Source organism: Pezoporus wallicus, unplaced genomic scaffold, assembly GCF_028554395.1.
Source record: "Pezoporus wallicus isolate ANWC-B61680 ecotype Strahan unplaced genomic scaffold, APGP_CSIRO_Pwel_v1 contig_3591, whole genome shotgun sequence".
NCBI classification, from domain to species: Eukaryota; Metazoa; Chordata; class Aves; order Psittaciformes; family Psittacidae; genus Pezoporus; species Pezoporus wallicus.
Genome location: NW_026635330.1, coordinates 1 through 71,136, shown reverse-complemented (window position 1 = coordinate 71,136; position 71,136 = coordinate 1). Strand labels below are relative to the sequence as shown.

The 71,136-nt window shown below is 44.5% G+C and overlaps 1 protein-coding gene and 1 long non-coding RNA gene across 3 annotated transcripts; one reads left to right on the top strand and one right to left on the bottom strand.

The window, feature by feature from the left end:
• Positions 1-32,315: 32,315 nt before the first annotated feature.
• Positions 32,316-60,179, bottom strand: LOC130604388 (gamma-aminobutyric acid receptor-associated protein-like 2). 2 transcript variants are annotated; one of them, XM_057418899.1, is made up of 5 exons: positions 60,121-60,179; positions 59,807-59,862; positions 41,139-41,311; positions 37,926-38,019; positions 32,316-32,847 (listed from the first exon to the last, which is right to left on the bottom strand). In XM_057418899.1, exons 1-4 carry the CDS (start codon positions 60,152-60,154, stop codon positions 37,929-37,931), a joined length of 354 nt encoding a protein of 117 aa, XP_057274882.1. In that variant the 5' UTR covers positions 60,155-60,179; the 3' UTR covers positions 32,316-32,847; positions 37,926-37,928. The 2 variants fall into 2 exon arrangements, with proteins under 2 accessions (XP_057274882.1, XP_057274875.1); XM_057418892.1 differs by lacking the exon at positions 32,316-32,847 and having other exon boundaries at positions 37,440-38,019.
• Positions 60,180-65,107: 4,928 nt separating this feature from the next.
• LOC130604387 (uncharacterized) lies at positions 65,108-65,726 on the top strand. Its single transcript, XR_008973443.1, has 3 exons — positions 65,108-65,214; positions 65,279-65,360; positions 65,431-65,726. It is a non-coding gene; the product is annotated as an uncharacterized LOC130604387 (long non-coding RNA).
• The last annotated feature ends 5,410 nt before the right edge of the window (positions 65,727-71,136 follow it).

Genomic DNA, 71,136 nt, shown 5'->3' with positions numbered 1-71,136 from the left:
TGAAGATCCCACTGTGCTAGTAGACTAAATGGATGATACTCACTGTTAAAAATAAACAGAATAACCTGTAAATCTGGATTCCATTGAGAAGCATAAGAGGTAATGATTTTTGTCATGATGTGATCCAAGGCCTCATACTGAGCTTTTGATAGAACTCCTTGTTGTTCTGCCTTTGGTTCACCCTTCAAAAGGGGCATGAGATTGGTCTGATCATCATTTGTGCTTCCACACAAAGGGCGAATCCATTGGATATCACCCATCAATTTCTGAGTGTCAGACAAGGTTTTTATCTGTGTAGTAATTTTAACTTTTTGAGGCCTAATTTCAGTTCCAGAAATGATCCACCCCAAATATTTCCAAGGGGCTTCACATTGCACCTTGTCTGGTGCAATTACCAGTCCTGCTTTTGCTAATTCTGATTGCAGCAGGCGGAGCAGATGGTCCTTATTTAGGTCTTTGCCTGCAATTAGGATATCATCCATATAGTGATAGATAACACATTTTTGCATTTTTAGCCGGATCGCTTGCAATACCCAGGCAACATACAGTTGACAAATAACAGGAGAATTTTTCATACCTTGAGGCAAAACAACCCATTCATATCTCTTAGCAGGCTCTCCTTTGTTAATTGCTGGGACAGAGAAAGCAAATTTCTCAGAATCGCTGGGATGGAGAGGAATTGTAAAAAAACAGTCTTTTAGATCAATTATTATTAAGTCCCAGCCCTGAGGTATCATTGAAGGGCTAGGCAAGCCGGGTTGCAAAGCTCCCATGTCCTTCATAACTGCATTGATAGCTCTGAGGTCATGTAGCAGTCTCCATTTCCCATTTTTCTTAGGAATAGTAAATATTGGAGTATTCCACGGACCAGTGGATGGCACAATACGGCCTGCTTCCAACTGTTCATCAATCAATTGGTGAATATGGGACAGCTTTTCTTTTGTCAGCGGCCATTGATCAACCCAGACAGGCGCTTCAGTAAGCCATTGCAATTTATAGGTCCACCATCCCTCAATGGCCGCCACTAAAAATTTTCTGTGGTGAGTTTCATTCCCATTTGACTGAGAGCATCTCGTCCAAGCAATGCAATAGGAGAAGGCATAACATATGGTCTAATTTGGGCATGACTTCCATCAGACATAAACACATCCACCAACTCTTTGCTGATTTGAGTTGATTGCATTCCCCCTATTTCCACAACTCCTGCTGTGGTAAGTTCCAAAGGCCAGGTCTTTGGCCATTGGTGATATGGGATAATAATGACATCAGCTCCTGTATCGATTAACATAGACAACTTAATTGTCTGATTATCACAACCTCTTATAGAGACTTGGTCCTCAGGTTTGTGCCTTGCTATGTCTAAAGTAAATAAAATTTGTGGTATTCCCGTGGAACCCCAGGCCTGATTTCCTCTAATTTTTGGCCCCGCCTGAGGGACTTTTGCCTCAAATGGAATTAATTGAGCTATTTTCGAATTTTCAGGGATGTTGACCGGAGGAGCATGCGTTTGCACCATGATCCCAATATTTCCAGTATAGTCAGCATCAATTACACTGGGTAATACAAAGATTCCTTTCCTTGATGTTGATGATCACCCCAGTAGCAAAGCACATAACCCATGACCAAGGGGCCCATTTAATTTAGATGGAATGCAATGAACAGAAGTATCAGTTATGGTAAAATCTATTGCTGTTGCCACGTCCACTCCAGCACTCCTTGCAGTGGCAGAGGGGATGCAGTCCAGACACCCTGATTTTGTGTCGTCGCGCGGGGTGGCATCGCTCTCACATTCAAGTTTCCCAACGGGGTCCCATCTTTTTTAAACTTTGAACGACATTCAATTGTCTTGTGGCCAAATTTGTCACATTTAATACATTTGTCTGCAAGACCAGTAACACCACCCTGAGGGGGGTGGGTTGCTGAACTAATTTTCTTTACAGTACATTGCCTTTTCAAATGTCCCATCCATCCACAATTATAACATCTTGTACCTCTAGTACCCCCACGATCACCCTGACCTTGTTGTAAAAGGGGTTTAACAGCAGCGGCGAAGGCAGAAGCCATGTATCCAGCCTTTTCCTCTGCTGTGCCCACTTTAGAACATGCATCCATCATTTCTTGAAGACCAGCAGATTTTGGCAAAGCCTGCAAAATACGCTTACAAGCTGGGTTAGCATTTTCCATAGCCAGAGACATAAGCATGGATTCTTTAGCATTAGATGCCAGATCAATATTCTTTTCGATAGCCTCTGTCAATCTGTCAATAAATTGCATATAGGGCTCAGTAGGTCCCTGCTTTACTGATGTATATGAAGGATTGGGTTTTCCCGCTTCCGGCACAACTTTCAGAGCAGCTAAAGACAATTGCTGTGCTTGCTGTAAAACTTCAATTTTCATACGAGCTTGTACTCCATCAGGGTGAAATTGCCCCTTTCCCAGTAACATTTCAGATGAAACACCGTGCAAAGGGTGATGAAGATTACACTCTGAATTCTCATCTGCAGCCCTTGCAGCAACCTCCTCAAACCCACTTTTAAAATGCAGGAGCTGGGAAGGAGTTAATAAAATTGCAGCCACTCTGAGAATCATTTGGAGTTAGAACATTACTAGAAAAGAAAGCAGGTAACATTTGCTGTGTATATGAGGAGACAACCCATACTGAGTAATTACTCCCTTAATTTCTTTCATAGCTTTCCAATCCATAGGAGTCCAGACAGACTGTCCCTGAGGACATGAAGTATAATCTTTTGTAAATAAGTAAAATCAGTTTTGCTTTGTGGTTAAGTAACATTGAGCTTGGTAGCTTTACAACAATAGCAATAGGTAAGAGCATTGTGGTAAATGACAGTGAAGAAGTATATCTTAGGTAACTGTTTTACAATAACCAGCTAGAACCAAACTAATGTTTGCTGGCATGACAACAGGACTTTCCAAACCTAAAGTTCAGCCAAAGGACGAAGTGATGAAGAGGAAGATGATGAAGAAACGACCACCAGGGGTCCCAAAGACCACTACCACATTATTGTATGCATGCAGGAATTACATAGAAGTACTTTATAGAAATCTGATGTCATTGATTAGAGACCTAATGAATATGTATAACATGTAATGAATATGTAAGTTAATCAACAATATATGCACGTTTTGTTTGATGCTTATACAGGACACGCTTGGAGGAGATATCCCCCATGTCTCCCGGCGTGGCAATAAAGAATACCTGCTTGTCAACTTAAATTTTATTGGCGAGTTCTTGGAGCCTTTCTATGAATCAGCATGTTCCTAGACATTTGTGCAGAACCTAGTGTATTTGGGGAATTTCATGGCATGATAAGAAACTGTGATTTAGTGAGGAACGTGGCACATTATTGTTGGCTGTTTATTACTTCTTTCTGCTTATGCATTCTAGAAAGGTACACATGGGCAAAAAGGTTCTGGGTAAAATAAAACAAATTAAAATACTGACCTTGTAGTCATAATCTACAGTGACTTCTTCATGAGAATAGAGATCTATCTGCAAGAGTTAGATCACTGCAGCTTCAAGCCCTTTATACAAATAACACAAAACTCATTATATCTATTAATGTTTTATTGAAAGCATGTTGTTTGTGCTCATCAGAAAGGATGACTGTTCTTGTTATCTTGTGGGAATATATGTGGCCTGCCAAAAACCTCAGGCAGTTGAAGATGTGAGGGACGTAACCAGAACAGCCATAAAACATCACAGATGTGAATAACAAACATTGGGTATCCTGTATGGGAGGACATGAGCTGATAAGTGGGGATGGTGTGAATTGTAGTGTTGGAACTGATCAAAGCTTAGGTAGTACAAAAACAAGGATAACAGTCGAATAGCTTGTTTAAAAACAACTTGTGTGATTTTGTATAAATATGGCAAGAAACTCCGTAAAAGTGATTCAGTTTGCACAGGCATGCTGTCTCCGTCTCATACTTCGCTGCATTATCTTGGTGTTTAAAATTAAATTCTCTCTTGTTAAGCATCATATTGGAAGACTTTTTGGACAAAGGATCATAGTGGAAGTTTCTAGGACAGGAAACAGACTACAGCTTTGTTGTGATTTAAACCCAGTCAACCACACAGTTTCTACTCCCCCCCTCTCTTTCTTTCCTTCCTCCCCCGCTCCCGGGGGGATGGGGAGGAGAATCGAAAGACTAACTCCCATGGGCTGAGATAAGAACAGTCCAGTAACTAAGGTATAACACAAATCACTACTGCGACCTGTTGCAGAATGACTCTAAGAGCAGGACCATAGAGTTCTGGAGGACTGTGCAAGCAAGGCAGGGGGTGGCCCCCACAGGTAGCCAGAGACCGGACCTGGGAGGAGAATGTGGAGGAAGCTGTGGGGGCTAACCAATACTGTTATGCCAAGAAGGAGTGGCTGAATACCACTCCTATATATGTGTGAACTGCGTCACAAATAAAGTAGAAGTTGCTTATCACCCATATTGGGTTGGCCTGTCTGCTTCTCCTCGCCGCTTACAGCTACCACCAATAATAATAATGATAAGAGAAATAACAAGGGAAGAGAATACGATACCACCTGCCGAAACGAGCCTGACCAAGAAGCGAGTGCCCTTCCGGGTAACTCCCAGGAACCCATGACGTGCTGTGGTATAGAATACCTCTTTGGCTAGTTTGGGTCAGGTGTCCTGTCCCTGCTTCTTCCTGGCCTCCCCTCCTCTCTGGCAGAGCATGAGACTCACAAAGTCCTTGGTCAGAGTAAACATCAGCGTTATCAGCTCTGTTCCCAGGCTGAAAGCCAAAACATAGCGCTGTGGTGCTACTAAGAAGGAGAAAAATTGACTGCTACTGCTAAACCCAAGACAAGCTTGTTTCAAACTTTTTTTTTTGCAATTGTTCCAACCAAATTAATTTCTATCAGTTGAATGATGGTTTATTCAACCAGAGCAGCAAACGCTGTTTAATTTCACATTGATATTGATCAGTAATATCATTGCTGCATTAACTGAATTTTATCTTCAAGGCGATGTTTTCTTCATGATATAAAAATTATTTTAAACTACCAATTCATGCTACCAGAGGGCAATGTCATGATATAAAAATTATTTTAAACTACCAATTCATGCTACCAGAGAGCAATGTAATAAGCTTTTTTACAAGGTACATTATGGAGAAACAGTGGGCTCTAAACTGAAATGTCTTATTAAAATCCCTTTTACAAACCTCAAAATACATTCTCTCATTTATTTGACATTTTGATTGTTCTAATTTTCATAGAAAACAAGACACTAGATTATACATCAATATATCAAAGAATACATGAAAGAAGGCATTCTGGAGAATGACAGAAAAAGACAGCATCAGTAACAGTTCTTGTTTTTCCAACTCACTGAATTTGTACTCTGATGTGGTGTGGGATGCTCATGAACTATAAGGAAAAAGAACTATGATTTTTTGGTACATTTTCAGGAAGATAAAGGTATTTAACTATCTAACTAATGGCAAACCTCCAATAATTTTGAACATCTGTTCTGCAAAACTCAGGTATAACATCATATGATTCTGTTATGATGATGATTTACTGGCAAGAAACTTACATAGAGTATCTTTTCAAATTGTGTATATCCAAATACTGCCTTGCAGAACAAAACTGAAGCTGTTTACTGTAGAGCTGAGTATTCAGTTAAACCTAAGAAAGCTGATATGTAACTGATCAAATGTACTGGACAGTTAAAGTAGACTGAAATCCTCTTATAACATAGATGCTCCTTCCAAGTACTGTTGTTTTTGCATTAATCAAGTTTGACAGAAGCTGCTTTCTATTATTTTTTAAGTCTATTTGGAGAAGAAAACTGAAATACTATTTACAGTTTCTAAACTTTTAACACTCTTTTTTCCTGAAGTGTTCATTAGGTTTCCTATAGCCTGGACACCTACGGCTAACTAAAGATACACGTGGTAAACAATTAAATCATAAAAGGGGTCTGGACCTTACATTATTGTCTGTCCTTTCCAACATAAACAGTGCCTCAGCTGAATGGAAAACTTGATCAGAAAGGTAAAGGATTTATTAGACATGCATGGAGTGATGCACTTTGCTCGTAAGAGAGGAGTAGCAATGTTTCTTAATATAAAATAGCAATTTAATAAAGTTTAATAGTAAATGTGGCAGTGATTTAACAATATTTGATGGCAAAGTACACTTGAGTATTTACTGCATAGAGGACAGGGTCAGACGAAACTCTCAGGGAGATCCTCCTGTTGAGTCATGAGGTTCATAAAGAACCCCCTTGCTTTCTAAACTCCTTCTCAAAGAGGAGTCGAGGTGCGGCTAGATCCAGACTTAGTCCCAGACTTAGTCCCAGACTTGGTCTTCTTGAAAAAAGTAGTAGTATATTGTACTTTAGTTATTAAACTCTTCTTATTTCAACCCATGGGTTTTGCATACCTTTGATTCTCCTCTCCATCCTGCCCAGGGTGAGGGAAAGTGTATGCGTGGGGTGAGCAGGTGGCTGTGTGATACTTACCAGCTGGGTTTAAACCACGACAGTGGTGCAGAAAACATGATCCAAAATACAGAAAGGCTGAGAACCTTGTCTAGGGTTATGAAGAAGACCAAGGGTCCTATTGGGACCTGAATCTGGCTTTATGAATACCTGCTGCAGTGGAGTTCTTGGAGGAGGAACTGTAAAAATGGAGGTTAGAGCTAAGAGAGAAAGAGGGATAGATGGAAAGAGGGTCTTGTTCAACATCTTTGTCGATGACATGGACAGTGGGATTGAGTGTGCCCTCAGCAAGTTTGCTGATGACACCAAGCTGTGTGGTTCGGTTGATATGCTGGAGGGAAGGAATGCCATCCAGAGGGACCTTGACACACTTGTGAGGTGGGCTGATGCGGACCTTATGAAGTTTAGCTGTGCCAAGTGCAAGGTCCTACACCTGGGTCAGAGCAATCCCAGGCACAGCTACAGGTTAGGCAGAGAAGAGATTCAGAGCAGCCCCCCTGTAGAGAAGGACTTGGGGGTGTTGGTTGATGAGAAACTTATGAGCCGGCTTCAGTGCGTGCTCGCAGCCCAGAAAGACAACCATATCCTGGGCTGCATCAAGAGGAACGTGACCAGCAGGTCCAAGGAGGTGATCCTGCCCCTCTACTCTGCTCTTGTGAGACCTCCCTTGGAGTATTGTGTACAGTTCTGGTGTCCTCAACATAAAAAAAGACATGGAACTGTTGGAACAAGTCCAGAGGAGGGCCACGAGGATGATCAGGGGACCGGAGCACCTCCTGTATGAAGATAGGCTGAGAAAGTTGGGGCTGTTCAGCCTGGAGAAGAGAAGGCTGCATGAAGACCTCATAGAAGCCTTCCAGTATCTGAAGGGAGCCTACAAGGATGCTGGAGAGGGACTCTTCACTAGGGACTGTAGTGATAGGACAATGGGTAATGGGTTAAAAATTAAACAGGGGAAGTTTAGATTGGATATAAGGAAGAAGTTCTTTACTGTAAGGGTGGTACTGCAGAAAATGGTCATGTGGCTGGTGCGCTGAAAAAAATAAAGGTGCAGGAAATTAACACAAATTTAGAAGCAAGATAAATAATAATTATATTTTTAAAATATCAAGAACAAGTTTTCTTTTTTCATTTTAAGGAGTTTTAAAAAACTACCAAAAAAGCTAAGGTACAATGAAGAAAAAATCTGGGCAATCAGGAAAAGCAGAAAAATGTGCAATGTCTAGCAAAAGGAAGTTCTAAAGAGCAAAGAAAAAGCGTTCATATAAAAACATATTGCTGAAAAATGCAGTTTTGAGGCAAATACTTGAAATATTTCAACTTGACATTTTCCTAGCAAAATGGTTAAATGGTTTATTTCAGAGTTACTGTTCCTTTTACAGCTGAGTTTGTTTTCATTTAAAATAGAGTAAAATAGATCATTATATCTGAAAGAAAAAAGAAACTTTTTTTTTTTTTAAGTAATAAAAAAATATGTTTCATGATGCCCTGGAAGAATTATTCTCCCCAGTTTTTCAGTTCTTTCACTGAAGTGAAAAATAAATTATTTTTGCAGCCATAGTTGTGTAATGAGGCATGCTGAAGAAAAACTAAAAAATTTGGAATTTTAGATACCTCTATTTATCTTAGAGACATCTAAAGAGCCAGGTGAAGGAAGAGGGGAAAGGAAAGGGCTTACCATGCAGGATTATGTAATCTTATTACAGCTATTTTTGTTATCAGAAGGAAACTTGATGCCTCACTAATGCTTAAAGTCTGAGGTTTCAGTTTGGTGTGGAGTTGTAGGAGTTTTTCTCCATCTCTCTCTTGATTACTCCATACTTCCAATGTAACCCAACCTTTTGAAAAGATGACACAGAAATCCAGATAGGGAATGACCTATCAGTTCATCTCAGACTTTTTATCCTGTTCTGGGAAATAGCTGATCACACTAGAAGCAAGTTGATTGCACACTGTTGATCACAACTAGCACAATTATCACAGTTGATCACACTAGAAGCAAGATATACACTTCTGTACCATTTCCATTGTAGCGTTATTAAACCAAAAACATGTGTTGTGGTTTAAGCCCGGCCATAAATCAGAACTACGCAGTCTCTTTCTCACTCCCCCCCCCCCCCCCTTCTTCCCCCTGCTTCCAGAGGGATGGGGAGGATAATAGAAAGAATGGAACTCCCACGGGTTGAGATAAGAACAGTCCAGTAACTAAGGTATAACACAAACCACTACTGCTGCCACCAAGAGTAATAATGATAAGGGAAAAAAACAAGGGAAGAAAATACAACTGCTTACCACCCGCCGACTGATACCCAGCCTGACCTGAGCAGTGATCTAGCCCTTCTGGGTAACTGCCCCCAGTTTATATACTGGGCATGACATGCTGTTTTATGGAATACCTCTTTGGTCAATTTGGGTCAGGTGTCCTGTCTCTGCTTCCTCCCAGCTTCCCTTTCTCCCTGGCACAGCATGAGACTCACAAAGTCCTTGGTCAGAGTAAACATGACTTAGCAACAACTAAAAACATCAGTGTTATCAGTGCTGTTTCCAGGCCGAAAGTCAAAACCACAGCACTGCTCCAGCTACTAAGAAGGGGAAAACTGACTGCTACTGCTGAATCCAGGAGAACATGTTACCATGTCAGTTAAAAAAAAAGTGCCCTAAATTTCTCATTAGTTATGCCTCTTTTGGAACACAAATATCACTTGTGCAAATCCAGTCCTTCAGAAAGAAAGACAGAGGTAGGTTCCTGTGCCAGTTGTTGATTTTCCACATGCAGGATCTACTTTGCTTTATACTGGCCACACACTGTTACAGAGATATAAGTTCTTGCTATGTATTGTACCCCAACTTCCAAATGAAAACACAGCTTAAAAATTATGGCATACCAGAGATCTTTATTCTGCATGGGGCCACAGAAGAGTCAGTGAGACCACTGCGCCAGTAATACGTCCAAGTAATACGCTGACTGATGCGAAGGGTTAACCGACAGGGGGGTTAGGGTTAGGGCATTTGTTTAACAACGTTACTGCTTACTCATGCTTACTCAACAAATACGTGCTCAACACTTATCATGCTTGCCAGAACAGAGTGGGAGGACCAAGTTTATTGATTGGAGGAAGGAACAATAACTCCTGTTCTCTGGACCCCTAAACCGACTGAAATCAGCTTTGCTGTTTGGACAGTGACTAAATCACCAGGGAACATGCTCAATGACTAGAGATGAAAAGTTCAGGGAAGACTCGTTTACTTCATCTTGAGATCCCCACCCATGACCACCAGGAGACCCTACGCAAGCAAGGACCTTTTACCTCATTACAATATGAAGCGGGGATAGATCATGAATATGTATAGGCATGTTGTGTAACCTCATGAATATGTAATAGTTTAGAGGAAAAATATGAAGAACAATACTGAGGTGCGCATGCCTTTGGAGGAGCTATTCCCCATGTGCCTCAGTGCTGAATAAAAGCATACCTACTTTACAACTTTAATGAGTTGTGGAGTCTCCCTGAGCATCACTGTCTATCTTTAATTATTCTCATCATGAGAGTAATTCTAGAAACACAAAGACTGAGTGAATGAATGAGTATGTAGCTAGGAAAAAAAGGGAAAAAATATGCTCAAGCGTTTTATAACGCGATGTGTTCTCTGAATTATTATTTTTTTTCAAAAATAATTGAACTTTTATATTGTTTTCACTCAAAACATCACAGACAAATTAATAGGGGTCTTTGTCCAGCAGTATGTTGGTTTATATTCAGGAAGGCAGGACTTCTCCCTGCTGCCTCCATCTACTCCAACGAACATAGATTTCCAAATGAACGTGACTCATCTCGTATTTTTCTTTTATACCTTCCTGGTTGTTCTGACAAGACATTAATTGCCACTAGATGATAATTCCGATACGATAAAGTTTTTGCAAATTGTTGTGGTTTAAACACAGTCAGCCATAAATCACGCAGTCATTCTCTCACTCCCCCCCTTTTTGCCCTCCGCCTGCTACTGGAGGGATGAGGAGGAGAATCAAAAGAATGCAACTCCCACAGGTTGAGATAAGAACAGTTTAGTAACTAAGGTATAACACAAATCACTACTGCTACCACCAATAATAATAATGATAAAGGAAATAACAAGGGAAGAGAATAAAATACCTCACCACCCACTGACTGATAACTTGCCAACCCAGCCCAACAGAGCACTGACCGATACCTACTCCAACCCCTCAGACCACTAGCCCTTCCGGGTCACTCCCCATTGCATCCTGGGCATGACGTGCTGTGGTATGGAACACCTGTTTGGATAGTTTGGGTAAGGTGTACTCTCTCTGCTTCCTCCCGGGTTCCCCTCCTCCCTGTCAGAGCATGAGACGCGCCAAATACTTGGTAAGACTAAAACATCTGAGAGGTAACTAAAAACATTGGTGATATCTGCGCTGCTCCCAGGCCTGAAGACAAAACACGGGGCTGCACCAGCTACTAAGAAAGAGAAAAACCGACTGCCACTGCTGAACCCAGGACACAAATGAACCCTGAAACCATGACAACACACTTTTGTGAGAAAAAGAGTGTATTTTCTAGGATGGGTGTAGTGTTAGGTAATTGCAATACCCCAGCCAGTAAATATATTTTGCTTCCGAGGGCACAATGACATTCCGGAGTTTCAGACCGTATACTCACCCATTCATAATAAACTCCCAGGTTTGCAGTAGATGAATCAATGAAAAGAGGTTCCTTCCTTCCTTCATTCCTTCCTTATAGGAATGCCAGCCTGCCATACTGGACCTTCCTTCCTTCCTTCCTTCTTATCATCCTTCCTTCCTTCCTTCCTTGTCTGACTGAGACCCTGCACTTCTGGACCTTCCTTCCCTCATCCATCCTTCCTTCCTTCCTTCCTTCCTTCATTCCTTCCTTCCTTCCTTCCTTCCTTCCTCCTTCTTTCCTTCCTTCTTCCTTAGTTTCTTCCTTGTCTGACTGCTAGCCTGCCCTACCAGACATTCTATCCTTCCTTCCTTCCTCCCTTCCTTCCTTCCTTCCCTCTGTCCTTCCTTCTTTCCTTCTTTCCTTGTCTGACTTCCAGCATGCCTTAATGAACCTTCCTTCCTTCCTTTCTTCCCTGACTGCCAGCATGCCCTAAAGCACCTTACTTCCTCCCTCCCTCCCTTCCTCCCTTCCTTCCTTCCTTCTTTCCTTCCTTCCATCCCTGACTGACAGCATGCCCTAAAGTACCTCCTTCCTTCCTTCCTTCCTTCTTTCCTTCCTTCCTTCTTTGTCAGTCTATTAGCCTGCCTTACGGGGCATTCCTTCCTTCCTTCCTTAAAGCTCTGACAGCCAGTCAGCCCTACCAGACATTTCCCCCGTCTTTCCTTGCTTCTCTCGTTCCTTCCTTCCTTGCTTTCTTCCTCCTTCTTTCCTTCCTTCCTTCCTTCCTTCCTTCCTTCCTTCCTTCCTTCCATCCTTTTCCTTCCTTCCTTCCTTTCTTTTCCTTCCTTCCTTCCTTCCTTCCTTCCTTCCTTCCTTCCTTCCTCACTTCCTCTTTTCCTTCCTCTTTTCCTTCCTCTTTTCCTTCCGTCCTTCTCTGGCAGACTGCTATACTGGTCCTAACTACCTACCTTCCTTCCTACTTCCTTCCTCTCTTCCCTCCCTCCTTCCTTCCTTCCCTGACTGCCAGACTGCTACACCAGTCCTAACTACGTACCTTCCTTCCTTCCTTCCTTCTTTCCTTCCTTCCTTCCATCCTTTTCTGACTGTCAGCCTGCCCTACCTGATATTCCTTCCTTCCTTCTTTCCTTCCTTCTATCCATCCTTCCTTCCTTCTATCCTTAGCTCCTTCCGTCCTTCCTTCCTTCTTTCCTACCTTCCTTCCTTCCTTTTCCTTCCTTCCTTTTCATTCCTTCCTTTTCCTTCTTTCCTGTTCCTTCCTTCCTTCCTTTTCCTTCCTTCCTTTTCCTTCCTTCCTTTTCCTTCCTTCCTTTTCCTTCCTTCCTTCCTTCCTTCCTTCCTTTTCCTTCCTTCCTACTATACTTCCTTCCTTCCTTCCTTTTCCTTCCTTCCTTCCTTCCTTTCTTCCTTCCTTCCTTCCTTCCATCCTTCATCCTTCTTTACTTCCTTCCTTCCTTCCCTTACTGCCAGCATGGCCTAAAGTACCTCCTTTTTTCTTTCCTCCCATCCTTCCTTACTTCCTTCTATCCATCCTTCCTTCCTTCTATCCTTAGTTCCTTCCGTCCTTCCTTCCTTCTTTCCTTCCTTCCTTCCTTCTTTCCTTCCTTCTTTCCTTCCTTCCTTCCTTCCTTCCTTCCTTTTCCTTCCTTTTTTCCTTCCTTCCTTTTCCTTCCTTTCTTCCTTCCTTCCTTCCTTCCTTCCTTCCTTCCTTCCTTCCTTCCTTCCTTTTCCTTCCTTTTTTTCCTTCCTTCCTTTTCCTTCCTTTCTTCCTTTTCCTTCCTTCCTTTTCCTTCCTTCCTTCCTTCCGTCCTTCCTTCCTTCCTTCCTTCCTTCCTTCCTTCCTTCCTTCCTTCCTTCCTTCCTTCCTTCCTTCCTTCCTTCTATCCATCCTTCCTTCCTTCTTTCATTCCTTCCTCCCTCACTGCCAACATGCCCTAAACTACCTCCATCCCTCCTTCTCTCCTTATTCCTCCTTCCTTCCTTCTTTCCTTCCTTCCTTCCTTCGCAACTTCCTTCCCTCCTTCCTTCTTTCTTTTTTACTTTCCTTCCTTCTATCCTTCCTTCCTTCCTTGAATCTGTCATTCCTTCTTTCCTTCCCTCCTTCTTTGTCAGTCTTTTAGCCTGCCTTACGGGGCATTCCTTCCTTCCTTCCTTCTTTCCTTCCTTCCTTCCTTCCTTCCTTCCTTCCTTCCTTCCTTCCTTCCTTCCATCCTTCCTTCCTTCCTTCTTTCATTCCTTCCTTCCCTGACTGCCAACATGCCCTAAACTACCTCCATCCCTCCTTCTTTCCTTATTCCTTCCTTCCTTCCTTCCTTTCTTCCATCCTACTTTACTTCCTTCTCTCCTTCCTACATTACTTCCTTCCTTCCTTCCAACCTTCTGTCCTTCATCCTTCTTTACTTCCTTCCCCGACTTCCTGCATGGCCTAAAGTGCCTTCTTTTTTCTTTCCTTCTGTCCTTCTTTCCTTCCTGCCTTACAGGGCATTCCTGCCTGCCTTCCTTCCTTCCTTCCTTCCTTCCTTCCTTCCTTCCTTCCTTCCTTCCTTCCTTCCTTCCTTCCTTCCTTCCTCCCTTCCTTCCTTCCTTCCTTCCTTCCCTCCTTCCTTCCTTCTATCCATCCTTCCTTCCTTCTTTCATTCCTTCCTACCCTGGCTGCCAACATGCCCTAAACTACCACCATTCCTTCTTCTTTCCTTATTCCTCCTTCCTACATTACTTCCTTCCTTCTTTCCTTCCTTCCTTCCTTCGCAACTTCCTTCTCTCCTTCCTTCTTTCATTTTTTCTTTCCTTCCTTCTATGCTTCCTTCCTTCCTTGAATCCGTCATTCCTTCTTTCATTCCCTCCTTCTTTGTCAGTCTTTTAGTCTGCCTTACGGGGCATTCCTTCCTTCCTTCCTTCTTTCCTTCCTTCCTTCCCTGACTGCCAACATGCCCTAAATTACCTCTATCCCGCCTTCTTTCCTTATTCCTTCCTTCCTTACTTCCTTCCTTCCATCCTGCTTCACTTCCTTCCCTCCTTCCTACTTTACTTCCTTCCTTCCTTCCAACCTTCTGTCCTTCATCCTTCTTTACTTCCATCCCTGACTTCCAGCATGGCCTAAAGTGCCTTCTTTTTTCTTTCCTTCTGTCCTTCTTTCCTTCCTGCCTTACAGGGCATTCCTGCCTTCCTTCCTTCCTTCCTGCCTTACAGGGCATTCCTTCCTTTTATCCTTCCTTCCTTCCTTCCTCCCTTCCTTCCTTCCTTCCTTCCTTCCTTCCTTCCTTCCTTCCTTCTTTCCTTCCTTCCTTCTATCCTTCCTTCGTTCGTTCTTCCTACCTTCCTTTATTCTTCCTTCCTTCCTTCCTTCTATCCTTCCTTCCTTCCTTCCTTCCTTCCTTCCTCCCTCCCTCCCTTCCATCCTTCTCCCCTCCTTCTTTCCTTCCGTCCTTCCTCCCTTCCTATATTCCTTCCTTCCTTCTTCATTTCCTTCCTTCTCGGACTGCCAGACTGCCATACCAAACATTCCTTTCTTCCTCCTTTTTTTCTTCCTTCCTTCCTTCCTTCCTTCCTTCCTTCCTTCCTTCCTTCCTTCCTAACTTCCTTCCTAACTTCCTTCCTAACTTCCTAACTTCCTAACTTCCTCCCCTCCTTTGTTCTTTCTATTTTTTTCCTTCCTTCCATCCTTCCTACCTTACTTCCTTCATTCTTTTCTGGTATCCGTCCTTCCTTCATTCCTTCCTTCCTTCCTTCCTTCCCTTCCTTCCTTCCTTCCCTCCTTCCTTCCTTCCCTCCTTCCTTCCTTCCTTCCTTCCTTCTATCCATCCTTCCATCCTTCTTTCATTCCTTCCTTCCCTGACTGCCAACATGCCCTAAATTACCTACTTCCTTCCTTCATTACTTTCTTTTTTCCCACTCTCCTTCCCTCCTTCACTCCATCCCTTCTTCTTTCCTTATTCCTTCCATACTTCCTTTCTTCCATCCTTCTTTACTTCCTTCCCTCCTTCCTACTTTACTTCCTTCCTTCCTTCCTTCCATCCTTCATCCTTCTTTACGCCCTTCCCAGACTTCCAGCATGGCCTAAAGTGCCTTCTTTTTTCTTTCCTTCCTGCCTTCCTTCCTTGTCTGTCTGCCAGCCTGGACTTCTGGACCTTCCTCCTTCCTTCCTTCCTTTCTTCGTCCTTCTTCCTTCCTCCCTTCATTTCTTCCTTCTTTCCGTCCGTCCTTCCTTCCTTCCTTCCATCCTTCCTTCCTTCCTTTTTTCCTTCCTTCCTTCGTTCGTACTTCCTACCTTCCTTTTTCCTTCCTTCCTTCCTTCCTTCCTTCCTTCCTTCCTTCCTTCCTTCCTTCCTTCCTTCCTTCCTTCCTTCCTTCCTTCCCCCTCCCTCCCTTCCTCCCTCCCTTCCATCCTTCTTCCCTCCTTCCTTCCTTCCGTCCTTCCTTCCTTCCTTCCTTCCTTCCTTCCTTCCCCTTCCTTCCTTCCTTCCTCCCTCCCTCCCTCCCTCCCTCCCTTTTCCTTCCTCCCTTCCCATATTCCTTCCTTCCTTCTTCATTTCCTTCCTTTTCGGACTGCCAGCCTGCCATACCAAACATTCCTTCCCTCCTTCCTTCCTTCCTTCGTTCCTAACTTCCTAACTTCCTACCTTCCTCCCCTCCTTTGTTCTTTCTTTTTTTCTTTCCTTCCTTCCATCCTTCCTATCTTACTTCCTTCATTCTTTTCTGGCATCTGTCCTTCCTTCTTTCCTTCCTTCCTTCTTTGTCAGTCTGTTAGCCTGCCTTATGGGGCATGCCTGCCTTCCTTCCTTCCTTCCTTCCCTCCTTCCTTCCTTCCCTCCTTCCTTCCTTCCCTCCTTCCTTCCTTCCTTCTATCCATCCTTCCTTCCTTCTTTCATTCCTTCCTTCCCTGACTGCCAACATGCCCTAAATTACCTCCTTCCTTCCTTCATTACTTTCTTTTTTCCCTCTCTCCTTCCCTCCTCCCCTCCATCCCTTCTTCTTTCCTTATTCCTTCCATACTTCCTTTCTTCCATCCTACTTTACTTCCTTCCCTCCTTCCTACTTTACTTCCTTCCTTCCTTCCATCCTTCCATCCTTCCATCCTTCCATCCTTCTTTACGTCCTTCCCAGACTTCCAGCATGGCCTAAAGTGCCTTCTTTTTCTTTCCTTCCTGCCTTCCTTCCTTGTCTGTCTGCCAGCCTGGACTTCTGGACCTTCCTCCTTCCTTCCTTCCTTTCTTCGTCCTTCTTCCTTCCTCCCTTCATTTCTTCCTTCCTTCCGTCCATCCTTCTTTCCTTCCTTCCATCCTTCCTTCCTTCCTTTTTTCCTTCCTTCCTTTGTTTGTTCTTCCTACCTTCCTTTTTTCTTCCTTCCTTCCTTCCTTCCTTCCTTCCTTCCTTCCTTCCTTCCTTCCTTCCTTCCTTCCTTCCTTCCTTCCTCCCTCCCTCCCTCCCTCCCTCCCTCCCTCCCTCCCTTCCTTCCTCCCTCCCTCCCTCCCTCCCTTCCATCCTTCTTCTCTACTTCCTTCCTTCCGTCCTTCCTCCCTTCCTATATTCCTTCCTTCTTCATTTCCTTCCTTCTTGGACTGCCAGCCTGCCATACCAAACATTCCTTTCTTCCTCCTTCCTTCCTTCCTTCCTTCCTTCCTTCCTATATTCCCTCCTTCCTTCTTTCTTTCCTTCCTTCTCGCGCTGCCAGCCTTCCATACCAAACATTCCTTTCTTCCTCCTTTTTTCCTTCCTTCCTTCCTTCCTTGGTAACTTCCTTCCCTCCTTCCTTCTTTCTTTTTTTCTTTCCTTCCTTCCATCCTTCATACCTTCCTTCCTTTCTCTCATCCGTCCTTCCTTCTTTCATTCTTTCCTTCTTTGTAAGCCTGTTAGCCTGCCCTACGGAGCATCCCTTCCTTCCTTTTTTCCTGCTTTCCTTCTTTCCTTCTTCCTCCTTTTTTTTCTTCCTTCCTTCTTTCCTTCCTTCGTCTTCCTCCTTCCTCTCTTCCTTCCTTCGTCCTCCTTCTTCCTCTCTTCCTTCCTTCCTTCTTTCCTTCCTTCCTTCCTTCCTTCCTTCCTTTTCTTTGTTTTCCTTCTTTCCTTCCTTCCTTCCCTCCGTCCTTCCTTCCTTCCTTCCTTTTCCTTCCTTCCTTCCTTTTCTTTCCATTCTCCCTTTTCCTTCCTTCCTTCCTTCCTTCCTTTTCTTTGTTTTCCTTCTTTCCTTCCTTCCTTCCTTCCTTCCTTCCTTCCTTCCTTCCTTCCTTCCTTCCTTCCCTCCTTCCTTCCTTCCTTCCTTTTCCTTCCTTCCTTCCTTTTCTTTCCATTCTCCCTTTTCCTTCCTTCCTTCCTTCCTTCCTTCCTTCCTTCCTTCCTTCCTTCCGTTTCCTTCCTTCCTTTTCCTTCCTTCCTTCCTTCCTTTCTTGTCTGATTGACAGCCTGCCCTACCAAGCGTTCCTTCCTCTTTTCCTTCCTTCCTTCCTTCTTTCCTTTTTTTTCTTCCTGTCTTTCTTCCTTCCTTGTCTGATTGACAGCCTGCCCTCCCAAGCATTCCTTCCTCTTTTCCTCCTTCCTTCCTTCCTTCCTGCCTTCCTATCTTCCTTCCTTCCTTGTCTGTCTGCCATCCTGCACTTCTCGACCATCCTTTCTTCCTCCTTTTTTCCTCCCCTCCTTCCTTCCTTCCTTCCTTCGTAACTTCCTTCCCTCCTTCCTTCTTTATTTTTTTCTTTCCTTCCTTCCTTCTATCCTTCCTAATTTCTTTCCTTCCTTTTTTTTCTTACATCCGTCATTACTTCTTTCCTACCTTCTTTGTCAGTCTGTTAGCCTGCCTTACGGGGCATTCCTTCCTTCCTTCCTTCCTTCCTTCCTTCCTTCCTTCCTTCCTTCCTTCCTTCCTTCCTTCCTACCTTTCTCCTTCCTGACTTCCGATCTTCTTATCTTCCTTCTTGTCTTCCTTCCTTCCTTGTCTGTCTGCCTCTGCCATCCTGCACTTCTCGACCTTCCTTTCTTCCTCCTTTTTTCCTTTCTTCCTTCCTTCCTTCCTTCCTCCCCTCCTACCTTCCTTCCTTCCTTCGTACCTTCCTTCCCTCCTTCCTTCTTTCTTTTTTACTTTCCTTCCTTCTATCCTTCCTTCCTTCCTTCCTTGCATCCGTCATTCCTTCTTTCCTTCCTTCCTTCTTTGTCAATCTGTTAGCCTGCCTTACGGGGCCTTCCTTCCTTCCTTCCTTCCTTCCTTCCTTCCTTCCTTCCTTCCTTCCTTCCTTCCTTCCTTCTATCCATTCTTCCTTCCTTCCTTTCATTCCTTCCTTCCTTCTATCCATCCTTCCTTCCTTCCTTTCATTCCTTCCTTCCCTGACTGCCAACATGCCCTAAACGACCTCCATCCCTCCTTCTTTCCTAATGTCTTCCTTCCTTCCCTCCTTCCCTCCATTCCTCCTTCTTTCCTAATTCCTTCCTTCCTTCCTTCCTTCTTTACTTATTTCCTTCCGTACGTCCTTCTGTACTTCATCTTTCTTTACTTCCTTCCTTCCCTGACTGCCAGCATGGCCTAAAGTACCTTCTTTTTTCTTTCCTCTTGTCCTTCTTTCCTTCCTTACTTACTTCCTTGTTTGTCTGCCAGTCTGCACTTCTGGACCTTCCTCCTTCCTTCCTTCCTTCCTGCTTTCCTTCCATTCTTCCTTCCTCCCTTCCTTCCTTCCTTCGTAACTTCCTCCCCTCCTTTGTTCTTTCTTTTTTTCTTTCCTTCCTTCCTTCCATTCTTCCTATCTTGCTCCCTTCATTCCTTTCTGGCATCCGTCCTTCCTTCTTTCCTTCCTTCTTTGTCAGTCTGTTAGCCTGCCTTATGGGGCATTCCTTCCTTCCTTCCTTCCTTCCTTCCTTCCTTCCTTCTATCCATCCTTCCTTCCTTTTTCATTCCTTCCTTCCTTCTTTCATTCCTTCCTTCCCTGACTACTAACATGCCCTATATTAGCTCCTTCCTTCCTTCCTTCATTAATTACTTCCTTCTCTCCCCCCCTTCCCTCCATCCCTCCTTCTTTCCTTATTCCTTTGTTCCTTACATCCTTTCTTCCATCCTACTTTACTTCCTTCCCTCCTTCCTACTTTACTTCCTTCCTTCCTTCTGTCCTGGGTTCAGCAGTAGCAGTCATTTTTCTCCTTCTTGGTAGATGTTGCAGTGCAGTGTTTTGACTTTCGGCTCGGGAACAGAGCTGATAGTGATGTTTTGGTTTGGCCAAGGACTTTGTGAGCCTCATGCTCTGCCAGGGAGGAGGGGAAGCCAGGAGGAAGCAGAGACAGGACACCTGACCCAAACTGACCAAAGAGGTATTCCATACCACAGCACGTCATGCCCGGGATGTAACGGAGAGTTAGCCGGAAGGGCTGGGAGACTGCGGGGTTGGAGGAGGTGTCGGTCAGAGCTTGGTCGGGCTGGGGGGGGCGAGTTATCGGTCGGCTGGTGGTGAGTTGGTGTATTCTCTTCCCTTGCTATTTCCTTTATCACTGTTATTATTGGTGGTAGCAGTAGTGATCTGTGTTATACCTTAGTTACTAAACTGTTCTTATCTCAACCCGTGGGAGTTGCATTCTTTTCGATTCACCTCTCCGTCCCTCCGGGAGTAGGGGGAGGGAAAGAAGGGGCGGAGTGAGTGAACGAGTTACCTGACTGGGTTTAAACCATTACACCTTCCATCCTTCTGTCCTTCATCCTTCTTTACTTCCTTCCCTGATTTCCAGCATGGCTTAAAGTGCCTTCTTTTTTCTTTCCTTTCGACATTCTTTCCTTCCTGACTTCCTTCCTTGTCTGTCTGCCAGTCTGCACTTCTGGACCTTCCTCCTTCCTTCCTTTTTTCCTTCCTTCCTCCCTCCCTTCTTATATTCCTTTATTCCATCTTTCTTTCCTTCCTTCTCGGACTGCCAGCCTGCCATACCAAACATTCCTTCCTTCCTTCCTTCCTTCCTTCCTTCCTTCCTTCCTTCCTTCCTTCCTTCCTTCCTTCCTTCCTTCCTTCCTTCCTTCCTTCTTTGTCAGTCTGTAAGCCTGCCCTATGGACCATTTCTTCCTTCCTTCCTTCTATCCTTCCTTCCTTCTTCCTTCCTTTTTCCTTCCTTCCTTCTTTCCTTCCTTCATCCTCCTCCTTCCTCTCTTCCTTCCTTCCTTCTTACCTTCCTTCCGTCCTTCCTCCTTTCTTCCATCCTTCCTCCTTCCTGCCTTCCTATCTTCCTATATTCCTTCCTGTCTTCCTTCCATCCTTCCTCCTTCCTGCCTTCCTATCTTCCTATATTCCTTCCTGTCTTCCTTCCTTCCTTGTCTGTCTGCCATCCTGCACTTCTTGACCTTCCTTTCTTCCTCCTTTTTTCCTTCCTTCCTTCCTTCCTTTTCAACTTCCTTCCTTCCCTCCTTCCTTCTTTCTTTTTTTCTTTCCTTCCTTCTATCCTTCCTTCCTTTCTTACATCCGTCATTCCTTCTTTTCTTTCTTCCTTCTTTGTCAATCTGTTAGCCTGCCTTACGGGGCATTCCTTCCTTCCTTCCTTCCTTCTATCCATCCTTCCTTCTTTCATTCCTTCCTTCCCTGACTTCCAACATGCCGTAAATTACCTCCTTCCTTCCTTCCTTCCCTCCATCCCTCCTTCTTTACTTCCTTCCTTCCTTCCATCCTTTCGTCCTTCCATCCTTCATCCTTCTTTTCTTCCTTCCTTCCCTGACTGCCAGCATGGCCTAAAGTACCTTCTTTTTTCTTTCCTCCCATCCTTCTTGTCGTCCTTCCTTGTTTGTCTGCCTGACTGCACTTCTGGACCTTCCTCCTTCCTTCCTTCCTTCATAACTTCCTCCCCTCCTTCATTCTTTCTTTTTTTCTTTCCTTCCTTCCATCCTTCCTACCTTACTTCTTTTCTTGCATCCGTCCTTCTTTCTTTCCTTCCTTCCTTCTTTGTCAGTCTGTTAGCCTGCCTTACAGGGCATTCCTTCCTTCCTTCCTTCCTTCCTTCCTTCCTTCCTTCCTTCCTTCCTTCCTTCCCTCCTTCCTTCTTTCCCTCCTTCCCTCCTTCCTTCTATCCATCCTTCCTTCTTTCCTTCTTACATTCCTTCCTTCCCTGACTGCCAACATGTCCTAGATTACCTCCTTCCTTCCTTCCTTCACTCCTTCCCTCCATCCCTCCTTCTTTCCTTATTCCTTCCTTCCTTCCTTTTCCTTCTATCCTTCCTTTTCCTTCCTTCCTTTTCCTTCCTTCCTTCCTTTTTTCCTTCCTTCCTTCCGTCATTCTTTCTTTCCTTCGTTCCGTCGTTCCTTGTCAGTCTGCAGCCAGCCCTAGAGGGCACTCCCTTCCTTCAATCCTCCCTTCCCTCCTTCCTTCCGTCCTTCCTTCCTTCTTGTTCCTTTTTTCTTCTTTCCTTTTTTCCTTCCTTCCTTCTTTCCTTCCTTTTTTCCTTTTCCTTCCTTCCTTCCTTCCTTTGTAACTTCCTTCCTTTTCCTTCCTTTTCCTTCCTTCCTTCCTTTGTAACTACCTTCCTTTTCCTTCCTTCCTTTTCCTTCCTTCCTTCCTTCCTTCCTTCCTTCCTTCCTTTTCTTCGTTTTCCTTCCTTCCTTCCTTCCTTCCTTCCTTTTCCTTCCTTCCTTCCTTTTCTTCCTTCCTTCCTTTTCTTCCTTCCTTCATTTTCTTCGTTTTCCTTCCTTCCTTCCTTCCTTCCTTCCTTCCTTCCTTCCTTCCTTTTCCTTCCTTCCTTCCTTTTCCTTCCTTCCTTTTCCTTCCTTCCTTCCTTCCTTCCTTCCTTCCTTCCTTTCCTTCCTTCCTTCCCTTCCTTTTCTACTTTCTTCCTTGTATGCCCTTCTTCGGTACGGGAACTTCCTTCCTTCCTTCTTTCTTTCTTTCCTTCGTTCCGTCGTTCCTTGTCTGTCTGCAGCCAGCCCTAGAGGGCACTCCCTTCCTTCAATCCTTCCTTCCCTCCTTCCTTCCTTCCTTCCTGCTCCTTTTTTCTTTTTCCTTTTTTCCTTCCTTCCTTCCTTCCTTCCTTCCTTCCTTCCTTCCTTCCTTCCTTCCTTCCTTCCTTCCTTCCTTTTCTTCCTTTTCCTTCCTTCCTTCCTTCTTTCCTTCCTTCCTTCCTTCCTTCCTTTTCCTTCCATTCTTCCTTTTCCCTCCTTCCTTCCTTCCTTCCTTCCTTCGTTTTCTTCCTTCGTTCCTTCCTTCCTTCCTTCCTTCCTTCCTTCCTTCCTTCCTTCCTTCCTTCCTTCCTTCCTTCCTTCCTTCCTTCCTTCTTCCCTCCTCCTTCCTTTTCCTTCCTTTCTTCCTTTTCTTTCCATTCTTCCTTTTCCTTCCTTCCTTCCTTCCTTCCTTTTCCTTCCTTTGTTTTCCTTCCTTCCTTCCTTTCTTGTCTGATTGACAGCCTGCCCTACCAAGCATTCCTTCCTCTTTTCCTTTTTTTTTCTTCCTGTCTTTCTTCCTTCCTTGTCTGATTGACAGCCTGCCCTCCCAAGCATTCCTTCCTCTTTTCCTCCTTCCTTCCTTCCTTCCTTCCTTCCTTCCTTCCTTCCTTCCTTCCTTCCTTCCTTCCTTCCTTCCTTTCCTCCTTCCTTTCTTCCTTCCGACTGCCAGCCTGCCCTACCAGACCTTCATTCCTTCCTTCCTTTCTGCATTGGCTTGTGTTGAGCAATTTTATTGTCCATCACTTGTGTTGATTTACGTTTTTTTCCCCTTCCATTTTTAATTTTCTATCCTTTCCTCTTGTTATTTCCCCTATCATTACTTTCATTGATCGTAGTAGTGGTAGTTTTCTATTGTTCTTTATTTATCGAACCCTTTTTATCTCAACCCATGGGATTTACATTCCTTCAATTCTCCTCCCCATCCTGCCCAGAGGGGTGGGTGTATGTGGAGGGGAGAGTAATCAAGGCTGGGCTTAAGGTGCAATATGCACAAGGAACCCCACCATGCTCCCAAGAGCGGAAGGTTCTTTGTACAGTTTCCCTCTCCAACCCCATCTCTGTGCACTCATATCCTTTTCTTCTACTGAGTCGTCTTGGCAGAAGAGAGCTGAGGTCTCATCGGGCAGCCACAGTAACAGGTCTTTCCTCCACCACCTATTATTTTTTCTTCTAGAACAAGAGGGCGGCTGAGAAAGACGCCATTTCCCTCAAACCCATATTCTACCCTGGCAGCAGTTTCCTGAAGATCACTGAACCAGGACTGGATCAGAAATATGCTGTGCAGTTATTTATCCCTTGCTCATGCAGGAGGAAAGCCACATGTGAGCACATGCCCACACTCTACAGCGCCGTTACTAGGTTTTCAGGATATATACACCTGTGGCACTGAGCAACTGCTCTGGAAGGTTTGTGCTTCCTTTTGTTTTCCCACAGTGGGTAAGGAAGAGAGGGAAGGACAGAAATTCCTTCTGCACATCACCACAGAACTAACAACAGGAACAGCAGAGGATTGCTTGCCTCCTTCCAGATCCACAGGGTTTTCCTTCTTTTCTATACAGATACACGCAAACCATTGGGAAAGGGTTACAGCTATCTGCCATCCTAATCCTGTTCTCACAAAATAACTACCTTGCACATGCAGGATAAGGAATGCAAAAATATTAGAAAAAACATCTTTAAATAAAGAGATAGAAAGTTCTTACTGTAGGAAAGGGAACACAAACCCAAGTGCCAATTCAGAATTTTGAACTCTCCTCAATGCTTTGATCTGAAACAGGACTCAACAGTTTATTTATGCAACATGGGTGTTTTGTTTTTTTTGAAGAAAATACTTCAGAGCAAGAGCAAAGTTTTTGGAAGTCCTAAGACTTCTCCCACTCCTTCCTTCCAAAGGGGTAGGAATGAGAGAATATAGAAAACACCAGGAAAATCTCAAATCCATGATTTCCATAGGTTTATTTCAAGGTTTGGAGTTGAACATTTTGTTCCAACAAGCCATCCCTACAAGCAAGAAAGTAACATTTAGTTTGGTGTTTTCTAGCTGGCGTTGGTTTTTAGCACTGCTGTACAAACAGGTAACAGTGCTTCTCCTAACAGCAGCCACTGTTTCAATAGTCAAACAGCACAACATCCTACACCAAGTCTGTTGACTTTATTCATTTTAAAATGACACTGCCTTAACACATCATCTTAGCCTCATAACAAAGCTGGATTAAGCTTCAAGATAGAGGAGACAGATTTGTGTTGAAGATAATAGGTAGTGATTTTACTCAGTTCATTGTCCTACAGAACCATATGAAGTCACTGACATCTTAGCCAGTGATTGATTCAAACTTGGTAAAAATGGCCTATTGGAAGATCTGCACTCAACCACCACTATCAATACAGCTTACAATAAATACCCCAGTGCATTTAAAGCCATTCACTATGTTTAAAGCTCCTGTACTAATCCACACGGTCAGAACCTGCCAGTCTATGCAGACCCACACCTCACACACACAGAGCTCAAGGTGAGAGTTCAGTAACAAACACCTTGTTCAGAAGCACCTGCTGGGAACCTGTGCCTAGACTACCTCTTGCTTTAACATCAAATTTGTTTCAGAAGAAGCCACTTTAAATTGTATTTCTCTTATTGCACTGAGCTTAAATGGATATATGAAAGTTTAGAAAGAACATTTTCACATTCAGTCAAGAACCTTGGTCCTGTGACAGTCACTATATAAGATGAGAGGAGTTAAAGAGGAAATAGTATCATTGTTTAAGCCCAGACGGCAACCCAGAAACACGCAGCTGCTTGCTCACTCTCCCCCCTCCCAGAGGGATGGGGAGGATAATTGAAAGTATGTAAATCCCACAGGTTGAGATAACAGTCCAGCAACTAAGGTATAACACAAAAATACTACTGATACCACCAATAATAATGATAAGGGAAATAACAAGGGAAGAGAATACAACCGCTCACCACCCGCTGACCGATACCCAGCCTGACCCAAGCAGTGATCTAAACCTTCAGGGTAACTGCCCCCATTTATATACTGGGCATGACATGCTGTGGTATGGAATACCACTTTGGCATCACTTCATGCTCAGATCCCACATTTTTCAATATACCATCACTCTTGTCTCATATATATATATGTAGATCCACACACACACAAAGAGAGAGAGAGATCATTCCTTAGTGCATGGACCAAAGCTGCTGAGTTCATCCTGTCCATGATGTCAGGCTCCATCTCTTTTAACAGTCCTTCAGAGCAGGAAAGGCTGTGTGCAGTGCTGGATTGTTGCCTACTGTGTCACAGCAGAACTTGTCTGGTCACTGCTGAGATCGTCTGGTTTTGTCAGAGTTTATTCTTTGTTGGAATGATGGTCAGATAATGCTCCAACAGCTCCATGTCCTTTATATGTTGAGGACAACAGAAATGTACGCAGTACTCCAAGTGGAGTCATGCTCCTTTTGATGCAGCCCAGGATATGGTTGGCTTTTTGGGCTGCGAGCGCACACTGCAGCCAGCTCATTTTCAGTTTCTCATCAACCAACACCCCCAAGTCCTTCTCCGGAGGGCTGCTCTGCATCTCTTCTCTGCCCAACCTGTAGCTGTCCCTCTGGTTGGCATCCCTTCCCTCCAGCGTATCTACCGAACCACAGAGCTTGGTGTCATCAGCAAACTCAATTCTACTGTCCGTGTTGATGACAAAGATGTTGAACAAGGTGGGTCCCCACACAGACCCCTGAGGAACACCACTCATTGCCCGTCTCCAGACAGACATTGAGCCGTTGACCTCAACTCTCTGTGTGTGGCCATCCAGCCAATTCTTTATCCACCGAGTGGTCCGACCACCAGATTTATGTCTCTCCATTTTAGAAACAAGGATGTTGTGCGGGACAGTGTCAAACTCTTTGCACAAGTGTAGGTAGGTGACGTCAACCACTCTTCCCCTGTCCATCAGTTCCGTAGCCCCATCATAGAAGGCCACCAAATTGGTCAGGCAGGATTTCCCCTTAGTGAAGCCATGTTGGCTGTCACCATCCACCTCATTGTTTTTCATGTGCCTTAGCATGCTTTCTAGGAGAATCTGCTCCAGGATCTGTCCAGGCACAGAGGTGACTGACTGGTCTGTAGTTTCCCGGGTCTTCCATATTCCCCTCCTTGAAAAACGGTGTTATATTTCTCTTTTTCTAGTCATCAGGAGCTTTACCTGACTGCCATGATTTTTCAAAATACTGAGCTGGTCTCAGATAGTTACTCTCTATCTGCTTTTGTGCTGTGTTGTTCCTTACTGTCTCCTCTAACAGTTTCCAAACAAAGGTCTGTTGTAATGATCTAGGTTAGAAGAATCTCTCATGTGTTTTAGTTAAATTGCTCACACTGCCAGGTATGAGTTGAAGAGCCATTGATTTTCTAGCAGATTCAGGAAAAAGAGCAACATTTAGCAAGGAAGAAATGAAGAGCGTTGGAATACTTCTCTTGGCTTAGTGGCAGGTGGAATCTATCTATCTTTCAATTACCGTAAAAGTTGGTCAGAGAAACTCTCTAAGACTCAATTTGGAGTTTTGGAAAGCAGCATCCTTTATTGCGGTGCTGTGTGCACACATGAATTGTTTCTCAAAAGTGAGAACACTGTTAATTGCTGAAAGCAGCACTATATTTAGCATATTCATAGCTTTCCCAGGAACTAATTATAATATTTGTGTGCTAATTAAGCATGCATTTTCTTACTGAGTGGGGGTCTCTGGTGGTCACCGATAGTCTTCCTCACTGTGTTTACTGAATGACCTCAGTGCTTGTGTATGCTCACAAGGTCCTAGTGCCAAGTTATCAGTGGGGATGTCCTTGCTTCTATTCTGTTCCAGTCTTGCTCCATGCTGAGCACCACTCTGCTATCTTGAAGGCTGGCACCCTTGGTCTTATTTACTGTCTCCTTAGTTGTTATCAGTCCCATGATGTTCCTTCCCCCGTCAGCTGAACATTCCTTTTCTATACGTGTTAGTAAGTTAGAACAGCTTTGTCTATTCTACTTTGTTAAAGGCACACACACTATTGTTAGTTTAAAAATTAAGCCTACATGTCTATCTGTCTGGACCTATATCTACATAGGCGCATGCCCAGCATATGCAAGGAAAACAGCTGTTTGTTGAGTCAGTCAAAATATCTGTGTTGTAGAATTCTTTTTTGATCTTTAACCATCCTAAATGTGACCTCATAAGTAGAAGTAGCTGCGTTTTGAAGATGTAAACAGCATCTAATATTACCTATTCTAAGTCACTGAGCAGACTTTGGACTCCTCAGGAACCTGCTTGGTAAAGTTCCATGGGATATAGCCCTAGGGGGGGCCAAGACTGTTGGTCGATATTCAAGGATCACCTGCTACAAGCTGAGGAGTGTTGCATCTCAACTAAAGGAAGTGCAGCAGGAGGGCCAGGAGACCTCCATGGATCGATAAGGAGCTGCTGAGAAAATTTCAAAGGAAAAAAGAGGCTTATAAAAGGTGGAAGCAAGGACAGGCGGCCTGGGAAGAATACAGGGATGTTGTCTGGGAAACTAGGGACCAGGTTAGGAAAGCTAAGGCCCAGTTAGAATTAAACTTGGCTAGGGATGTTCAGGATAACAGGAAGGGATTCTATAGGTATGGACCAAATAAGAAACAGACTAGGGACAACGTAGGCCCCCTCAGGAAGCTCTCGGGAGAACTAGATACACAGGATTTGGAGAAGGCTGAGGTTCTGAATGACTTCTTTGCCTCAGTCTTCAATGGCAAAGGCTCTCAGCACAACACCCAAGTCTTGGAAGGCAGATGCAGGGACTGTGACAAGGAAGACCTTGGGCCCACTGTAGGAGAGGATCTGGTTTGAGACCATCTTAAAAACCTGAACGTGCACAAGTCCATGGGACCTGATGAAATCCATCGATGGCTCCTGAAGGAGCTGGCGAATGACGTTGCTAAGCCACTGTCCATCATATTTGAAAAATCATGGTGGTCAGGTGAAGTTCCCGATAACTGGAAAAAGGGAAATATAACCCTCATTTTCAAGAAGGTGAAAATGGATGACCCGGGGAACTACAGACCAGTCAGTCTCACCTCTGTGCCTGGCAAAATCTTGGAGCAGATTCTCCTGGAAGGCATGCTAAGGCACATGCAAAGCAGCAAGGTGCTTGGTGACAGCCAGCATGGCTTCACAAAGGGGAAATCCTGCCTGACCAATTTGGTGGCCTTCTATGATGAGGCTATGGAACTGATGGACAGGGGTAGAGCAGTTGATGTCATCTACCTGGACTTGTGCAAAGCGCTCGACACTGTTCCACACTACATCCTTGTCCTTAATTTAGAGAGACATCAATTTGATAAATGGACCACTTGGTGGATAAAGAACTGGCAGGATGGCCGCACACAAAGAGTTGTGGTCAATGGCTCAATGTCTGGATGGAGACCAGTAGCGAGTGGTGTCCCTCAGGGATCGGTGTTGGGACCAAACTTGTTCAACATTGATTTGGAGAAAGCTCCAGGAAGAATCTTGCCAGCAAAGTTTTCAAGCTGACAAGCAGGTATTCTTTATTGCGGCGCTGGGAGACACGGGGGATAGCTCCTCCTAACGCGTGTCCCCCCATTGCCACACAAGCTGGCCTTTTATAGCCACTGGGCATGCATACATATTCATGTGGCTACGTATGGATTACATAATTTTCCAGAAAGTTCCCCGCATGCGTACAGAATTGTGGTGGTGGTCTCTGAGGGTCGTTTACTTCTTCCAACAATCTTCATCACTTCTGGCAGCCTTTGAAGCGCATGCAGTAGATGCTCATACCAGTTTAATTGGTTCGTTAGCACCAGAGACATAATAATCCTCCTGTCCTCCCACTTATCAGTTAATTTAACTGTAGCCCATGCTGGACACCTGTGCTTCCCAGATACTCCTTATCCCTGTGTCCTGTTCTTCTAGACTGTTTTTCTTAAACTATGTCACAACTATAACGATTTATCTTGTGAGAATTCTCAGTATGTTCTCTAGCTGTACTCTACTTTTTTCTCTATGTATCATGCACCTCAGTAATTTTCCATTGCTACTGTTACAAAGCCATCAAACTTAACATTACTTAAATCTAATTCTAAAGGTTTCTATATTCCATTTTGTGATTTTTTTGCCCCCTTGTTTCAACATCTTTGTCACTGACATGGGCCTCGGGATTGAGTGCACTCTCAGCAAGTTTGCTGATGACACCAAGCTGTGTGGTTCAGTTGATACACTGGAGGGAAGGAATGCTATCCAGAGGGACCTTGACACACTTGTGAAGTGGGCTGATGCTAACCTCATGAAGTTTAACCATGCCAAGTGCAAGGTACTACACCTGGGTCGGAGCAATCCCAGGCACAGCTACAGCTTGGACAGATAAGAGATTCAGAGCAGCCCCCCAGTGGAGAAGGACTTGGGGGTACTGGTTGGTGAGAAACTTAACATGAGCTGGCAGTGTGCGCTCACATCCCAGAAAGCCAACCATATCCTGGGCTGCATCAAAAGGACTGTGACCAGCAGGTCGAAGGAGGTGATCCTGCTCCTCTACTCTGCTCTCGTGAGACCTCACTTGAAGTATTGTGTACAGTTCTGGTGTCCTCAACATAAAAAGGACATGGAACTGTTGGAACAAGTCCAGAGGAGGGCCACGAGCATGATCAGGGATTGGAGCACCTCCCGTATGAAGACAGGCTGAGAAAGTTGGGGCTGTTCAGCCTGGAGAAGTAAATGCTGCATGGAGACCTCATAGCAGCCTTCCAATATCTGAAGGGGGCCTACAAGGATGTTGGAGAGGGGCTCTTCATTAGGGACTGTAGTGGTAGGTCAAGAGGTAATGGGTTCAAACTTAAACAGGGGAAGTTTAGATTAGATATAAGGAAGATTTTATTTACAGTGAGGGTGGTGAGGCACTGGAATAGGTTGCCCAGGAAGGTTGTGAATGCTCCACCCCTGGCGGTGTTCAAGGCCAGGTTGGACAGAGCCTTGGGTGAGATGGTTTAGTGTGAGGTGTCCCTGCCCATGGCAGGGGGGTTGGAACTAGATGATCTTAAGATCCTTTCCAACCCTATCTATTCTATGATTCTATGATAAAGAATAAATATAAGTCATTAGATGTTTTTATAGTGAAGGGCAGAGTCAAAGATCTTAAACAAATATGTCAGATGTATTTTAAGTGCAAGAAGCATGCTAGCATAAAATAGTTTTTTCCCAAAGAAAGATTTGGTCATTATCCTTGAGTGTAAGCATTCATCTTTCTCCCCAGAGTATGGTTTTGAGGTGAAGGATAAGGTGCAGGTCGTTTGTATTGTGAAATAGGAGCTCACTCCTCTAATCAAGATAACAGGGTTTATTGAGGGAGAAAGTCAATAAAGCAAAAGCAACAGCCAGAGGCGCACTGATTAGCATTTGTTACAGGTTTATATACTTTCACTGTTGCATTAGTCACTTACATATTCATAATTCCTGCGTATAGGTGGAGAATATTATAACTAGCTCCAGGAACTTATTATCATGTCTCCTTTTCTTGGCACCTGCGCACTGCTCTCCGGTGATCGTGGGCAGGAGTCTTGAGGATGAAGTAAGCAGTCTTCCTCATGTGAGTAGGGGTCTTTGAGATGAAGTAAGCAGTCTTCCTCATGGTGTACTTTTCACCTTCGGCACAGCTGGACGCCCCAGTAATCACACAACTAGTTGAAACCAGCCATATCTGTAAGTTTCTGATAGCTGGCAAAGTTTTAGAACAGTGTGACCTTCCTGCAAAATTTATTGCAAGCAAAACAGGACGGGCAGACAAGGAGTATCCCAAGCTAGCAGATGTTTGGGAGGCTCTGTCTCTAAACTAACTGATAAGTAGAAGGATGGTGTGAAATAACCCATTCATGTTTAGTGGGGCGACTAAATCCTGTTATCACACCACAGACTTGCAACACAAACATTGTTCTTTATCTTCAACCTAAGTTAAGCTAAAAGTGCTTTAACCCTATGTTTTCCAGGCACTGCCTTTCCTCATATCAAGCCCCCCCCCTTTTCTTTTACCTTTACAAATTCTTTTGCTATGTGACTCCATTTTGCTCAAGAGTTCTGGCCATTTTCAACTTGTTGTCTAATCTTGTGTCTTTAGAAAGCTGTTTCTGTTATTGCAAACTCATACAGTTATATCCACATAGCAACACCTATGATTTGTGAAAACCAATACATTTATGTGTTTATCACAGTATCATGTCTGAGGTACATGTGGGGTGTATCTGGGAGAGAAACAGTTTGCCTATGTTAGGGATTTTAAGGTGGTTGTGGTGAATTGACCTTGGCCCTTCTTGGACCTGTTTCCTGGATGCTGCTAATGCAGATAGTTGCTGGTCTTTTGCCTGTTCAGTGGTGCTCCTAAATCATGATCCACCCTTGATAATGGGGTTCTGTGACTGTTCCACTGGCCAAGTGGAAGAATTGCAGTTGGCCCTCCATAGAACTTTCCAGAGCAGCTCAGAGGTTCTGGAAATTAGTGCAGCGGTTCTCAGACTTTTTAGATCACAGTTCTTGTAGTAGATTGGCTCTTCCTCTTTCTTGATGAAGATCATGTTGCCTATGGTCTTCCCTTCATATTGGGTCAAGTATATAAACATTACATGCCACGTGCGGCTGACAGACTGTTTGGCAAAAGGCTGGGAAAGGAATGTAAGGAAAGAAAAAATGTCATGATGAAATTGTCTTGGAGGCACTTGTGTTCAGCTACTCCAGGCCTGACTTTCCCTATTTTGAAATCAATGGTATAATGCACTCAGCAGTGACCAGTGGTTCTGCTGAAGTTGTGGGGAGTAGGTGCTACATGAGGAAGGGGAAGAGAGCACCAAAACTGCAGTCTCTTTTGCTTTAGGGAGAAGATAAAAATTTGTTTTCTCCTTTTTCTCACTCTTCCCCATTATTTTGTGTTGGAAAAGAAAAACTGTCCTCGTCATCTTTGTTCCCTTCAGAACAAGGCTACTTCCACTCAATCCAGAGCACCTACCTCTAGCCACCTCTTCTGCTTTGCTTCAACATTTCTTTGCTATCATGGAAGTTTTCTATAATCTATGGTCACAAACACTGACACTTCTACTGATGAAGAATGTGTATGAAGCATGATAGAGGAGCTGGTTTGCTTCTTTTTGTAAGACCTATGACAGTGTCAAGATACACTAGCTTCAGGGCCTGAACCTCTCCAAGTCTGTCTAGAAGTACAAGAGAATTTCACTTAGTAGCATGAAATAGCTCAAATGGTATCATGTTCTTGTGTGTTTGCTTTTTTTTTTCATTTTTGTGGCATGACATTAAATAGGATAATAGAAATGTTTACAGTGTTCTGTATTTCCTGTCAGGATGAAGACTCTAGAAACCAACTAGGACTACAAGGAAGCCTGGAAAGTGATTCATAGCCAAGCCCTGCTGGGTTTGGTCAAGAATGCCAAAGAATACCTGAACTTCACATGAAAATACAGCAATGAGCTCTGGTGCACAGCAGATAGCTCTGCAATTCAAGGGCCAGGAAAAGACATCTTCTAGTTCATGTGCTGTAAGGAGACAGGAGTGAAAAGGATAGCAATTTAGAGAAATCTTTATTTTGGTTGAGTTGAAGCCCCTTTTTATTGAATTATAGAAAAGGATCATTGCAGACTTGAAGTTCTGAGCTGCATGAAACACTTATGCCTCCAAAAGAAAGGAAGCAGTGACGTGTTATCCCGTTACCTGAGGATATGATCCTCATAGTCCATTGCAGTGGAAGTAATGTCAACTGAAACTGAAGCACTTTGAACCTCTTGATGTTTTATTGCCATTTTAAGTGCATCTGTAGATGAAAAGTAAAGTTAATACTTAACACAGGTATCTTTGCATTCTCTGGAATTACTCATGTACCTGGTCTCCTAAATTTAAACTCATCTTTACAGAGATGTTAATTACATGGGGTTTGAGAGGCTTATGCAGGGTATTCCAAAAGTTACCTCAATCATAACATTGGGAATAAAACTTCATCTTCCCTTGTTTTGTTTGGATATATCTATCTATGTGTTAGCACATCATTAGCTTTATCTAGCAGTTGTAAATTACATTTCTTGCTCCTGTTAACAGCTAGCAAAAAGCACTGAAAACCATAGTGAAACTGTGGAGTTTCAGCTTAAAGGAAATAGAATATTTTCCAGTAATAAAAGGTTATGAAAAAATCACAGATAAAACCGCTTTTCATTCTGAATCAAAAATTCTGCAAAGAGTAAACATTAATACTACATTTGTGGAAAGGGTAATAGTGGAAGGAATTCAGGATGGAAGGAGTGATGGAATGTTTACTAAAGCAGTGCTATACAATGCAGTGCTATTCTGAACAGTGAAAGGCTTACTGAAATCAATAGTACATTTTCAGATGCAATAAGCACATGCATCACTGTTACTGTGACAAGTCTTGATTACGGTGCCAATGTTTCACAGGCACCTACCTTTTCATTTTGGAGTCCTTCTGCTAGTACTTGTGACTAACTGTAGAGCCAGATGTAATTCTAGGCATAAGGTGATTTAATGGGAGTTTGAGTTAGCAAGAATTTGATTTAAGCCTGGAAAATGATATATTTCCACTGTGGCTGGAAACATTTTAAAAACTAAGTGTTGCAGAATGACTCTAAGAGCAGGGCCATAGAGCCCTGGAGGCCTGTGAGAGCAAGGCAGGGGGTGGCCCCCACAGGTAACCGGAAACCGGACATGGGAGGAGAATGTGGAGGAAGCTGTGTGGGGCTAACCAATACTGTTGTGCCTAGGAGGAGTGGCTGAATACCACTCCTATATATGTGAACTGCGTCACAAATAAAGTAGAAGTTTGCTTATCACCCATATTGGGTTGTCCTGTCTGCTTCTCCTTGCCGCTTACAACTAAGCTCTTCCACACAATGTAGTATGAAAATGAAGCAAAACAGTTATCAGGAATCTAAACTGTAATTAGTGTTTCCTTGATGGCTTATGAAGTTCAAAGTGATGCTACTTTTCTAATGCAGTACTATCCTTTAATATCAAAGTGTGAACTCCAGAATTGTGCAATTAGGTCAATCAGGTGTTTTCTTTCCAGGCCCCTATGGTTCAGAGCCACAACTTTGCCTCTTTGCCTGTACATAGAGTCAGCTGTGTAACTGTGGTAAGCCTGTTTGAAGAGAAGTTGAGACCCTCATGAATAAAATAGTTTTCTTGGTTTGTGGCAAAGCCTCTATTTCTGCTGTGCTGAGTACCTGCTTTGGCAGTAGTGCTCATCAACTGGAGGTACTGGTCTTGAATACAGCATTTCTAATTGTAGTTTTCTGCCTCAGTGTGGTAGAATCATTGTGGAGACAGTGTTCTCACAGGAGAATGGATAATTGGTACATAAACTCTGAATAATCCTGAAAGATACAGCAAGGCTGTGAGAGGCTCAAGGAAGCTTAAGCAAGCAAGATAAGAAGCAGCTGGAATTCACTGATGTAATGAGAACTGTGGACTGTTGGCAAGCTTTCGAGGTCAAGTTCCCACACCTGTGCTTAACCAATTATATGCTAGTTGCAAAGGGTCTTCAGGACATGTATCCAATCATAATATGCCAAATCACTGTAAGAAATAGTATTTAAGGGGTTAAGGCTTTGTAATAAACGGCTTTTGTCTGATCATATTGATCTCTGACTGAGTCCATATATTTTCTGCGGCAAATCATAGAATGGTTTAGGTTGGAAGGGACCTTCAAAGGTCATCTATTCCAACCTGAGACAAGGGGTGCACAAAATGACAAAATGGAATATAGAAACCTTTAGAATTAGATTTAAGTAATGTTAAGTTTGATGGTTTTGTAACAGTAGCAATGGAAAATTACTGAGGTGCATGATACATAGAAAAAAAATAGAGTACAGCTACAGAACATACTGAGAATTCTCACACAAGATAAATCGTTATATGTTGCAGAATGGCTCTAAGAGCAAGGCCATGGAGCCTTAGAGGCCTGTGCGAGCAAGACATTGTGGGTTATTCTGTTCACCTGTTTTATCACACAACTATAAGCAAGTCTAACAGCTACAATGATTAACCTAACAATGATACATAAGCACAGTACTTCAAATAGCAGTGTTTTAAGTCAACCTGTAATGCCCCATGAGGACAACCATTTAGTTATCCCTAGGTCGCTGCTCACTTGCAATTGCTGGGTAAGCTGAGCCAGGGTTTTCAGCTGTGCATGTATCGAATTAAAATGACCAGAAAGATTCATACAACACATTCCATCAAACTCTGATGGAGGGGGAGAAAAGGAAGGGGCGGGGGGAACCCTGTGCTCCCGCGAGTTGGGTAAAACGAGTTGTAATCTTCCCCTGGCTTCAACCGACCGGGGACGTCTGTTCCTAGTTTCTCCGTTGCTACCGCGGCAGTTTTCTTTTCCGCCTTGTATCTTTTTATACAGTTTATTACTTCTCCCCGTGATTTATCGAGTTTCTTTGCTGTTTTATCATCATTAAGCATTGAGTCAAATAGTTCATCACCAAACTTTCGCCACTCACTCTCCTCAAAAACTGTATTAGGATCTACAAAAAATCCCTTAGCCTTCCCTACAGCCACTAGACCTGCTAGCTGCTTTAGAGTCTCAGGCTCAATTCCCCGCTTTTATAAAAAGCACTGTAATAAGTCCAGGGCTACCTCTCGGTTCATTTTCATGGCCGGACTTTTCCGGATCGTCTTCTTCTGGGTCGTCCTGTAACCTCGGTCTCCAGATCGGCCTCCCGACGCAGCAGTGTCTGGTTCGCCCCAGCGGCGGACTCCTTTCGGTTAGTCCAAGCACCCGGGTCCGTCACGCCACCGCAGCAGCATTGCCCACGCTCCCCGGCCGCTGCCGCCGGTGCCACTCACTCGCCGTTCCAGGTCCCTGATACTCAGGGCCCTGTATTCCGGGTCCCCGTCAACCGGGGCCCTGTATTCCGGGTCCCCGTTAACCGGGGCCCTTTAGTCCATGGTCCCTGTTCGGGCGCCATTTGTAAGCGGCGAGGAGAAGCAAGACACGCCAACCCAATATGGGTGATAAGCAAACTTCTACTTTATTTGTGATGCAGTTCACTTATATAGGCGTGGTATTTAGCCACGCCTCCTAGGCACAACAGTATTGGTTAGACCCACACAGCTTCCTCCACATTCTCCTCCCACATCCGGTTTCCGGTTACCTGTGGGGCCTACCCCTTGCCTTGCTTGCACAGGCCTCTAAGGCTCCATGGCCTTGCTCATAGAGCCATTCTGCAACAGTTATATTTGACATAGTTTTAAGAAAAACAGTCTAGAAGAACAGGACACAGGGATAAGGAGTATCTGGGAACAGCAGGTGTCCAGGATGGGCTACAGTTAAACTAACTGATAAGTGGGAGGACAGGAGGATTATTATGTCTCTGGTGCTAACGAACCAATTAAACTGGTATGAGAATCTACTGCGCATGCTTCAAAGGCTGCCAGAAGTGATGAAGATTGTTGGAAGAAGTAAACGACCCTCAGAGACCACCACCACAATTCTGTACTCATGCGGGGAGCTTTCTGGAAAATGATGTAATCCATACGTAGCCACATGAATATGTATGTATGCCCAGTGCTATAAAAGTATGGGTTGTGTGGCAATTAGGGAGACACACACCAGGTGGAGCTATCCCCCGTGTCTCCCGGTGCCTAAAGAATACCTGCTTGTCATCTTAAAACTTTGTGGCGAGTTTGTTCCTGGAGTTTTCTCTGAATCAAACCCCCCTGCCATGAACAGGGACACCTTCCACTAGACCAGGTTGCTCCAAGCCCTGTCCAACTTGGCCTTGAACACTGCCAGAGATGGGGCATTTACAACCTCGCTGGGCAACCTCTTCCATAATGTCCTTACAATACCTACAGAATTTTTACTTGGAAAAGACATGTATATTTATATAACTACCTCTAACACAACTACTGCTTTCTTTTTTTTTAAGCTACTCATGCAACTGTTTTCATCTGAACTCCTTACCAATGATTTCTCTCTCTGCAATAATTCATGTACAAACTATACCTTCCAGTTGTCCAGCTCTCTTGTCTCTTACTTGTATCATTCCTTCTCCTAGGTGTCCTGCCTTAGATGCTATGCTTTTGTCACCTAGGTCCTGCTTTCCAAAGCCCATGGTATTTACTCCTCCACTGAGGCTTTTACTCCTTCAGACTTGTGGGCAGGCATAACTGCTCTTCTGATGAGATCTAGTAGCAATGAAGCTACTTGTTTTGGAACCTACAGATAGTTCCTTGTTTCTTCCTTGTATCATCATCCACATACTAAAGGTTGAGAAGCTGTACAGTGTCTAGTAAATAATATAAGCAGCTGTATAGCATCTAGTAAATGTGGTGTATAACATTCTGGCCAAAATTAAGGTAAAGAAATGACAGCACTGCCTGTTTGTGACAGGAATTTTTATTGTACTTGTTTGTTAATTGAGAAAGAGGAACATATTAGCTCAATTGATTATAATCACATTGTGCTCCTGCTTAGGATAAGCTAGCAAATCCAGTGTTCCCAATACTAATTCAATGTTTTTATCTCTTAAACTAACACCTCAAAACAGAATAAATGTATTCTTCTTTTCATGTTTTAGTAGCCCAACTACTTTGCTTTATTATTTAATCCACGTCATTGGGTGTATCCCCCAAAGGAGTGAGGCTCTGGGAATTCATAGCCATGAGAAAAAAAAAACAAAACACAAAACCAACAAAACTTCTTCATTATAATTTAACAGTCTAATAAAGCAAGACCTATCAATATATTAAGAAATTAATCCAGTTACAAATGCGTGTATATAGAAGGAAATTCTCTGGATGTCAGAACAGAAAATAATCAGCTATTTACAAGATACACAGCAAGATGGTACGGTAGCCAGGACCCACCATTCAGAAACCAAATGTGTTCTCTCCACTGTAGGCAACATACAAGAATCCATCCTCATCCTTTTCCTTCTCATAAAGTTGTCCCATAGTTAAGCTTGAAGGGAGAAAAAAAAAACAACAAGGAGAAATGGTTTGCTTGGATCGTGACAACTGCAAATGGTAGCAGTTAGAACCTGACATAGGCAAGGATTAATAAAAGCTAAAACTTGCGAATCAGTACATAAATTAAAATACAAAAATGAAGATATATGAAAGCGGTTGATTCCTGAGTTAGCAAAATGATACTGGGCTCTCTGCAGTGTCTAGGGTTTTGTTATTCTTCACAAATGCATGTGCCAGAATGCTTCCTTATTTTACTGGAAATTAGTCATAACCATAACCTGAACATATTTCAGGTTCTGAATCATAGAATAGTTAGGGTTGGAAAGGACCTTAAGATCATCTAGTTCCAACCCCCCTGCCATGGGCAGGAACACTTCCCACTAAACCATGTCACCCAAGGCTCTGTCCAACCTGGCCTCGAACACCACCAGGGATGGAGCATTCACAACTACCCTGGGCAAACCATTCCAGTGCCTCACCACTCTTACAGTGCTGTGACTAACACCAGGCTCAAGAGCCTGGTGGCACCTTCCTTGAATGCAACTGCATTAACCTCTTGCTTCTTGTGTGAGCAACTTGATTTCTCCCTCCACCTGGTGTAGTTGTGAACATTCAGCTGGTCTCGAGTCTATCAAACTTGTGCTTTTTGGACTGCTTCTTTGAGCTCTGGGTTATTCTGGGGAGCAAAAGCTTTGTTTTCTGTACTGTTTAAAAGTGATGACTTCAAGTAATGCTAGTACCAAAATGTGTGGGCAGTAAATGACAAGTTAGCCAGGAACTAGTGCTTTTTCAGGGGATGAGGTTTTGAACATTTGATCAAATGAAAATTTTTGTAACTGAACAGGCATGTGTCCTTTCACAGTGTAAGTAGTAGTAGTCTTTAGGGCAAAGACTGCATTTTGAAAACAAAAAGAAGCCCAAGCAATTACTTGGCCAGTACAACGGCTCCAACCATCTATCTGCAGATGAAACAGGCAGTCAACATCAGGCAGTTGCACAAGTGACACCTCCTCAGCTCACCTGAGATGATGGGGAAACGAACATGGCTTTTTACCTGAGAGAGGAGCTGGGAGGAGTTGCAGCAGTACTTGAAATGGAAGGGAATTGGTGAGTACCAGATAAACTTCTGGATAAGAAGCATATCAAGAGTTTAGTGGTCTATGTAATGAACTCAGCCTACAAGATGTGTCCTTTCTTTCCTGTTCCTAGCAGTTCTACAGCACTGTTAAGATGATGACATACAGGCATTCCTAATACTCTCAGAAGAAAACAAGCAGGAAGTGTTGGGCTAATGCTGCCACAAGAGGAGCCTGGTCCAGCACCATGCTCCTCACCCAGGCCCTATGGCCTCCAGCTATGTGGAGAGGTGAGAGCTGAAGCTGGAGCTGCCAGGCTACCAGGAGCACCTCTGCTGCGCACAGGGTGGGCAGGCAGTGCCCAACCCCCTGGGGTGTGGAGCAAAAGCAGCAGGAGCGGGCACAAGGCTGCCTGCTGTGGTAGGGGGTAACCTTGGCCTCTGTGGGGTTGCATTGGAAGCTGTGCAGGACGTTTGGCGGGCTGCGCTCATTGCCTGAGAGTGATTGTGGAGACCTGTCACTGAGGTGATGTGTGAAGGAGCATAGAGTGCCTTTGGGGCCGTAACAAGGCAGTTATATGGGTAAGAGCAGTCAGTTTAGTAGCTCATGGGGACTGAAAGAGTGGTTGAGAGGGAAGGAGGAATGGAAGTGAGCCAAGGGGTGCAGAAAGGCACCAAAAAATGGTGTCTCAGGTATGGTCTGAAAACTTCAGTGAGTTTTGGGGACAACCTGGGGCTGAGAGCCGTGCATCGAGTGTGGCCAGTGGGTCCAGGGAGGTGATCCTCCCCCTCTACTAGACCCTAGTGAGTCCACATCAGGAGTACTGTGTCAAGTTCTGGGTACCTCAGTACAAGATAGACAAGGAGCTAGTGGAAAGGGTCCAGTGGAGGGACACAAGGATGATCAGAGGCCTGGAGCATCTCTCTTATGAAGAGAAACTGCAGGAGCTGGGCCTGTTTAGTCTGAAGGAGTCTGAGAGGAGACCTCATTAACACATATAAATATCTCAAAGGCAGGTACCAGGAGGATGGCACCAGACTCTTTTCAGTGGTGCCCAGCAACAGGATGAGGAGCAGTGGCCATAAACTAAAACACAAGAAGTTTCACCTCAACATGAGGAAGAACTTCTTTACACTGAGGGTGGCAGAGCACTGGAACAGGCTGCACAGAGGGGTTGTGGAGTCTCCCTCTCTGGAGACATTCAAAACCCACCTGGACACGTTCCTGTGTAAACTGCTCTAGGTGGCCCTGCCTTGGATGATTTCCAGAGGTTCCTTCCAAACCTAATGATTCTGTGAAAGATGGTTCTCACAGGTACCTACTGTGTATCACAAAGTAAATAAAAATATTGCTAACAGTGTGGACAGGTTACCTGGAGGAACTCTTACACAGGTAAGGGTTAATAAGAATAATATTCTACCTAAGCCACATAACACCATGACATACTATTTCCTCAAATACTATTAAAGTGTCTTGTATCAAAAGCAGCTGTAGTAGCTGCTTTTGCTTTACATTACTCTGTATGTAGCAGACAACAATGAAACATATTCCTATATAAAAGCAATGTGAAAAATCTTTCTATAGTAATTTTGTGCTTATAGAAGAAAATAAGTAATTTTAAAAACAAGTAACAGCATCATTTCTTTGTGAGCTGACAGGTTAATGTTTTTTTTCAGTAAAATTTATGGTGTTTGCTTTTGAGTTTTCAACATGCAACTTTTTTGAGAAGGATTTTTTTTTATTGATGATGTAAATATTCTTACACTCAAACAAAGATATCATAATACCTCCAGAGTTCACCCTCTTGCCATGGAAGTAAATCATAATATATTTTTTCAGTCACCTTTCTTTTCAGCCTAGCTCAAGAAATAAGATGTTTATCAAACTCATGAGAAAAAACTATCACGGTTAGATTAAGATGTAACCAAACCCCTCCTAAAATCAGCAGATAAGCCTCAAACAGGGGAGTTCCTGTCCCTCTGGTGTGCACAGGCTTGCAGACATGGTTCTGAATACCAAGTGAATAGCCTCTCACCTGGATTGTGGGACAGTCTTGTCTATAAAGAGGAATATTGCTTTCTCAGACGGCAGTTGAATCCTCTTCCTGATGATCCACATGAACTGGGCCACGGTGATGTCAGATGGAACTAAGTACTTCCTCTTGTCAATGTCAACAATCTGAGATCCTGAGACCTTCTCCACTATGACCTGTAAAGCACAGGTGTGAAGGTCAGGCTTTTCTGGACTGCTATGAACAGACAGCTTTTGGAAACCACTTGCTGGTGCAGGCTTACAACAGTAAGCAGAGGGGAGGAACAAAAAGGTTTCTTGACCACAGCCAAATGAGAGGTAAGACTGGTTCAGCACTGTAAACCCTGATCTTAAACTGCACTGAAACTAATATTCATATACACAATGACACAAAACTTCCTCTGCCTGTTGAAGTCATGGGGTGAAAAGATGCAATATGTCTAAAAGAAAAACCTGTGATAGGAAAGCATGCACATCATTTAACTTTTTGTACACTGAAGATATGAAATTACTGTGATGTGGACCCCAAGTTGAGAACGAGCCAGCAGTGTACCCTGGCAGCAAAGAAGGCTGATGGCATCTCAGGCTGCAAGTATTGCCAGCAGGTCCAGGGCAGTGATCCTTCCCCTGAACTGGCACTGGTGAAGCCACACCTGAGTGCTCGGTCCAGTTCTGGGCTCCTCAGTATGTGGGCTTAAAAAACTAACAACAGTATGTGTGTTTTTAACATAGTAGAATAGACCAAACTGTTCTAACTTACTAACACTCAGAGAGTTTCTCCAACTGACTTTTACAGTAACAAGTACAGGAGAGACATGGACATACTGGAGAGAGTCAAACAAAAAGCCTCCAAGATGTTTAAGGGATTGGACCATCTCTTGTATGAGGGAAGGCTAAAAGCTGGGACTGTTTAGCCTGGAGAAGAGAATGCTCAGGGGGATCTTATCAGTGTTTATAAATACCTGAAGGGAGAGTGTAAAGAAAATGGAGCCAGGTTGTTTTCAGTGATGTCCAGTGACAGGACAGGAGGTGATGGGCACAAAGGAGGTTTCCTCTGAACATCAGTAAACTTTTTTTTTTACTGTGCAGGTGACAGAGCACTGGCAGAGGCTGCCTAGGGAAGGTGTGAAGTCTCACAGCTTGGAGATACTCCAAAGTCATCTGTCCTGGGCACCTGGCTGCAGGTAGCCCTGCTTGAGTGGGGAGGGGTTGGACCGGATGACCTCTGGAGGTCCCTTCCCACCTCAACCCTTCTGTGATTCTGTGATTTATTCATACCAGGACACTAATGTCCTATTGTGTTTAAATATGGCTAATTATTTTAAAGTTCTCCATGTGCAATAGCCCAAAATAGTGTATTCTGTGACAAAAGCTTGGGGGCAGGAGCAGGAGAGGAATTGGCATCTACTGAGATGTTTGAAGCATGAGCAGCTCGAGAGCTTCAGGTTTAAGAGTGGCTTGTCTGCACTACTTCCCTTTAACTGGTGATTGAAAGAAGGAGTCCAGGACTCCTGTCTTTTCACTTACTCTAGTTAATAGTAAGAAACTGAAGAATCCATTTAACCATATTCCCTCCTTGCCCCATTCAGCTGTAATGGAGTCATGAAAAGTTTAACTAGGCTGCAGCGCTAGTACCTGAGCAATTGCAGGTGATTTGAGGAAGTGTACAGATGCATTGTACAGATGCTGCTTACTTTGTTTTGTCACTGTCACAATGTAAAAAGAAAGTAGAATAGAACAGAATTAGTTCAGTTGGAAGGGCCCTACAACAATCATCTAGTCTAAATGCCTGACCAGTTCAGGACTGACCAAAAATTAAAGCATGTTATTCAGGGCATTGTCCAAATGCCTTGAACACTGACAGGCCTGGGGCATCAACCACCTCTAGGAAGTCTGTTCCAGTGTTTGACCACCCTCATGGTAAAGTAATGCTTTCTAATGTCAAGTCTGAATCTCCCCTGATGCAGCTTTGAACCATTCCCATGTGTCCTGTCCCTGGATCCCAGGGAGCAGAGATCAACACCCCCCTCTCCACATTACTCAGGAAGCTGCAGAGCAATGAGGTCACACCCCTCAGCCTCCTCTCCAAACTAGACAAACCCAGAGTCCTTAACCACTCCTCATAGGACATGCAAGTGTGACCATCATTGCTTGCAATCTTGTTACACACAATTCTAGTTTGCAACAAGCATGGCCTATCCTCATTTAAATCGTCATAGGGCTAAATAAAATCCCACAAAACAAAGAAATACAGGTTTAATATACACAGCACTTCCACCCTTCCAACTTAACTGTCTTCTTTAAACAATGCCCCAAGCTGTTCCCAACAGATGACAGAACCTGCATGTAGCATACAACAAAAGAAAAAAATCCCCAAACAGGAAGAAATATTAGAAATAAATTTCAGTAACACTGAAGCTACAAAATCAGAATTTAGGTAAATGGGAGGGAGAAGCACCAGCCTAGTTTATTATCTGATCTGCCATTTCACCTTCTGTGCATAAACCAGAGATGCCAAAATGCCTCTCAGGCTTCCATCTAGAGCATTAGAGTATTCATTAGTTGTTTTCCTCCCTGAAGTCTTTTGTATTAACCTGTGCAACATACTGTGCCATTACACAGCAAGTACCCTTACATCAGAAACTGTCATGCTAAATAGAGGCATAGGCATCCTTCAGGGAACTCGGTGCAGAGCTGAAGAAGCCACGTTGTATCTAAATAGTCAAGCTGATATTGTGGTGTGAGTTGTGGTATAATGCAAGGTTCTAGTTGGCCATAGACCACATGTTCATTTTTTACAGTGCTTTGCAGTACTGCTTTTTAACTGATATCTATGCTCTCTGCATTTCTATAATTAATCCAGCAATGATTACTGACTTCCCACAGCTAGCCACCAAGCACTTAAACAATGCCTCAAGGAGGAGAAATAAAGCATGGCTGCAGGATGCTCCGGAATGCCAGTTGGCCTGCCAAGGATGCCAGTTGAGCCCTCCACTAAATCACTAAAAAGGTGCTGTGATGCGATTATGTCTGCGTGCCTCTGTTATACCAGACTTACAGTGCCAGCTAATCCAGCAATGTATGCAGCTGATGTTAATTACAGCTTCAGCTAAAGTTACAGGACAACAGTGAAGCCATACTAATAAGGGGTAGGTTTTAGCTCTATATGAATGAGAGCCAGATGAGGTATGTAGGCTGTAAGGAAACAAATGAAGTAATTAAGGAAAAAAAAAACCACAAAACAACAATAAAAAAAAACCAACAAACCACAAGCTTTGCTTATGTTGCTCGGCCAGCTCCTCAGGAACAGGGCTATTCTCTGCTTATACCACAGTGTTTGGTAGTAGAAAGCAGGTAGGGACCCAAGCAGAAATGCCTGGGTAAGATGATGCTTGCAGCATCAACAGGCTTTTCTTGAAACACTGAAAAAAAGGCTGCCTGTGTTAATCACTATTTTAGGATGCCTGTAGACTCAGGTCTGCAATAACATAATGATTTTACCACTGGAAATCAGAACTTAAGAATTCTTTAGTGATTTGAGGTTTCTGTTCTTTGGTATCTTGCTATAGTTTTAGATTTGAAAAATGGGCACAGCAGTTCTCCAAAAAGCATGTACAGTCAATCTGCTGAGCTACATAAAGGACTGTTCAGTGCATATCACATCACAGTCTGAGAATTGATTACGGCAAATCCTTTTACTTCACACTTGGATTGACTTGTCAAATAAGAATAGTTCTTTCTTACTTGTTGAAGAACTAACAAAACTTGAATTCCGTGTGTATGAGCCTGTCCTCTCAAGTCCAGCAGAAAGACCAGTTGCATTGGTGAGGGAGGGAGTCATTGCATGTGTCTGTAGAAGGCAGGGGATTACGGAGAATGGTAACTTGCATTAGTGTCCTGGGTTCAGCAGTAGCAGTCATTTTTCTCCTCCTTGGTAGCTAGTGTAGTGCAGTGTTTTAACTTTCAGCTCGGGAACAGAACTGATAACAAGGATGTTTTGGTTTGGCCAAGGACTTTGTGAGCCTCATGCTCTGCCAGGGAGGAGGGGAAGCCGGGAGGAAGCAGAGACAGGACACCTGACCCAAACTGACCAAAGAGGTATTCCATACCACAGCACGTCATGCCCAGGAGGTAACTGGGAGTGAGCCGGAAGGGCTGGGAGACTGCAGGGTTGGAGGAGGTATCGGTCGGAGCTTGGTCGGGCTTGGGGGCGAGTTATCGGTCAGCGGGTGGTGAGGTGTTGTATTCTGTTCCCTTGTTATTTCCTTTATCATTATTATCATTGGTGGTAGCAGTAGTGATTTGTGTTATACCTTAGTTACTAAACTGTTCTTATCTCAACCCGTGGGAGTTGCATTCTTTTCGATTCTCCTCTCCGTCCCTCTGAGAGCAGGGGGAGGGCAAGAAAGGGGGGGAAGTGAGCGAACGAGTTACCTGACTGGGTTTAAACCACGACAGTTCTTTTTGGCGCCCAACGTGGGGCACGAAGGGTTGAGATAACGACAGATTTGACTGGATTAATAGTCATTCGTCACAATGCTGATTTATTGGGTATCAGAGTTGTTCTTCTTGATCTCACAGCTTCAGAATGTTGTAACTTACGTAGAGCCGGTATTTGCTGTGTTAGTGTTTAGCAAGTGTGGGGCCTGGGCTAAGGTTCTTGTCTCACTGTGCTTTATGGCAATGGCTTGTAATACGGGTGGGCTCCAGCAGCAGGGCGGGACGGACGTGGCCGTGGACTTGTACCTGGCCGTCCGGCTGCTCTTCACCGTCCTGGCCCTCGCCCTACTCTCCATCTTCGTGAGGCTGCGGGGAGCTGAGGGGGAGCGGCCCCGGGAGCCGGCGGCTGCTGAAGCGGCCCGGGAGAGCGGCCCCGGGGACCAAGCGGCGGCGGGAGCGGGGCCGGAGGCCGCCAGGGGACGGCTGCCGGTGGAGGAGGCCGGGGCGGTCGAGGAGCAGAAGGAAGCGGCTGCCGAGCAGCGGGAGAAGGCGGCGGAGGAGCCGAGCCCCGCGGAAGAGCCGAGCCCCGCGGAGGAGCCCAGCCCTGCGACGGCCGAGAGCATCCCCCGGAAGCCGCCTGCCGAGCCCCAGGAGGATGCAGGAGACCACGCAGCATTTCCCAGCAAGGCAGAGGAGGAAGAGCTGGACTCAGGAAAAGAGAAGCTGGTGGTGGGAGAGCCGGCAAGCACAGCAGCTACACCAGCCCCAGTGACAAGTACAGCAGCATCGTTTGAGAGTTCTGGAGGTTTTGAATGGCCTTTGGGTATCCTTGGGACCTGCCTGCTGATTGCGATGGGGATCAGCATGTTGGCACACATACAGACTGTGTTTTACCCACAACCATTTTGTCTGATCTCAAAAGTTAAGCAGAGTCAGGTTTGGGTCTTGTCTGGGATTAGACGACAATATAGGGGGACCAAGAGGTTTTCCCCAAGGCTGGACAGTCATGAGTGGCAGGGTGTGTGGGACAGTATGGGCAAGTATCTAGTCCACTGGGCCCCTCCAGTGCTTTGGAAGCGTCGGAGATGGAAGGCAGCTGTATGGAGTCCCCAGCAACAAGCTGCAGAAACTGCTTAAGGGGACAGTGAATTATTTTGAGACTGGTGGGCCCATGGCACTTCAGGCCATCAGAGCAGAGATGCAACATAGAGATGGACTCATGATCGAGGGGTGGACTTAGCAATGGACACTATTGCCCAGGTTATTCACGAGTGTGAACACTGCACACAGTCTCTCCTGCTCTGGAAGACTGTTACAAGAGATGGAGCCTGACATGGACCAGATGGACGCAGCAGCTTTATAGGGACTGGTCCATGCACTAAGATAAGAGTGCACCGAGATAAGAGTGATGGTATATTGAAAATGTGGGATCTGAGCATGACGTGAATGGTATGGAATAAGGGGTGGATAATGTCCTGGGTTCAGCAGTAGCAGTCATGTTTCTCCTCCTTGGTAGCTAGTGTAGTGCAGTGTTTTAACTTTCAGCTCGGGAACAGAACTGATAACAAGGATGTTTTGGTTTGGCCAAGGACTTTGTGAGCCTCATGCTCTGCCAGGGAGGAGGGGAAGCCGGGAGGAAGCAGAGACAGGACACCTGACCCAAACTGACCAAAGAGGTATTCCATACCACAGCACGTCATGCCCAGGAGGTAACTGGGAGTGAGCCGGAAGGGCTGGGAGACTGCAGGGTTGGAGGAGGTATCGGTCGGAGCTTGGTCGGGCTTGGGGGGCGAGTTATCGGTCAGCGGGTGGTGAGGTGTTGTATTCTGTTCCCTTGTTATTTCCTTTATCATTATTATCATTGGTGGTAGCAGTAGTGATTTGTGTTATACCTTAGTTACTAAACTGTTCTTATCTCAACCCGTGGGAGTTGCATTCTTTTCGATTCTCCTCTCCGTCCCTCTGAGAGCAGGGGGAGGGCAAGAAAGGGGGGGAAGTGAGCGAACGAGTTACCTGACTGGGTTTAAACCACGACAATTAGTCATTGGAGGATGAAAAATGGCTAGATGCCACTGCAGATGGGCTACAGGGTGAACTGATAAGAGAAATTGTAATTTAGGAAATAGCATTGCAAGGGCAGAGTCCTGTAGTGTACCTAAAGTGATAAGCAGTACATTCCCAGGCTCCTGAAATTTACCTTTGTCCTTCCCTGAAATATTGCAGAAACTGTACCTTAACATACCTAGTTACCCTCTGTTAATCAAGAAGGTTTGTAGGGAATCCGCTGAGCAGAAAGGAAAGTTCCCATTTCCCACTCAGCTGCAATATTAAAATGGGTTACATAAGGTTAGTTCTGTCTTTGCAACTGATTAGTTTTCAGATGAGCAGTTATATGATCTAAAAAAACCCTCTTTCCTAAAATTTGAGCCTGGCTGTTGGGAGAGGTTGTTCCTGGATTTTCCTAGGCAATTGCAAAATACTTGGGACCGGTAGACTGCTGCTTTCTGCTACTTGTCAGGTTTAAAAGTAGTTTTAGAGGTGCTGAACAGTAATATTAACCTCACTTTTGGATGGAGTTGAAGACATATTTAAGCCTAGAGCGAGTGTCGTGGTTTAAAACCAGTCAGGCAGCTCGTTCACTCACTCCCCCCATTCTTTCCCTCCCCCTACTTCCGGAGGGACGGAGAGGAGAATCGAAAAGAATGCAACTCCCACGGGTTGAGATAAGAACAGTTTAGTAACTAAGGTATAACACAAATCACTACTGCTACCACCAATTATAATAATGATAAAGGAAATAAGAAGGGAAGAGAATACAACATCTCAGCACCAGCCGACTGAAAACTTGACCCACAGCCCGACCAAGCACCGACTGATACCTCCTCCAACCCTGCAGTCCCCCAGCCCTTCCGGGTAACTCTCCATTACATCCTAGGCATGACATGCTGTGGTATGGAATACTTCCTTGGTCAGTTTGGGTCAGGTGTCCTGTCTCTGCTTCCTCCCGGCTTCCCCTCCTCCCTGGCAGAGCATGAGGCTCACAAAGCCCTTGGCCAAACCAAAACATCACTGTTATCAGCTCTGTTCCCAGGCCGAAAGTCAAAACACAGCACTGCACCAGCTACTAAGATGGAGAAAAATGACTGCTACTGCTGAACCCAGGACAGTATCCACCCCTTCTTCCATACCATTCACGTCACGCTCAGATCACACATTTTCAATACACCATTGCTCTTACATATATATACATCCACATACACAGACAGATAGAAAAAGATCATTCCTTAGTCCATGGACCAATGCCTATAAACCTGCTGAGTCCATTCGGTCCATGATGTTGGGCTCCATCTCTTGTAACAGTCTTTCAGAGCAGGGGAGGCTGCGTGCAGTGTTCACACTCGTGAATAACCTGGGCAATAGTGTCCATTGCTAAGTCCACCCCTCGATCATGGGTCCATCTCTATGTTGCATCTCTGCTCTGATGGCCTGAAGTGCTATGGGCCCACTGGGCCAAAAATAATTCACCCTTATGTTGCCAATCTAAGTCCATCTGAGCCACTTCAATCTTAGCCGCTTTATCCACTTGTTGGTTGTTCTGGTGTTCCTCAATGACCTGACTCTTGGGTACATGGGCATCTACATGGCGTACCTTCACCACCAGGTTCTGCACCCGGGCAGCAATATCTTTCCACAGTGCAGCAGCCCATATGGGTTTCCCTCTGTGTTGCCAGTTGCTCTGCTTCCATTGCTGCAACCACCCCCACAGGGCATTTGCCACCATCCATGAGTCAGTATAGAGATAAAGTAATGGCCACTTTTCTCGTTCAGCAATGTCCAGGGCCAGATGGATGGCTCTCACCTCTGCAAACTGACTCTCCGTCAGCAGTTTCTGCAACTTGTCGTCCAGGACTCCATACAGCTGCCTTCCATCTCCGATGCTTTCCTACAATATGTCAGGACCCATCAGTAAACAAGGCATATTGCTTTTCACTTTCTGACAGTTTATTATAGGGTGGGGCCTCTTCAGCATGCATCACCTCTTCCTCTGGTGACATTCCAAAATCTTTGCCCTCTGGCAAGTCCATGATGAATTCTAGAATGCCTGGACGACTGGGATTTCCTATTTGAGCTCGTTGTGTAATTAGTCCAGCCCAATTACTCCATGTAGCATTGTTTGCATGACGTGTAGAGGAGACCCTTTGAACATCCATCCCAGCGCGGGCAACCAAGATGCCAGGAGGAGCTGTGCTTCAGTGCCAATCACTTCCGAAGCAGCTCGAACCCCTTCATAGGCTGCCAGTATCTCTTTCTCAGTTGGGGTATAGCTGGCCTCAGATCCTTTGTATCCCCGACTCCAAAAGCCGAGGGGTCGACCTCGAGTCTCCCCTGGAGCTTTCTGCCAGAGGCTCCAGGTAGGACCGTTCTCCCCAGCTGCAGTGTACAGTACATTTTTTACATCTGGCCCGGTCCGGACTGGTCCAAGGGCTACTGCATGAACTATCTCGCGTTTAATTTGCTCAAAGGCTTGTTGTTGCTCAGGGCCCCATTTAAAATCATTCTTCTTCCAGGTCACATGATAGAGAGGGCTTACAATGAGAGTGTTATTTGGGATGTGCTTTCTCCAGAACCCCACAGCACCCAAGAAAGCTTGCGTTTCTTTCTTATTAGTTGGTGGAGACATTGCTGTTATCTTGTTGATCACATCTGTGGGGATCTGTCTACATCCATCTTGCCATTTTATTCCCAAAAACCGAGTCTCCTGTGCAGGTCCCTTGACCTTACTCCATTTTATGGCAAAACCAGCTTTCAGCAGGATTTGGATTATTTTCCTCCCTTTCTCAAAGACTTCTTCCGCTGTATCGCCCCACACAATAATGTCATCAATGTATTGCAGGTGTTCTGGAGCTTGCCCCTGTTCCAGTGCAGTCTGGATCAGTCCATGGCAAATGGTAGGGCTGTGTTTCCACCCCTGGGGTAGTCGGTTCCAAGTGAACTGGACACTCCTCCAAGTAAAAGCAAACTGTGGCTTGCACTCTGCTGCCGAAGGAGTTGAGAAAAATGCACTGGCGATATCAATCGTGGCATACCACTTGTCTGCCTTCGACTCTAGTTCATACTGAAGTTCTAGCATGTCCGGTACAGCAGCACTCAATGGTGGTGTGACTTCATTCAAGCCACGATAGTCTACTGTTAGTTTCCACTCTCCATTAGACTTTCACACTGGCCATATGGGGCTATTAAAGGGTGAGCGGGTCCTGCTGATCACTCCTTGGCTCTCCAGTCTACGGATCAGCTTATGGATGGGAATCAGGGAGTCTTGGCTGGTGCTATATTGCCACCGGTGCACTGTTTTGGTCACGATTGGCATTTGTTTTTCTTCAACCTTCAGCAACCCCACAACAGAAGGATCCTCTGAGAGACCAGGCAAGGTGGACAGCTGCTCAATTTCCTGTCTCCCAAGCAGCAATACCAAAAGCCGATCAGTAACCTTTTGGGTATTTGGATAAATCAGATAGATCGTCCCTCAACTGTTTGAGATCCTGGGACAGTTTTTTCCACAGCTGAGATGATGGAAGGGGTGAGATTGCCTTCGAACTCTCGAAGTTTATGAATCATTTCATAGAATCATAGAATAGTTAGGGTTGGAAAGGACCTTAAGATCATCTAGTTCCAACCCCCCTGCCATGGGCAGGGACACCTCACACTAAACCATCTCACCCAAGGCCTCGTCCAACCTGGTCTTGAACACAGCCAGGGATGGAACATTCACAACCTCCCTGGGCAACCTATTCCAGTGCCTCACCACCCTAACAGAAAAGAATTTCCTCCTTATATTCAATCTAAACTTCGCCTGTTTAAGTTTTAACCCATTACCCCTTGTCTTATCACTACAGTCCCTAATGAACAGTTCCTCCCCAGCATCCATATAGGCCCCCTTCAGATACTGGAAGGCTGCTATGAGGTCTCCACGCAGCTACTGTTAGTGGTACTATGTCATTCCAGGTTACTGTTGCCAATGAATGGGCATATGATGACAGTGCATTCCGTGTAAGTTTTCGCCACATGGGTCGTGTACATTCGACTTCATCTGGATCTATGTGTACATCCCCGTTACCTGGCTTGATGTGATAGATCATCTCTACAACGGCTGATTCCCTCAGAGACTGGATGCCTTTGTCTAAAGTAGTCCACTTGGCCAAAAGACTCATAACATCGTCCTTGTATGGAAACCTTTCTTTCAAAGCTGCCAAGAGCCAGCTCCAAAGGCTCACGGACTTTTTCTCTCTTGCAATTGCTTTGTCATTTCCCCCTTCTCTAACAAGTGATCCCAGCTGCTTGGCTTCTGTACCTTCTAGTTTGTGACCATTGGCCCCATTGTCCCAGCTTTGGAGCAACCAGGTGATGATGTTCTCCCCTGGTTGACAGGTAAAATCTTTTCACACATTCCGTAGCTCGGTTGAGGTCTGAGGTCGAGAAGCCACCTCTTCTTCTTCTTGTCATGTGATGAATGACTCCTGATCAGATGGTGATCACCTGATCAGGTGCTGGGCCCAGGTGGTGAGTATATTGTCTCTTCATCTTGCTTCATCTTGTCTCTTTTTTGCTTTTCCTCTTGCGTAGAGGGGCAACCGTTATTGGTACAAATTGGTCCTCTGGTTTAGCTGCAGTAATTATCACTGTGGTTTGAGTAGCGACTGTACTTTACGCTGGGGGTGGTGTAGCTGCTGTATTTGTCGTTGACATAGTCGCGCTGTCTGTTGCAGCCAAAGTTTGAGTAGCAACTGTACTTGTCGCTGGGGCTGGTGTAGCTGCTGTGCTTGGAGCTGGAGTACCTGCACTGCCTGTTGCGGTCGAAGTTTGGGTAGCTACTGTACTTGTCGCTGGGGCTGGTGTAGCTGTACTGTCTGTTGCTTTGCCCCCAGATCCAGGGACATCTTTTTCCTTTTGAAGGTGCTGGATAGTGTTGAACAAGGCCCTGTAAGCATAGGCCAAGCCCAACACATTGACATGATTTGTCCGTCTCTGGTATGGCCAGAATGACCACACACCTCATTTAAGTGTTTTACTATTTTTTCTGGATTTTGCAGTTGTTTGGTGGTGAAATTCCAAAGTACTGGAGGGGCCCACTGACCTAGATACTTGCCCATATTATCCCACACACCCTGCCACTCATGGCTGTCCAGCCTCGGGGAAAATCTCTTGGTCCTCCTATATCATTGTCTAAGCCCAGACAAGGCCTAAACACAACTCTGCTTTACTCTTGGGACCAGATGAAATAGTCTTGGGCAAAACACACTGTATGCTGCCAACATGGGGATCCCCATCACAATCAGCACACAGGTCTCAACAGTATTAAAAAGCCATTCAAAACTCTCAGGTTGACCACCTGAGAAGGAGAAAAAAGATGTGTAATTGCTAAGCACTTTTATTATATACCTCCCAAAGTATAAAGGTGGTGACCACACTGGAACGTAAGCTAGATCAGTTTCATGATCAATGATTCTATTGTATTTACAAGTCATGACCATAAAGTACAATGAGACAAGAACCTTAGCCCAAGCCCCCCTCCCCCCTTGATAAACACTAACACAGCAAATACCGGCTGTACGTAAGGTACAAAATACTGAAACTGTGAGATCAGGAACAAAAACTTTGAGAGCCAATAAATCAGCATTGTGATGAGTGACTTTTAATCCGAAACAATGAATGCTTATCACAAATACAATTAGACACAATCCGATCAGGTCTGTCGTTATCTCAACCCTCCATGCCCCACATTGGGCACCAAAAAGAACTGTCGTGGTTTAAACCCAGGCTGTAAGTCAGGCACGCAGCCCTCTCGCTCACTCCCCCACTTTCTTCTCCCCACTCCCGGAGGGATGGGGAGGAGAATTGAAAGAATGGAACTCCCACAGGTTGAGATTAGAACAGTCCAGTAACTAAGGTATAACACAAAACCACTACTGCTACCATCAATAATAATAATGATAAGGAAAATAACAAGGGAAGAGAATACAATACCACTCGTTGATACCCAGCCTGACCGAGCAGTGATCTAGCCCTTCTGGGTAACTCTCAGTTTACATCCTGGGCATGACGTGCTGTTGTACGGAATACCTCTTTGGCTATTTTGGGTCAGGTGTCCTGTCTCTGCTTCCTCCCGGCTTCCCCTCCTCCTGGGCAGAGCATGAGACTCACAAAGTCCTTGGTCAGACTAAATATTTGAGCAATAACTAAAAACATTGGTGTTATCAGCGCTGTTCCCAGGCTGAAAGTCAAAAACACAGTGCTGCACCAGTTACTAAGAAGGAGAAAATATGACTGCTACTGCTGAACCCAGGACACACAGAGAAACAGAGTTGTGGGGAGGGGTAAGTAGGGGAAACTAAGCGCCCACAGTTGACGGTTAGTGAGGACAACCACAGTTGGTGAGGGTAGCAGCAGAGCATATGAGGGCACCGAGATTCCCAAGGCAGGTGTAAAATGAGCATATTTGTATTACCGGATAGGTCCCTGACTTTCCCAAACTAGTACGGGGACCAATGGTCCCTATTTGCCAGAACAAAGAAACTGTAATCGTTGTTCTGAGTGGGATGCCTTTAACAGCTTTACTGTTGGAGACACCATTGTTTTAATCACAGTAACAAGGCAGAGCCACCTTCTTATCTTTAAGGAAGTCAAAACCAGAGCATGGAAACAAGTGTTTTTGTCCAAGTGTAGAAGTAAACAGTCTGCTTGAGCGGAAGGCTGCAGTTCATGAGACAACATGCTAACATCCCAGTACCTTTGAAAAAGCAAGGTTTTGATTTTCGCAGGGTGCTTCCACTGCTCACCTTAGGCAGGCTGGAGCACTTACTGATCTCAGTATCTTCAGAGTAAATTGAATTACTGTCTTCATAGAAAAACAAGCAATGAGCCCAAAACCCAGTGTAGCTTTTCACTAGGAGTTAAATCAGCTTTGCCATAAGCCCAGAAGCATTAGAGAAAAGGACGAGCTAGAGCTGTGATGCTGTTTCCTTTTACTTGTTACTGTTACAAACCATTAACTGGTTATGAAACCAGACCAGGAGAAAATGCTTGAGGCACAAGCATGGAAATTAAGTGTGAGTTACTTCTGGGAAGCTACTGTTGGTAGGGAGGAAAGAAAGGCGTTGGAGTAAAATTGGGAGCCATAGTTGAGGGGCTATGAGCAGCAGTTCTTTCTCTCAAAGCACAACCACCCCAAGCATCTAATAATGTCATTATAAGAGGGTTGCAGCAGCAGTTTACAGGTAGAAGCAAGATAAATTTTTGAGGAAAGACCATCTAAATTCATCTAGTACTGGTTTAGTTATATTGGAGATTACATTTCATCTGACTTGAACAAAGGTGGTGTAGAAGGGTTGCTGTAGAAACTGTGAGGTATTTTTGTTTTCTGGTCAGTGTATAAATTTAAATGCTTTCCCAGGCCTGAAGGGTTAGCAGAAAGTGAGGATCACATGGGACCCAAATGCTTTTCATAATTATACAATAGTGACTGTGCTATCTAAAGGGATGCATTTTATCTCTGCATTTCAAAAGGAAACCTCTTGATGTTTTATCACCATTTTAAGGGCATCTGTAGATGAAAAGTAAAGTTACTACTTAACACAGGTATCCTTGCTTTCTCTGGAATTATTCATGCACCTGGTCTCCTAAATCTAAACTCATCATTACAGAGATGTTTATCACATGGGGTTTTTGAGAGGCTTATGAAGCGTATTCCAAAAGTCACCTCAATCATAACATTGGGAATAAAACTTCATCTTCCCTTGTTTTGCTTGGATATATCTATGTGTTAGCATATCATTAGCTTTATCTAGCAGTTGTAATTTACATTTCTTGCTCCTGTTAACAGCTAGCAAAAAACATTTGCTTGCAACTCTGAAAAAACTGCTTCCTGTGTTAACCACTATTTCAGGATGTCTGTAGACTCAGGTCTGCAATAACATACTGATATTAGCACTAAAAACCAAATTTTTTTTTTTAATTTTCACATGTGTTATTCCGTATATACTTGCACTCTAAGGCACAGTGTCTGTTCCACTGTGTTACTGTTGCCAAGGTAGGACTCACTGATGCTATTCTCTGCTTTGTATTATGCTGGACTGACATTACAGTATCTTACTTCATGTTAGGAAATTAGAAATTTACTACAGGAAGGAAAGATGGCCACAAACAAATAAAACAGAAAGCAACAGTGTCGTGGTTTAAAACCAGTCAGAGGGCTCGTTCACTCACTCCCCCCATTCTTTCCCTCCCCCTACTCCCAGAGGGACGGAGAGGAGAATTGAAAAGAATGCAACTCCCACAGGTTGAGATAAGAACAGTTTAGTAACTAAGGTATAACACAAATGACTACTGCTACCACCAATAATAATAATGATAAAGGAAATAACAAGGGAAGAGAATACAAGACCTCACCACCAGCCGACCAATAACTCACCCCCCTAGCCCGACCAAGCACCGACCGATACCTCCTCCAACCCTGCAGTCTTAGCCCTTCCGGGTAACTCTAAGTTACATCCTGGGCATGAGGTGCTGTGGTATGGAATACCTCTTTGGTCAGTTTGGGTCAGGTGTCCTGTCTCTGCTTCCTCTCGGCTTCCCTCCTCCCTGGCAGAGCATGAGGCTCACAAAGTCCTTGGCCAAACCAAAACATCGCTATCAGCTCTGTTCCCAGGCCAAAAGTCAAAACACAGCACTGCACCAACTACCAAGAAGGAGAAAAATGACTGCTACTGCTGAACCCAGGACAAACAGATACAGGAAGAAAGAGAATTAAGTATTATTTTTGAATAGGACTTAACACTTATTCCTCTACACAGGCTAGTTCTTAAAGGAAAAATCTATCATGTGAGGAAATAAGGCTTACAAGTGGTTCCAGTGTCTCCATTCCTTAGCTCTGCATTCCCCATTGCTACATCATCCAGGTAATGCCCAAGTAAATTTACAAAATATGCTATCTTATGATGTGGAGAGGGTTTTCCTTACAATTTCTTCAGATCTGCCTACAGAAATAAAAGGAGGGCATAGGACCTGCCCCCACAATTTAGTTTGAGGGAACTGTAAAGCAGAACAAGAACAACCTGAAAGGCATACTGAACCCTTAACAACTGATACTTTTGTATTTTTAAGATTACAATAACACACTAGGCATTTTAGCTGCATAATGCAGAAACTGTCATAAATCGAAGTTGAGGCTGTTGGTGAACTGCTTCCAGTAAAACTTATACCTTTAACCCTCAAACCACTTGATTACCCAGGCAAATTTAAGATTGCAGTGCTTAGCAAGCATGAATTTCTTTCACCTCCCATTTTATTCCTAAAAGGTCTCTCCTAGGACAGAGTCAGGCTGCTCACATATTAACTTAATAGGTTTGAACCACTGAAACATCTCTAAATCCATGTAGACAGATAGAGCAGCTGAGAAGTCACTTTGACCTCTCTCACTCTGGATGCAAGCTATAACCTAGAAAGCAGGAAACACACAGCAAGTCTGAAAAACACTTCTGACTATTAAATGCAAAAATATATTAAATAAATATTTTGTGAAAGGTACATGGCTCAATCTGAATCGTTGTTGTTTAAGTGCAGTCAGTAACCCACGCAGCCCGCTCGCTCACTCCCCTACTTTATCCCACTCCCCCCACCCTGCTCCTGGAGGGATGAGGAGGAGAATCGAAAGAATGTAACTCCCACAGGTTGAGATAAGAACAGTCCAGTAACTAAGGTATAACACAAAACCACTACTGCTACCACCATTAATAATAATGATAAGGAAAATAACAAGGGAAGAGAATACAACACCACTCGTCAATACCCAGCCCGAGCGAGCAGTGATCTAGCCCTTCTGGGTAACTCCCAGTTTACATACTGGGCATGACGTGCTGTGGTATGGAATACCTCTTTGGCTAGTTTGGGTCAGGTGTCCTGTCTCTGCTTCCTCTCAGCTTCCACTCCTCCCAGGCATTTGAGCAGTAAATAAAACATCGGTATTATCAGCGCTGTTCCCAGGCCGAAAGTCAAAAACACAGCACTGCACCAGCTACTAAGAAGGAGAAAAAATGACTGCTACTGCTGAACCCAGGACAATCATCAAGCATAAAACATGTATGGGCTCAGACAAAGCATCACACTGCAATTTGAGATTTAATCCCTGTATCCATCCACACACTGCAGTCCATTCCTGATACAGCATCATGTAATTCTGACTCACACTGAATTTAAATTTCTCTTCTTCCCCTAGGATTATGAGGGATATTCTTGAAATGGACAAATGGGTATCTGTGGCGATGGATGATCAATAGCGCACTGCAGTCTGTACATGAGTGGGTAGTTAGCGAAGAAGGGAATGGCAAGGATCATCTCAGCCTGCCAGACTGCAGCTGGAGAAGATGCTGTGACTAGGTGCAGCTCAGCAGCAGAGAAAGTCGATGGGATTAGAAGTTCCTCTCTGGGCTGCACTACCTAATGGATGCTATTTACCAAAAGGCCAGACAGAAGTGGCACCAACTGGCATGTGATCAGACTAGATGTGGGAAATTTTACTCACAAGCAGGTAAGTCAAGAACACGGACATGATGCTAGCTGTAACAAAGATGTGAAGTGTGGTCATCTGACTGAATGATTATAAAAGGAATTGTGGTGTGAAAAGGAAAGGTTATTCACTATTTAGCAGGTATGGAGTTATTAATACAAAAAGGAAAGTTCACCACTTGCACTGGCTCTTTAAGCAGCAGGATTTGCATGGGGAAATTCACCACACTAAGACTGGTTATAGACATGGATACATGAGGGAAAATCACCTTCCTCATAGAGCCAGGATGGAAGACTGTCAAGGTTTAAAGAACTTACTGTTCTTGGGATCAGGCACAGAATGAATCCTCAGGACACTGAAGGTATTTGCTGGGATATAATTGCCATTAGAAGAAATCAGGATACTGATAAAGCATAAATATGCCTGGAAAGTGTTTCGATCAGGCACTCTTGCTTACTTGTCAATATGCACTGGGGCAGAAGAGGGAATGTTGGATTAGTTAGACTGTTTGGGGCCTCTTTAAAACACCTAAGAACACACAAGGAAAGATGAATTCCCCTAGTACAGTGATAAACACACAAATGTATTGGCTTTCACAAATCATAGGTGTGGCTATGTGGATATAACTATGAGTTCACAATAACAGAAACAAAGCTCGCTAAAGACACAAGATTAGACAACAACTTAAAAAGGGCAGGACTCTTGAGCAAAACAGAGTCACACAGCAAAAGAATTTGCAAAGGTAAAAGAAGAGGGGGGGGCTTGGTATAAGAAAAGCTAGTGCCTGGAAAACAGAGTTAAAGTACTTTTTAGCTTAACTTAGGTTGTAGAAAGAGAACAATGTTTATGTTGTAAGTCTGTGGAATTTAGTGGCCCCACTAAACATGAGTTAATTGTTTCACACTAGTCTTCTAAAGTATCTTTAGCTTTAAAGAACAATGTTTGAGTTGTAAGTCTGTGGTGAGATAACAGGATTTAGTCGCCCCACTAAACATGAATGGGTTATTTCACACCATCCTTCTACTTATCAGTTAGTTTAGAGACAGAGCCTCCCAAACATCTGCTAGCTTGGGATACTCCTTGTCTGCCCATCCTGCAAGAAATTTTGCAGGAAGGTCACACTGTTTAAAATCTTTGCCAGCTATCAGAAGAATTACAGATATGGCTGGTTTCAGCTAGTTTTGTGATTCCTGGGGCATCCACCTGTGCCAGAGGTGAAAAGTACACTGTGAGGAAGACTGCTTACTTCATCTCAAAGACCCCTACTCACATGAGGAAGACTGCTTACTTCATCCTCAAAACCCCTGCCCACAATCACCACAGAGCAGTGCGCAGACACCAAGAGGAGGAGACTTATGATAACAAGTTCCTGGAGCTAGTTATAATATTCCCTGCTTATAAGCAGGAATTATGAATATGTATATGGCTAATGCAATAGTGAAAGTATATAAACCTGTAACAAATGCTAATCAGCACACCTCTGGCTACTGTCACGTGCCCAGTGCTGTTGCTTTTGCTTTATTGACTCTGTCCCTCAATAAAACCCTGTTATCTTGTTTAGAGGAGTGAGTTTGTATTTCACAGTAGGATCTGATCAAATGAGAGGGATGGATGGAAACAGTATATCCACCTTTGCTTCCCAGCAGTCAGATGAAGCTGGCTTGGTTACTCACCGGGACACGATCAGGGTATTTGGCTCGAATTTTTGCCGACTCGACACATCTGTGCTCTGTGGACAAAACTCGCAATTAGTCACTGCACGGTAACGAAACTGACGGTGTCCCAGGCCCGCAGGGACGGCAGCCTGGGGGATTCGCAGTAGCCTTGCCTCCGCCGAGAGGGATCTCTGGCTGTTCAGGGAGGCCTCCTCGGGCATCGCGTCGGGCGACTGTCCGCCCAGAGACAAGCCGTCCGGCCCAGGGAACCAACCGGAACACACAGCGACACGGGAGGCTGCGGGCAGTGCCCGGCCCGAGCCCATCCTTACCCAGCGCGTGGTCCTCCTTGAACGTCCACTTCATGGTGCGGCGGCGGGGACTCGTGCCGGGCCTGGTGGTGTCACGGTGCCTGTCACAACAACACCGCGGCTCGACGGGCGGAACTTCCGGTTCATCAGTTCCCTAGCAACCACCTGAACTCGGCGCTTCCGGCGGCCCCGTGAGCGGGGCTGTGGCAGCCGACAGTGCCACCATCTGCCGAACGCGAGGCCATGCGTCCGCTCGGCTCTGCCCGGTCTGCTCCAAACCGCATCGTGGGTGCCGCCACCTCCATCCCACTATCGGTACCGGGTGCGCTCCCACCTCACCGCAGCCGTCAGTCGCGGAATGCAGCGGAGCCATCTACTGGTCTCGCGCCAGTGTCTTCTGAATGAAGTAACAGGTCTTCCTCGCTATGCACTTTTCACCCTTGGCACAGTTTCCCCAGCTAGCAACCGCAAGTTTTATAGAGACTAGTTGAAACAGGTTGTTGTCAGACATTCATCTTGACGGAAAAGGGTCTCTGATTTTAAACAATGTGTTTCGGCTACTTATTTATTCTGGGTTATAGTTTAACCACAAGACTAGCAAGAACAAGAACATACCTGTTCCCTATACTAAGTTAAGACAATCAAGACATAGTTTCAAAAAAATCTCTTAACCCTTTCCTTAGTCTGTTACTATTCCTCACATCAACTCCCTCTCAGTGTTGTAGAATCATTTTGGTTGGAAAAGACCCTTAAGATCAAGAAGTCTATTAATTTAACACTACCAAGTCCACCTCTAGGTCATGTCCCTAAACACTACTGGTAGTTTGCATGAAGACATCAGTTTACTCAAATTAGTTACTCCTATCCATCCTCCATATGGCTTATCATGGTCTGAAGTTTGCAGGGGTTGCTTGGTAGCCCCTGGTTTTTTTTGAACAGAACTTCATAACTCACAAAGAGTTATAAAGCAGGTATGTTTATTGTGACGCCAGGTGCAAAGGGGATCGCTCCTCTTAACTCACACACCGAGAGCTCAACAAGCTGGATATTTATTATACACAAACATACATATTCATTAGGTTCCCGAGAGTTCGGTGGGGATGTTATAATTAGTTTAGGTGCTTATTATCATAAATCTCCTCCCTTTTAGCGCTTGCTCACTGCCCTCCGATGGTCGTGGGCAGGGGTCTTCAAGAAGAAGTAAGCAGTCTTCCTCAGGGTGCACTTTTCACCCTTGGTACAGTTTCCCCAGCTGGCAACCTCAAGTCTTATAGAAACTAGTTGAAACAAATTCCTGTCAGACATTCATCTTCTTGAGGGAAAAGGGTCTCTGATTTTAAACAATGTGCTTTGGCTACCTATTCTATTCTGGGTTATAGCTTAACTGGCAAGAACAAAAGCATACCTGTTCCCTATTCTAAGTTAAGACAATGTATAGTTTGAAGAAAACTCTTAACTCTTTCCTTAGTCCGCTACTATTCCTCACACCAAGTCCTCACTTTTCTATAAACTTTGCAAATTCACTCCCCCCCTTTTCTTCCCTTCCCCACTGCTCCCAGAGAAATGGGGAGGAAAATCGAAAGAATGTAACTCCCATGGGTTGAGATAAGAACAGTCCAGTAACTAAGGTATAACACAAAACCACTGCTACCACCAATAATAATAATGATAAAGGAAATAACAAGGGAAGAGAATACAACACCTCACCACCTGCTGACCGATAACTCACCCCCACCCCCCCCACCCCACCCCCCGCCTGACCGAGCACTGACCAATACCTAGTCCAACCCCGCAGTGAACTAGCCCTTCCGGGTAACAATCAGTTACATCCTGGGCATGACGTGCTGTGGTATGGAATTCCTCTTTGGCTAGTTTGGGTCAGGTGTCCTGTCTCTGCTTCCTCCCGGTTTCCCCTCCTCCCTGGCAGAGCATGATGCTCAGAAAGTCCTTGGCCAGACTAAACATTTGAGCAGTAACTAAAAACATTGGTGTTATCAGCGCTGTTCCCAGGCTGAAAGTCAAAAACACAGCACTGCGCCAGCTACTAAGAAGGAGAAAAAATGACTCCTACTGCTGAACCCAGGACGGGGGCACAAAGAAGGGGGCGAGTGAGCAAGCAGCTGCATGGTTCTGAGTCACCAGCTGGGCTTAAACCACAACAGTTTTGTTGTCTAGTTCTTTGAGACACTGGAGTATGAACTACTACTTCTATCTCATCCCCCATTCCACTACTATCTGGTTCTGCTTCAACACTTCTTTCCCTTATGCGTGAAGGAGTGAAATTCTGTCCCTCCTGTGGGGATTCTAATTCTAATTCCATTTCATCCTCTCTTGGTACTACACAGTTAATACATATCTTTCCAATATCACAAGCTGAACAACAACTCTTTGTTTTCTTATTTTCCAAAGTTAAAGTCATCACCAAATTATCTCGACTGATTAACTTACATTCATTCTGCCAATCCATTTGTTGTCTCAAATAAAAGAACAAATCTACATATGTCACGTCATTCCATTTGTCTTCTTTTCTACAGAACAACATTAACTGCAAAATAGTATTATAACTCAAAAATCATTTTTTTGGCCATTTTCCTGATACTTCAAAACATACAAAGGCCACCAATGGTTACAATATTCAATCATCTGGCTTTTGCGTAAATCATCATGCAAATTTCACCAATGTGCTAACAAGCACCCCAATGGCAATGTTTTTGGTATCAAATTTGGAAATTTAATCGGTCATCAAATTTCCAGGACTTTTACACAATTTTACAAATCCTGTTGCCATTACGACAAAATACTCAAAAGGTAATTACAAAACCAAATCAAAGTCCAACCCAGCAACAGCTTTCGCTTATGACTTACAAGCAGACACCTAGGCTTCTGAATGCAAACAGGTACCCTCTTAGCCCCAACCCTGCATAGCTTTCACTGTGTCTTACAGGCAGGCTTTCCAAACCAAATTCTGAAAGAAATACCTTACCCCTTTCTCCAGGTAATGCTACGAGGAGTTTTATGAGTCAAGGGTGATGTTCCTCCTCGAGAATTCCTCTGCAATGGCCGGAGTTTGATCAGCACTTGATCTCCTCCAGTCTCTCTCGCAAGGTCCCATCTGGGGAATGAAGAACTCATCTGCAAGAAGCAGATAAACAGGCACTTCTTTATTACAGTGCTAGGTGCTAAGTGGAATTTCCACAAATCAAACCCCATGACGATTTCGTCATTACATTTATATACAAAAATTACAAGGTAGTACAGTCCCAGTTACAATGATTGGTTAGTGATTTGCATATAATAATATCTGCTGTGTCATTCTCTTCTGTTATTATGCTTGTGTGGAGGAAGGGTCTTCACCTGAGCATGGGTCTTCTTGACCTGTGGGTGTGTTTTTTAGTATTATAATGAAGGCAGTTCACTTTAAGACACCTTAAAAGTGAGTTTTGTTGCCAAGTTGGCCAGCTACATATCTATCTTGCCAGGTTGTCAAATAACTCATCCCATATACAATAGACCCTAGGTGCAGCTGCTCACTCGCTATCCCCCCCCCCTTCTTCCTCCCCCTGCTCCCGGAGGGATGGGGAGGAGAATCAAAAGAATGTAACTCCCACAGGTTGAGATAAGAACAGTAACTAAGGTATAACACAAACCACTACTGCTACCACCAATAATAATAATGATAAGGGAAATAACAAGGGGAGAGAATACAATTGCTCACCAGACACTGACTGATACCGAGGCTGACCCAGGCAGCAATTTGAGCCTTCCAGGTAACACCCCCCAGTTTATATACAGGGCATGACATGCTGTGGTATGGAATACCCCTTTGGATAGTTTGGGTCAGGTGTCCTGTCTCTGCTTCCTCCTGACTTCCCCTCCTCCCTGGCAGAGCATGAGACTCAGAAAAATCTGCTTCCGTAGTATGTGCATACTGCAGTTGTGGAGATCCCTTGGGGTTTTACCTTTGGTTTTCTTTCTAACATAAGTTCCAGTCTTCAAAAAAACAACTAAAAATCTTACTGGTTCTTCTGGACTAGAGAAGACAATGAAAACCAAGATGGCAAAACGGATCAGTTGTATTTTAGATTGGAACTTCTGCTACAACCTTCAGAGCATGTAGTTGGAGTTCAGCTAATTCTACTCATTTCCTACCAGCTTTATGTGAGCATTTTTAGTTTTATTTGTTGTAACATTTAGACCCAATGTAATATTCCAGTAGTGGTTATTCAAAGCATGGAAGAACCTTTTCATATTTGAAATTACTATCTGAAAGATTTATTAACAAATATTTAATTTTCTCCTCCTCTGCTGGGTTATTCCTAGTCTAGCTCCGTTGCATCTTTGGATATGTTTTGTGTGTCTTGGGTTTGGTTTGGTTTCATTTTGGATTTTGGTGTGTGGTGTAGAAAACATTCTTAAACCCACAAGGCCCGGAGTAAAGGCATGACAGTCCTAAATTTGTGCTGGAGTATCAGGTCAGTGATTAGTATCACAGTTCCAATATTCATAGCACCTTTGTTTTACAGGAAATAAGAAAATTTTCCTTCAGATTGAGTGGTTGATAAGGGCGAAGGAACTTTCTTGTTTGGTCTTTACTGTTTGAGTATTTTAAAATGTGTCTCCAATGAATGTGTTTAGTTATCTTGCTGCTTTTCACATGTCAAGTCAAATCTTTGTCATTGGCCACAGATTGTTGGACTTCACTGAATTTCTGTGGGACTGATTGGTTTATAAAGTTAGGTAACTCCCAACTAAGGTAGCTAATTTAAAAAAAATAAAATAAAATTTCTTATTTGGTATTCCCTTGTTGTGATGTGACAGTCTGAAACTGGGAGTCATGAAAAAAATAAAATCAATGCAGAAAATCTGTAAAAAACAAAGAAGTAGAAAAGTGTGTTGTGTTGTGTCGTGTCCTGTTCCGTCCCCCTGTCCCCCCCCCCCCCCCCAAATTCTCTTTTCTCGTGTTCACCATTTCAGAGAATGTCGATGCTTGTGATGCAGAGCATGGCTCTTCAGTGTTTTTCTCCTGTGTCAGGGTTTCAACTCTATATGAATGGACACCTGAAACTGAACCATAGGCAATTACTTAACCATTGTGGATTGGATACCAGATACAATGTGAGGAAACTCTTTTTTCCTTGAAGAGTGGACAAATAATGCAAGTATCTCCTTGTTGTAACAGGTGTCTGTGGTCAATGGCACAAGTCTCTTTTCAAGTGACTATGATCTAACAAACATCATTGCAGCATATTGGGATAGATATGGTAAGCCTGAATGTACAACTATGAATTACAGTCATTATCATACTGGCAGCTGTTCCTTTCCCTATTTTAGTTGCAACAGTCTTTTCAGATCCCAACCCTGTGTGGATGGCTGGAAGAGCAAAAGATACACCATTTATCATTAAAGCCACTATTCATTACCTAGTGGAAGTTATCTTGTATCCTTTGAAAACTGCATATACTGTGACATAACTGGGTTGCATTATTTAGGCTTTCACACATAGGCCAAATAAAAACTGTTTTCTTCTAGACTTGTTGCTGAACCTTTTCTTTCTTAGCTAAGCAAATGCTATAGTTCTGAAGCTAACTGAATACCTACTTGCCCATTCTTCTGGATGGTTCTGCTTGTATAACCATTTCTTGTCTGTTGTGGTTTAAGCCCAGCCGGTAACTCAGAACCACACAGCTTCTCGCTCACTCCCCCTCCCCTCCCTTCCTCCACCCGCTCCTGGAGGGGCAGGGAGGAGAATCAGAAGAATGTAACTCCCACAGGTTGAGATAAGAACAGTCCAGTAACTAAGGTATAACACAAACCCACTACTGCTACCACCAATAATAATAATGATAAAGGAAATAACAAGGGAAGAGAATACTACCGCTCACCACCTGCCGACTGATACCCAGCCTGACCCGAACAACGATCTAGCTCTTCTGGGTAACTGCCCCCAGTTTATATACTGGGCATGACGTGCTGTGGTATGGAATACCCCTTTGGATAGTTTGGGTCAGGTGTCCTGTCTCTGCTTCCTCCTGACTTCCCCTCCTCCCTGGCAGAGCATGAGACTCGCAAAGTCCTTGGTCAGAGTAAGCATTACTTAGCAATAACTAAAAACATCGTTGTTATCAGCATTGTTCCGAGGCTGAAAGTCAAAAACTCAGCACTGCACCAGCTACTAAGAAGGAGAAAAATGACTGCTACTGCTGAACCTAGGACTTTGTCTTTCTCTGCTGGGAACTCATATCAGCCTTTCTATACTGGCCTTTAAGGCAGTTTTTAGCCATTCACAGTGAATATCCTTAGGAAGTCTTGCTTTGCTCCTGCAGCACCTGCTGCCCCAATGTGTCATGGATGCCACTAGCAAAACATGATACTGTATTCTCTGACTTAAAGCAAATCATTAGAAAACTGTATGCAAGGTAATCTCACACAAATAATAACCCCTGCAGTGGATGTGGCAAATCTGTTGCATGTGCAAACATAGCTGATTTTTTTTTCCCCTATAAAATAATTCTTCCTTCATTATGCTTTTTACTTATTTTCTCTAAGAACAAGCCTGTGTTTAAAAGAATTTGTATGGAGCACACTTTTTAGGAGGTTTGTTTACCTACCTTCTAGTTCATGACCATCGTCCCCATTGTCCCAGCATTGGAGCAACCAGGTGGCAATGTGCTCCCCTGGATGACGGGTGAAATCCTTTCGCATATTCCGTAGCTCGGTTGAGGTCTGGGGTCAACAAGTCACCTCTTCTTCTTCCTCTGATCCACGTAATAATAACTCCTGTTCAGATGCTGTCCCCTGTAGTAAGTGCATTGGTTCTTCATCTTTATTCACTGTACAGGTTGCTCTTTGTGCCTCTTGTATGCTTTTCCCCTTGCTTATAGGGGCAACTGATATTGGCACGAATTGGTCCTTTGGTTTAGCTGCAGTGACTATCACTGTGGTTGGAGTGGCTGCAGTGTCTGTTGTTGGGGTTGGTGAAGCTGCTGTGCTTGGAGGTTGAGTAGCACCAGCAGCTGCATTGTCTGTTGCTTTTGGGGTTTTAGTAGCTGCTGTACTTGTCACTGGGGTTGGTGTAGTTGCTGTGTTTGGAGTTGGAGTAGCTGCATTGTCTGTTGCTTTGCTATCAGATCCAGAGACATCTTTTTCCCTTTGAAGGTGCTGGATAGTGTTGAACAGGGCTCTGTAAGTGTAGGCCAAGCCCCAGCACGTTGCCATGATTTGTCCCTCTCTGGTATGACCAGAATGACAACACACCTCATTTAAGTGTTTTACTGTTTTTTCCAGATTTTGCACTTGTTCAGTGGTGAAGTTCCAAAGCCCTGGAGCGGCCCACTGGCCTAGATACTCGCCCATACTATCCCACACACCCTGCCTGCCTGTCGTTATCTCAGCCCTTCGTGCCCCACGTGAGTGAGCGGCTGCGGGGTTCAGAGTTAAGGGCTGTGCTTAAACCGCGACAACTAGTCACCCTGGACACTGCCCCACCTTCTGGATAGCCCGGGTAACGCAAACGGTCGTGGGTCTCGTACAGGAGTTGGGAGGTAGGTTCAGTGCAAGTGCAGCTTAGCACAGTTCCATGTACTGCTTCTTGCATATGGCCACTTTTGAACGGTGTCTAAAACCAGGCTTATAAACAGCAACTATAAAGTGTTTGTGATGTGTCTTACGGTTCTGCGGCACTCGCGAATGAAATGTTTTAATCTGTGCGCAGAAATTCCTTGGTTTCTCTACTGTTTTCTTGCTCCCATGTTTTGTTTTTTCTTGCGTAAATCCAAGGGTTTGGAGGTTTTCTTGTTCAGTTTATAGTTTAGAATTTCTTGTTGATATTTTCTCACTCAGGTGTTGTGGTCTTCTTGTTAATTTTGTGGGATTTGGTATTTATTAGTCAGGATTTATGGTTCACTGCTCAGGGCATAGGTTTTAAAACTAACCTCAGCTAGATTCTTGGGTGACATGGTCTACTGTGACGCGTCCCTGCCCATGGCAGGGGTGTTGGAACTAGATGATCTTAAGGTCCTTTCCAATCCAAACCATTCTGTGATTCTATGATACGTTGTAAAGCCCCAGCAATCATTTGGGTTCTGAGATTTGCAGTTTTTCAGCTAGAGTTTAGGGTTTATAGCTTATTGTTAAATAGACAGGTCTAAATCCTGAGATAATAAGCTTTGGATTATTGATCCCAGAAAGGCACTAACACTCCACAAGGTATTGATTAAAATTCCATTTATTGAATTTAACACTAGAAGGAAAAAGAGGTTAGGATGGATAGTTCTGTGTCCTTCAGATGCTTGGAACTCTGATTTGCACAGAACCAGAGGGACCTTCAGTCAAGTCACAGCATATCATGCAGATCCCCTCTGTAGGGAGGTTCCACTAGCATCTTGGTCTTTAGAGCTCTTACAGTATTTTTTAGAAGAAAAAAATCTATTTGTCATCTCTGTCATCAGAGGAAAGGATGTTCACATGGGAACCTGCTGCTTCACTTTAAAATCAAGACAGGCAGGCTTTTTACCAGACCTTTACCAAAGGTCAATACCATACATTTACTAAAAATCGGTACCGTAACCTAGATCAAAAGCACCTTTCTTACCGTATCAGAGGTCCGTCGTGAGCAGCGGAGGTCGGTCGCGGTCGATAGCTCCCCAAGAATCTCTCGGTGCCAGCTGGAGCAGGATCGAAACGCGATCCTCCTCAGCAATGCCCGCGAGGTCCCATCTGGGTCGCCAAAATGTTAGCGTCGAGACAAACACATAACCACCGGGATGGTTATATGAGGTGCTTTATTGAGGCGCCGGGAACCAGGGGTACGCACCCAAATCTGGTTCCGATTCCCGTCACATCGCGTTCGCAATTTATACACTAAAAATTTCGTAACTAATACATATTCAACACAGATTACATCATTGACCAATACATGTGCATCAAAGATTGCTACATCAGTCTATTATGACATCAGCCTCTTCTGCGCTTGCGCAGCCCCCTCTGGTGGTCGCCCTGATGAAGTAAGGAGTCTTCCTCAGATGAAGTAAGAAGTCTTCCTCAGGTTGTCCTTTTCACCTTTCCTTTACTTGGCCAGGTCCCAATCGTCTTCCGGACGTTAGCATTCTCTTATCTTCACCAGGATGCTTCTGGTATGCCGTTTTTTGGCTATCTTAAACTTAGGTTCTGCTTGGGTAGAGTTTTACAATACATACACCTATACTCCCCTCACCATATGCAGTTATGTTAGCTCTTGCTACCAAGACTACCATTGTATCATGTAGTTACAGAGTAACTATGATACAAAACGGCAAAGTTACAACGTCTTCTATTATACAAAGCCTCACTATTGATGTATAAATTTCTCAAATATAATCACTTTACTATTTTATATGATTATTTTATTGTAAAAACTTCACCCTCTCTAACAATCAGAGGAAAGGATGTTCACATGGGAACCTGCTGCTTCACTTTAAAATCAAGACATGTAGGTGCTCTCTCTAATTACCAGTGCCAAGTGGGAGCTGCCTACAGGCTCCTTTTTTACTGTTAGCCAACTAAGTTTATTTTGTTAGCAAGGGATGTGCATAGCACAGCACAGGCTGGAAGGCAAAGCTATACGTGCAGCATAGCACAGCTCAGTCCTGCACCTTATCAGGTTAACTGTTATGTGGATCACTAGCTCCATGATCATACAATAGTCTTCTGGTTAGGATTACTAGAGTAACCTTCCAACCACCCTGCATTAAGCTCTGCACCCTGATCTGAGGTCTCAGTTCAGTATAATGCAGGCACAATGCACTGAGCCAGAATGTTGAGGTGGCGGGCAGCCTGAGAGCTGTGCAAGTTTCTTGCAGAGTCCTAGTCAAGGGGTAAGGCAGAGGAACGAGTGGGTGAGGTCAGGGATCCTCCTCTCAAATACCAGAGCTTAATCTTATCCCTGAAAGAAAAAGCAAGGAAGGAGGCTCACAGCTGCTCACTGACTTGACACACCATGGACTGCTGCAGTAGGAGCTGACTCTTCTGCATTACACTGATGAACGCTGCTCCAGTGATGACTCTTATGGGGTCAGAGGAGAAGGGGTAAGCATAGTGGAGCACGGAGCCCCATAGCAGACTCACTCCCAGGTGTTAGGTGCATTAATAAATAATTGCTTTACTTTTTACACTCATGGCTGTGGGTCCTGCAGTCCCTTTACATTCAGTAAGAAGTGCATGAGGACTGTACCCAAGGGAAGGAAGCCTCCTATTGCTTCTGAGGGAGTGGGAGCTGGTCCCAAGGTCTTTTAGACCATTTTTGGGTCACTGGGAGGCATCCCAAAGAACTCCATCACTGCTCACAGGGCTGCTGGGGATTTATAGACATTTGGGGCTGTTGTGGCATTTCCCATCATCCCAGGGGCAGCTACCCTCCCCACCCCCCCGGGCTGCAAGAGGTCCCCAGGCTGCTCCAGACTTTGCCTACAGCACCCCAAGGTGTCCTCAGTGTGTCTGGGGCAGAGGGCTGGGGTCTGTGGGGACAGTGCTGGGAGATAGGGGTGCTGTGTGCCACTGGGCCTTCTGCTTTTGGCTGGCTGTGACTCGTAGTCATCAGTTTGCTCTGTCATCCTGTGGTGGTTTTCTTCTTTTCATCCCGTAGCTCTTGATTTGTTCTTTTCCCTTTTTTCCTTTTTTGTGCACCTCAGGGCTTCTCCCTTTTTCTTTGTAAGCTGCTCTCAGGAGCCAGGGCCCACTTTGCTGCCCTGGTAGCCCTAGATGTCCCTGGTTGGGCTGATGGTGATGGTTCCTGTTCCTGTCCTATAGCTGTGGGTTGAGAGGCTGGGGATGGAAAGCCCTAGGTGCAGCCAGCGGGTCTGATGGCAATGGCCCCTCTACATCCAACATGTTACAGTTGAGCAGAGGGTATGAAGCTTGGGGGGGAGGGCTGTGCCAGGGCCTCTATGGGACAACAGAGCCACTTCCAAGTGCTGCCTGCTGGCACCGGAACTGTGACCACAACTGAAGAGAAGGTGAGCTGGGACCCCACAGCTGGGGTCCTCAAACCCTGGAATATCCCAG

What these genes read in the sequence shown, in the direction of transcription:
- LOC130604388 (XM_057418899.1), bottom strand. Translation starts at nt 60,154, where the DNA reads ATGAAGTGGACGTTCAAGGAGGACCACGCGCTGG. An exon ending in AATACCCTGATCGTGTCCCG is followed by an intron (nt 41,312 to 59,806) that starts GTGAGTAACCAA and finishes TGTGCTTTACAG; the next exon opens with GTCATAGTGGAGAAGGTCTC. An exon ending in AAGACTGTCCCACAATCCAG is followed by an intron (nt 38,020 to 41,138) that starts GTGAGAGGCTAT and finishes TCTCCCTTCAAG; the next exon opens with CTTAACTATGGGACAACTTT.